The following is a 72089-nucleotide window of genomic DNA, read 5'->3' on the forward strand; positions in this document are numbered from 1 at the left end:
GATATTTGCTAACAGAGCAGAGTTGTGCTGTTTGCAAATGACATTTTATATCATTTCGAAGTGTAGTATTAACAGGGCGCTTAACACATTTCAAGTCTCTGAAGGCCTTAGGCCTATGGGATATAGGCAGTCACATAGCATCCTACTATGCTAGGGGCACCATACGTATGTCAGTCACAGTGCTATCCCAGATTTCTCATCCACCTTGCTGTCTGACTTCAGTTCCAGTGAGCCACAACAGAGACTGAATTACCTAATTGCCTTCCCTATGTTTACTGCCTTGAAAGTTGTGCTTCAGCTTCACCTCTTGACTTCCTGTTCCAAACAGGAAGGAGATGACCGGAGGTCACAGCATCATCAGGTTGAACTAGATAAACAAGTGAAGGCTTCTTTTTGTTGTTGCCACAACCTGAAAGGGATTGCAGACACATACTGCAGGATCTGGCTGGATGAAGGGCCTGTTGTTGTTAAAACTGCAGTGGTGGAGCGGGGAAGAATGGGTCGGGAGTAACAGTCCCAGGAGGGAAGGACACTGGATGGAGCTCTGCATGTGTTGCTTGGCACAGGGCCTTGGGTACTAAATGTACTACCAAGACTCACAGCCTCCAGGCAAGTGTTTAGGACATGAAGGGAATAGGCTTAACAGCTCAAGACCAGAAGCCAAACTTTTCAAATTTGGTTGCCCAAAGTTAGAGGTAAATCCATATTTGTCAACTAAATGAAAGTGACCTGATTGGCAGAGGTGTTGAACATTCACACATCCCAGTCAAGTCAATGGGAATTTTTGATGCTTAGTACCTCTGAAAATCAGACCAGTTTTAATTAGGTAAAATGTGCATTTAGGTGCCTAACCTTTGGCACCCTTATGTGAAAATCAATGGGTGGCCTAGGCCCAGATCATCAAAGGTGAAATCAACAGGAGTTAGGTGTCTAAATACCTCTGAGGCTCTGGGCCCTAGTGCTTAGCCATACTTGTGTTCATGCACAGTCTGTGTGTTACAGTGTTTTAACCTGACATTCCCTGCTGAGCAAGGTGCTGCTGGATTGAAATGGCCCATTGGGAAAATATACACAGAGGCCATTTATAAAGCTCCTGGGCTAAAGCAGCAAAGGCTACGAACCTCAGCGCCAGCCCATATCTCCCCCAGGATGTTGTTTGGAATAATTAAGGAAACAAAAGGCTGCCTGTCTGCCCTGCTGCTGTTAGTTGTCCTGGCTAGGCTCCTAAAGCCAGGATCTTGGCTGCCTGGGAGGTGCTAATGGCAGCTCTGGGGAGAGGAGTCGTGACTGAGTCGGAGAGGAAAGGGAGGGGGGAGAGACTGACAGCTGCCAGCCTCTTGCCCAATCCCTTTCCAAGAGGCTTCACTGTTTTGGGGTCTTGTATTTAATGAGTTCTTGGCCACCAAAGTAGCAGATGTATAAACAAAAGTGTGTTGGCCCCCTGTTTAGCTAAGGAAAGATGTTCAGCTCCCCCCACTTTACAGATCTTGCCCATTGATTGATTTCAGAAAACAGGATTTTCCTAGTTCAGAGGCTGAGGGAGAGAGAAGTAGTTTTATTAGATAAACTACTGCAGGCAAACAGGATGATTCTCCTGGGAATAAAAACAAAACAGAGGTGATTTGTTGGAAGCCTCTGGTGCTTCCTGTCAAGGTGTGGACAATGAGTTTAAAGCTCAGATTTCATCTGTGCCATTCTCTAAAGGGACTTCTGGCTCCTCTGCTCAGGGGAAAGTGAATCAGGAATCAGGCAATCTGCGTCTACAGGATCCCTCAGTTATGAACTCTCACATGAAGGGCGGAGGGCCAGATTCTCTTCTGTGTCCAAGATCCATTCAGTGCAGCAGTGGGGAGGGCACTCGAGGAGCCAGTTATAGCCCCAAATTCTCTGACAGTTTTGCCTGAGAGAAAGCCATGGTAGGCTGCTCCGGACTATGCCAAGTGTTGAGTCGCCAAGGGACTGTCCACCAGTTGAGCACAGTTGGGGATGCAGGGAGAGGGCTTTAGGAGTTGTCTATGCTGGCTCTATGATTGCTAGGACTCTTCTCATATTGAAATAATATTCTCCAATTGGGAGAAATCCCGCTCCCTTTGCATCACTTGAGTGGCTTCATTAGGGGTTAGAGCAATATGCATAGTATAATTTTATGCAAGTGAATCCAAAATGTGTCCTGGTCATATAAACCAAATCTATGCAAATTTAGATTTGGGATTTTATTCTATATGTTGTTTTAATTTCGTTTTAATTCTCCCCTCCCTTCTCTTCCCCATATGTCAGGCTGCTGTCAAATCTCAGTTCTGCCTTTACGACATCTCTAAAATTATTCTTTTCATCTCCATTCTTCCTGTTAAGACCATATCCAGGCCTTGGTCATCCTTGGCCATGACTACTACAACTTCCTCCTCATTTCTCATAAGAATGGCCATACTGGGTCAGACCAAAGGCCCATCTAGCCTAGTGTCCTGTCTTCTGACAGTGGCAGGTGCCAAATGCTTCAGAGGCAATGAACAGGGCAATTTATGGAGTGATCCCTCCTCTGTCATCCAGTCCCAGCTTCTGTCAGTCAGATGTTTAGGGACACCCAGAGCATGGGGTTGCATCCCTGACCATGTTGGCTAATTGCCATTGAGGGAACTATCCTCCATGAATTTATAATTCTTTTTTGAACCCCATTATACTTTTGGCCTTCAGAACATCCCCTGGCAACGAGTTTCACAGGCTGACTGTGCGCTATGTGAAGAAGTATTTCCTTATGTTTGTTTTAAACTTACTGCCTATTAATTTCATTAAGAAACCCCCTAGTCCTTGTGTTATGTGAAGGGGTAAATAATACCTCCTTAATTTGTTCCCTTCCAGAACATCCAAAAAGCTGTGGCAAAAGTCACCTTTCTCTCCTGCTATTCAGCCCACATCATTACCCTGCTTGGATCTCTTCACTTGCATCGGAAGAAGTGGGGTTTTTACCCATGAAAGTTTATGCCCAAATAAATCTGTTACTCTTTAAGGTGCTACCAGACTCTCCACTGTTTTTGTGGATACAGACTAACCTGGTACCCCATGATACTTCACTGGCTTCTACATTCTTATAATTGGCTTATTGTTATTATTTGTTTCCGGTGACGGCCACAGTGCGCTAAACACTGAAGAAACATAAAGGAAGGCACAGTTGCTGCCCCCACTACAAAGATTTTGCAATCTAAAAAGAGAGCCAGACAGACAAAAGCTAAGGGAAAGGGTAAAGACACACAAGCAAAATGTCCAAGGTGATGATTGGCTGTGTCTTGAGTTGCGTGGCTTTTTTTTGTTTCACAAACATATACTCTGTCTCTAGTTGCCTCTCAACCTTGTCCAGCAAGAAGGAGCTGGCAAGAAGGTGGAGACAGGAATCATATGCAGAACCATGTATGGAACAGGCTGTGGCTGCCAGACAGTACAGGTCTATGTGGGGCTTGTGGGGGAGCAGCAGTGGCTGGGCAGGGAGTCAGTGCAGAGGGGCCCAATGAGAGACACTAACTGAACCTGGCCTGGAAACCCACAAAATCCTATTTGCTTTGAATAGAAACTGGACTGGAGAGAGCACTCCAAGGGCTAGGTCTGAAGAGCCCTGACTCTTGACTGGACTGCCTCCAGGGCCCAAACACATAACATTATTGCTCACTTAGAATTGTAACTTTTTAAGCCTAGGCTTTGTGCCTATGATATTTGCAAGCTTACCCTTTCCTTCCAGCCAAGTAAAATACCCTTTCCCTTAGCTGTGTGTCTGAGTGGTTTTTGGGGCCTCCCTAGGGCTAGTGTGTACAAGGCCTTGTTCCTGAAACCCCTACAGTGCTTGCTTCCGAGTCTTGGTACACCTGGCATGCTACTGGCACTCTAGAGATTTGCTGTATTTGGGCACAAAGCAGCAGCAATAATTTAACAGTGATAGCTCACCAAATAAAGACATGTTAAACTAAAGAAAAGTTTAAAATAAGAAAAAACTAACTAGCAGGAAATATCTGAAACAGCAAAATTGATTACAATCTGCTCTGTGTGAAAAAATTACATGTCTCATATTATTTTGAGTTGTCACTACACACACACTCATAAGAACATAATAGAGGCCATACTAGACCAGACCAATGGTCCATCTAGTCCAGTATCCTGTCTTCCAACCGTGGTCAATGCCAGGTGCCTCAGAGGGAATGAACAGAACAGGTAATTATCAAGTGATCCATCGCCTGTTGCCCACTCCCAGCTCCTGGCAAACAGAAGCTTGGGCCACTTCAGAGCATGAATTTACATCCCTGCCCTTCCTGGCTAATAGCCATTGAGGGACCTATTTTCTATGAATGTATCTAGTCCTTTTTTTAACCCTGTTATAGTCTTGGCCTTCACAACATCCTCTGGCAAGGAGCTCCACAGGTTGTCTGTGAGTTGTGTGAAGAAATACTTCCTTGTTTGTTTTAAACATTCTGCCTATTAGTTCCATTTTATGACCCCTAGTTCTTGTATTTTGAGAAGGAGTAAATAACACTTATTCACTTTCTCCACATCCATCATGATTTTATAGACCTTGATCATATCCCCCCTTAGTCAACTCTTTTCCAAGCTAAAAAGTCCCAGTCTTATTAATCTCTCCTCATATGGAAGCTATTCCATACGCATAAAATAATTTTTGTTGCCCTTTTCTGTACCTTTTCACCAAACCAATGCCTGTGGTCCATTGAGTAAAAAACAATACAAGAAAAATGACAGTCTTACTAAGGGCCAAATCCTGCAAACATTTATTCATATAAATAGCCCTATCGAATGGGACTACATGAGTTACTCATGTACATACAGGGCTGGTGCAAAGATGTTTCACGCCCTAGGCAAAACTTCCACCTTGCGCCCTCCCCCGTCCCTGAGCCCTGCTGCTGCTCCCTGTCCCCCCTGCCCTGAGGTATCCCCTCCCAACAGCAGCTCCCCCTCTCCGCCCTGAAGCGCCCTCCCCACGGCAGCTCCCCACCCCCTCTCCGCCTTGAGGCACCCCCCCGTGCAGCAGCTGTTCACTCCAGCTTACTCCTGCTCCGCCTCCTCCCCGAGCACAATGTCGCTGCTTCACTTCTCCCACCTCCCAGGCTTGCAGCGCTTAAACTGATTGGCACCACAAGCCTGGGAGGCGGGAGAAATGAAGCAGCCACAGCACAAACAGTTATAACTACACATCATCTCATTGAATTAAATAATTCAGTGTAGTGCTATATTTTGTACAAACAATATTTTAGGAAGCTTGTTCTAATGTATTTGCTTGCATATAGGAGCAGTAAAGTGAGTTACAAGTGATTACAATAAAATACAATTATTGGACCTTGTAATATTTTCATGCTAGTGATTCTCATTTTCTCCCTTTATTTTGACTTGCTTTGTTAACTGGCTAAGCTGTTTTATAGGGCAAACACTTTTTATGGGTTATCATCTCCCATAATCTTAGCCAATCTTATTTTAGGTGTCACTTCAGTAACAGAAACAAGAAAAAAGAATGAGGAGTACTTGTGGCATCTTAGAGACTAACAAATTTATTTGAGCATAAGCTTTCATGGGCTAAAACTCACTTCATCGGGTGCATGCAGTGGAAAATACAGTAGGAAGATGTATATGCACAGAGGACATGGACAATGGGTGTTTCCATATTAACTATAACCAGAGTAATCAATTAAGGTGGGCTATTATCAGCAGGAGAAGAAAAACCTTTGTAGTGATAATCAGAATGGCCCATTTCCAACAGTTGACAAGAAGGTGTGAGTAACAGTAGGGGAAAAATTAGCATGAGGAAATAGGTTTTACTTTGTGTAATGACTCATCCATGCCCAGTCTTTATTCAAGCCTAATTTAATGGTGTCAAGTTAGCAAATTAATTCCAATTCTGCAGTTTCTCATTGGAGTCTGTTTTTGAAGGGTTTTTTTTTTGGAGTATTGTGATTCTTTTTGCTGATACATACTAACATGGCTACCACTCTGAAACCAGAAACAAGGAAGAAAATGCAATGTTTACTTACAGCATTGGTTAGGTCTAATAAAATTAATTTTCACTTTCAGAATTGTCGTTTAGATGAAGCTCAATCAGCAATATGCCATGGCTGATCTATTTACAGTTTCCTTGAGAATTTAAATGGAATTAAAAGCCAATGAGACATGTGCTCCTAAGTCACTTAAGCACTTAAGAATCACCCTTGTATCATTGCTCTATTATTTATGCAGAAAATATTATTTCTAATAAATATGAACTTCTGCATGTGACTTGTATCAGAATTCAAATCTTTAAAGGCTAGATTGCACCTGAAGGGGCAGCTCTGAGCAAGGGGTGTGTGAGTTGCAGCATCCCAGGTGTAGACATGGGAGTCGTGCTTTCAGAGACAACTCTCAGGCACAATTTTTTGCTTCCGTTTGCTCCAGGGAGAGATTGGAAGGAATTGTCACTGGTCTGTAGCAAATTATGTCCCCCACTCCTTATGTGAGTTCAGCTGTGCAGCTCAGCAAAAGTCATGGCTGTTCCCTTCCCCATCCGTCTTCTCTGACTGAGAATGTGCCTTTTTACTCCTTTATGCCTGGCCTCAATGTCCATGTTAGCCAAGGCAGGAGTTAAGGGTTGGGTTTTTTTTTGTCTTCTGTGTAGGTGTGTAGTACTAGTCACAATCTAGCCCAAAGTCACCACAGTTGAGTCTTCATTAGACAGATATCTATGATTCTCTTCAGGTATTCATCACTAATATATAAATATACACCTCATTTGACAACCAACCACAGCAGTGGTCTGATATTTAGCAGTCACACCCAGAGATTTCACAATCACTTAGAAGTGTCTCTGACCCCCACCTATGGGATAATGAAGATGTCTTTAAAAAAGGCTGCAGATTTCCTGGCCTAACATAATAAAGTGCTGTCAGGAGAATAACAGTACATTTTGTTCCAGTGTTGCTCACGTCACTCTCTTTGATTTATGTGTTTCTTCTTTTACTTGTAATATGTTTCATTGGATCTATGCGCAGAAATCAATATAGAAATTTAGCTGCTCTCACTCTGTCTTTCAGTGAGCTGCAGAGGAGCAATCTCAATGGAAATTGTATTGATCTCCAAAAACAGTAAAATACAGTAAAACAGCTAGAATACTGGCTCATTCACTAATTCCTTTGCTCTGAGTATCACATGCAGATTTGTTGGTAAGTAGACTAATGCAAAAGGTATATGGCTAAAAATTTTCATAAACGTGCATTTGTTTCCCCAAAAGAGGACCTTTTGTAAAAGAATTGCCAACATTTACTTTAATGCAAGTGTATCAATAATCTCCAAAAAATGCTTTTGCTATTGCTCCCATTTTGTATTTTATGTATGCAGAAAAACATATTTTAACAGCTTGGAGATGCTTTTCACCATCTGAATATCACTATATCTATAGTCAGGAGTGGACCAAAAACCTGCAAGGCTTATTAAAGACAACCATCCCATTAGTGTCAATGGTATTGCTGTCTGAGTAAAAAGAACTCGATTTGGTCATTAGTGAGAATGGGAAATAGTTTAATGGCTGGAAATATCACAGTCCTAGTACAATTAATTAAAACATCAAGGATGTACTAGACACATTGAGGAAATACTGAAATTATACCAGATCCAAGAACATATGTACTGCCACATACAGTCAGTAGTGAATAACGGGACACCTGAACCATAAGAATACACATACATCTATCTATACATATATAGGGGCCACCACCAGCTAAGTGTGCTGGAGCTCCTTTGTGAAGTTTTTGATTTAAAGAAATCTGCAGGATCAGCCAAATGATTTAACAGACCAATGCACCACTCCCAGTTTGAAGGCAGAGGAGGTGAGAGTCGGAGGTGAGGTCCCCCATATAAAAGACCAGCTGAGTGTTACAAGCGGGGAGGGAAGGGCAGGACTGGGGTGCTGCCTTGGGCTTGTCACAAGCGGAATGGACTGCACGGAACTGAGCGGACACTTGCACCCCAGGTCCCCTGAGGGGGCGGAGCCAGGCGAAAGGAGGGGCGGGTCCACAGGAGTCTGACTCCTCCCCCTGCACAAAGTAGAAGCGCTGCGGGCGGCTGCGATGCTTGGCAAAGCCCCCGGGTCGCACTGAGCGATCATCCCCGCACCCCGGGCGCAGCAAAGGCTCGCCCCAGTAGCAGCCCTGCCCGCGGGGCTAGGATTACCGCTTGGCGGAGAAGGCACCCGAGTGCAGCCCGGGCAGCTGCCGGAGTCCGTGTCCGGGCGTGGGGACCCCCAGTCCCAGGGCTGCGATGGAGCTCAGGGTGGTGCTGGCGCTGCTGCTGTGGCTGGGGACCCGGCCAGCACCAGGTAAGGGGCGCTGGGCTGGAGCAGCCGGTGCTCGCCGGGAGCTAATGCAGCGGCTCGGGACACCTCCCCTGGGGCGAGGGGCCAGTGGGGCGCAGATGCTGGGACACGAGGTTGAGAAGCCGCGACTGGAAATACCTGAGCCCCGGGGCAGCTCCTCTGACGGGGGCAGGGCGAGGGCCACCTCCACAGGCCCCCCGGGATGCGATGGGAGTTTTGTTTCTGCCCCCGAAGCGAGCAGGCTCGGAGGAGCCATTCTCCGGACACAGGGGCGGGGGCAGGGGAGAATAATCCTGCCCCTATTGAAGTCAATGGGAGTTTTGCTCTTGACTTCAGTAAGGCAAAGATTTCAGCCTCTGTCCATGGATTGTGTTTGCTGGTGGCCTGGGGACGATCCTCAGCTGGAGTGAATTGTGATAGGGAAGTCAAGGGAAGCTATCACCATTTACACCTCCAGTTGAGGATCTGCCCCAGAGCTATTTTTGTTGTTAAAGGTGTTAGCCTTGGCCATGCCCTCCTCCTTCCCCTGAGGTCTCCATAGGAAGGCTGTTCCTTATCACAGTTCAGGTGCTGCAAAGGGCAGGACATCTTGACTGGTCACTCCTCGCATGAGAGAGTAGGCAGGTACACAGGCTATTGCTTTCCAAGGAGAATTTGGAGAGACCACGAAGTCTGATTAGCATGTCGGGCGTTGGAGCCATAATTTCACCCCTGAATCTTTTCTAGAAAACATAGGAAGCGAGGGACAGTTCTGCCAAACTTTCCCGTGCCCAAAGCAAATCTTAATGAAAGAAAAGAAACAAGAGAGAGAGAAAAAGGAGTTTCCTTCTATCTGCGGAGAATTAATAATATGCTATGCAAGACACAACGCAACCAACCCCTGCCTCCACAGCCTCTGCAAGACTAATTCCAGTGGCTGGAAACATCCCCAGTTCATTATACCACTGGATGGGGAATAAGTGGTACAAAATCCTTTACATTCAGCATGATACCTTAGTTCTATCCTCTGTCCTATTAGTGGAGGTTACAGAAACTGAGAATAAGCCAAGTGAAAACAATCATATTGAGGCTAATATGTTAGCAGAAATTGCATCTTAAATATATAGGGATGAATTTTAAAATTAATTAAAATAATGCCTATGCTTGGAGCAAAAATAAACATTTTGACTATTATAATACAGATATTAATGTAATGTCAGACACTTGGATGTTTATCCAATAAATAATGCTATTTTATTGATCCTAGTGTTAGTACATCATGGGTTTTTAAAATGCATGCATAAGTTAATGCATTTTCTTTTGGAATAGCCTCCTTAGAGATATGCATACGAGCAATTGTATTTAATAGCATAATGTTCTACCTTGAAGAAAATAATCTAGACAGAGGTTGGTCACAGTTTGATTGAGACTGAATATCCTTGATTAAATGGAATTTATCTTTAGCTTAGTTTTTAGGTCTAACTAAGCAACACTTAATGAGGGAGAAAAAATCTCAGTTTTAGTACAGACCATATTCTGCTTTTATTTATCTGCACTCTAGTCTCGTTGAAGGCGTGGGAGCTATAGGCATGCAGATGGGAGCAGGATTTGGTCCAGGAAGATTTAATGCTGTTTACTTGATAGTTAGATTAGATAAGTCATGATTTGCAATGCCTATGATAGAGAGTAAGATGCATATCTTGATTTTGATTTGATTTCCCATCCTAATTAAAGTTTTTACATTAGTGGTGGCTTTCTAGAGTGAAGAGAAACAGAAATCAATTATCTGAAGCCTGCTGTCAATAAAGAATCTCCTTAGGAAGGGTTTGATAAAAATATAATGAAATCCTGAAAAATATTGAAGCCCCTAGCTCTAGGAGGACTTTACTGTCATTGATACCAGCTCTATTGCCATTCATCAGAGCTGTCTCTCTATATAACTCACTTGGGTCCTTCCCATACCTGGCATCTTGCTGCTTTATAACCACAGACTTGAATGGTATCAGAAGCATTGAAATAGGAAAGAAGGGAAATGAGAAAAGAAGGCTGTAGAAGAAATTCCTGTTCATAATGAAGAAATAATTCTTGCATTTTATAACATGTTCCTCTTATTAGACAGGCTTGTCTGCTAGGTATAGAAACATTTGTTTAATTTTAGTACTGAGAGATTGCACTATTCATGGCTGTTGTGATGGCTGGCAAACGTAACAGGCCTAATTCTTTACTACATTACGCCAATGTAACTTCACTAAAGATATTGCACTTACACTGGCATAAAACTGGTGCAACACAGTGGAGAATCAGACTCACTATCACATCCTCAGACTTTACAATTATTGTATTAGCTACATTTAGTTATGGAGACTAGTCTGTTTCTTCCAGACAGTTAAAAGATTAATGAAATGTGTTCTGGTACGCTAGTACCATCACTGTTCATTTTCTTGTGTAAGTTCACTCACTGACTCCTTTTACATCCATATTTGCATCAATTCTTCTGTTGTACAAGTGCTCTGCGTCATCTGGCCAAGGTAATGTTTCAGAACTTACTCAGATCTCTGTACTCATCCTTTACGGACACAGAACTCCCAAAGGGAGTGAGCATAGTAATAAATGCCGAAAACATCTCATTGTGTTCTTTGAAAATTTGCGCAGACTGCCTTACTGAACAGTTACGTCAGAACAAATATTGGAAATGATCTTGCAAGTGTGAACTGACATGAGTAGTCTCACTAAATGCAGTGGAACCAATCTCACAAGTAAAGTTTGATAGGAACAGGTTTTCTTAGGGTTTTAGGCAACAAAGGAAACACATTAGAAAATATGGTAAAGGAAAACAAGACTGGGTCAGATGACCTTGAGTTCATGATGCACTATGCAAAATAACTCTTAGCAGAATTCGTTAATCAGCAGCCTTGGCAAATTTATTATTCAATTTATTATAAGACCTTTCCCAAGGGAGTGAGATCATCAGATGAAGGTTCACTTTATTTCAATGTCCCATATCCTCTTGTTAGACCTTGAAGTTGGTAATGCAGAACAACAGGAACTCCACCCGAGCTTTATGAATTGCAGAGCTATTCTGCTAGCTCATGACCATCTGCCCATTCTTCCTGTTATGACAGAGCTCTTGAACTTCTACTGGGATGTGTGGAAAGCGGTAGAACAGTTTAACACATTAAGCAAATAGGTCAACTTAAAACATGCTACATACATATACATTCATAGAGTGCTTTTCTAATTGAATCTGATATGTTTTTGGCACATTAATTTATTGATTTTATTTTTGCAGGCTTGTTCATTTCTCCGGATCAACCAAGTCTTAGCATCCAAAAAGATATTCTTACAATAACTGCAAATGATACTCTTAATATTACTTGCAGGTAAGGGCAACTTTGGCTTGCGTTATGATGAAGAGAATGATTTATTATTTTAATTTGGATATAGAGGTGGACCCTTCCTTCTACTCCCTCTTTCCTTGTTCCCCCATCCCCCTCTCCACTGCAGGCCTTGGGATGATTATTAGAGGGTTACATCATGAGGGGATTAAAGAACAAAACAAAAGCTATTGGCTAATCAGGGGATGTTCTCAAAAGTCTAGTGTGTCAGGTGTGTTAAGCTAGTCTCTGGGTAGCCCTAGCTACTCTCCTGTGTGGGAAAGATGGGGTGCAAACAGCTGGGATTGGGGAGAGTACTCTGGAACATAGTGGAGTTTGCTAGGGGTTAAGCAGAGCCCTTGTCACCTCAATTACTCCTTTTTTTGAGTCTTTGTGTGGCTTAGATTCATCACCTCTTAATATGCAAATGAAGAAACTTTCTTGAAGCTGTGTGGAATTGAGCATCTTACACTCATTTATCGGATTTAGCATGTTTCTTAATGTTAAATAATTAAGTTTGTCTAATAGCTATTTGTCCTGAAGCTAAAATGGACCATTCAAGAATGAGTAGGACTGAGTTTTCCTGGCATGGTGATAGCAAGCCCCATTTGCCCTAATACATCTCCCTCCTTTGTTTTGCTAGTGGTCAAAGAGCTTTGGAGTGGCTGTTGCCTAATAATCAGAGCAGTTCTGAGAAACATGTTGCAGTGACGGACTGCAGGGATGTCCCCTATTGTAAGATGCTCACTCTTACAAAAGTAATAGGGAATGACACTGGGGACTACAAGTGCTTTTACAGGGACACCCAGGCAACTACAAGCATTTATGTCTATGTGCAAGGTAGGTGGTTACAAGATTCTTATGGGATTCCTACCTATCAATACGATTAAAAAGAAAAACAATGGTGCAACAGGCATTTCAAAAAGCTTTGTTCTGAAGTAATGTTCATTGGATTACCCACAGAAAAGCCTTTTTGGCAAAGCATATGCCTCAAGATCAACAGTTGTAAGCTGGAGACTGTCAGCTTAAGAAGAAAGCAATTACCAGTCCACTTTTCCTCAAGGTTTTAAGGAAAACAAGAATATAAATATACATCCATTCTATAGGTGCCAGATCCTGCAGTCTCTCCTTTCATTGAACTCCCACTGAAGTTTATGGCCATTCTATATAGTAAATAACTGCAGAAACTGTCCCTTAAAGTGCCGATAAGTGGTTAAAGTAGATTGAAACAGGAGAGGGAACTCTCATCATAACAGTCAAGGAAGTGGGGGAGATCAGGCTTCTTTCATGAGACTTCTAGCATTTCCCATTTGATCAAGCTACAAAGTTTACATAGCAGAATGGCATCTCAAGGTTTTTCAATACGTCCATTTCCAGCCAAAATGTGGAAACACATTTTGTGTGCAAAAATATATACAAAAAGCCAGCCAAATGTATTTGGCTCTCAAAAAACAACTTTTTCTCAGTTTGTATTTTACATTATCCTTATTAGTTCTATGCAGATCGTGTCACAGAGATACATTTGCCTACACTATATAAATTTGTGTAGGTGAAACAGTAAACAGAACAATGCAACAGCAGAAACTTAGCATATATTTTAGTTGTGATGGTAGAAACATTTTTCTATAGTAAACTGTGAGATCTTTGATGACATCTTTTCTTCTTAGTGGCAGCTTTTGGAGATATTTTTCAGGTATGGTACAAACGATCACCTTAAGTTGTAAGTGAGGCATCTGCATCACATAAAAGATTACTTCATGCTGAGCTTGTCCTCCTGTCTTTCAGCTTCCAAATGTTTACGTGCCTGCAGCCCTTCCTCCTGTCCTGCTGACCAGGCTGACTTTACAATTAAAATGGGGACCAATTTCCTGATATTGAAATTCTTGGCCTTGTGAAATTGACATTCTGTATGCAAATTTTTGTGTGGAATGACTACATGTCAATATGCTACTTACCATAAATAGAAAAGTCCCTGTTCCCATAATTAATAAAATCTATATGTGCAGCAAGTAGCCTAATTTACTTCTCCAGATCCTAGCCCACACATCAATACTGAGATCTGATCTGTTTGCATGCAGAACTACTGTAGACTTCAGTAGGAGTTTCACACATGCGAGGGTTATAGGGTATTTGTATATAGCACTCACATTTGTATTATCTAACAGGACAATGTTCAGATCAAGTCTGAAATTTGGTCTGCCTTACAGCTGTTGAACTCTGATGGGGAAATCCAGATAGACTTCAAGAACTAAGTTTTCAAAACTCATGCTTTCAGTTGTGCCCATATAAAATGCATGTGGATGCAACTGCAAAGCCTTTGGTTATGCATGCAGTTTAGATAGCTGCACACACAGAATGGCATTAGACTAAGGCCCTGACTATTTTCACTGTTGATTATCTGACATCAATTATCTGTGCACCCCTGCATGCACAGGTTTGTTACTAAATTTATGATCAGAATTTTGAGAAGTTGGTCGATAATATATAGGTTTGTTTATAAAGCCGCTTATTTATTGTTGAGAATTTAAAAAAGAATAGCCATTATTTTATTTTATTATTATTTGATTGGACTCTTACAGTTGGTATGGGTACTTCCACCTTTTCATGTTGTCTGTATGTATAAATATCTTCTGTCTGTGTGTTCCACTCTATGCATCCGAAGAAGTGGGCTGTAGCCCACGAAAGCTTATGCTGGAATACATTTGTTAGTCTCTAAGGTGCCACAAGTACTCCTGTTCTTTTTGCATTATTTTAGGGGTTGTGAAGCACTTAGCTGCTGATAACTAATATTGGAATCCATTCCTATAGTCCTTACACAGGCGGAAGTCACACTGACTTAAATTGGAGTTTTGACTGAGTAAAGACACGCAGGGTCAGGCACCCAGAATTATGTTGACTCCATTAATGTGTATTTGGGCATGATGGTACTGTAAAAAGAGGAGGAGTTAAACTTAATAGTGATGTCAATTTCATCTCCATTCACATACAAGAAAATACAAATGTTTGCCAAATAGAAAAGGACTACATAGATAGGAAAGGAAAGAAAAATAAGAAGGGAAAAACTTTCAAATGAAGAGATTATAACAAATGCAAATCAAATATTCTTTTAGATTACAGATCTCCATTTGTGACTTCAGTTAGTGACCAACTTGATGTTATATACATTACTGGGAACAAAACAGTGGTGATTCCATGTCTTGGATCCATATCAAATCTCAATGTATCACTTTATGCGGTAAGAAAAAAGTCAAATATTTCATTACTTGTCTCTAGAATTAGCTTGATGTCAATTTACATAAATACGGTGGATTAAAATAGATATCTTAAAAGGAGCTTCTTATCTTTGGAAATTATGAAACTTACGAACAGAATGGGAATGCTATAACTATACTAACAAATGACACTTCAACTTCTTGTGTAAAGATCTGTTGACTGGAATGAGAATGTGGCCTGAGTCAGAATGGCAAGTCTGGATCCAGAATGCTGTAATAAATAGTAGACTTACAATATGAATTTGTTTAGTTTTGGAATTATACTGAGTGTTTTATTGATCTTTTAACAGAGGTATCCAGAAAAGTTATTTGTTCCTGATGGTAAATCAATCTCATGGGATAATAAAAAAGGCTTCACTATACCCAGTAACCTGATCAGTTATGCGGGCATGGTCTTCTGTGAAGCTAAAATAGATGATGAAAGTTACCAGTCTGTGATGTACATAGTTGTGGTTGTAGGTAAGCCAAAGATTACTCTCCATGGTCATTGTTTTAGGCAGTGCTATTTTGCTTGATGCAACATATTGAGCAGTTACATTTGATTGGACTGTAGATCAGGAATACTGAAAATACAATTAACATAAAATGCATGTTCTAATATGTATTCCTTTGGAAAAAAACAACACCTGAATTTAAAGGGAAAATGTTATTGTGTTCTGTTTCGGGTGGATCACTGGCATCTGTGCTTGGGATTTTACCTGCTCTTCCTTGATGCTGCTTTTTTCAGTCATGCACGGTTTTATTTTTCCTAAACTTCCGCTCTTTTGTAAGAATGTCAGCATAGAGTGAACAGGCACCCCAAAGTATCACTAGCAGCTCAGGAAAGAAGAAAGGGTTCTAGCTTGCTATGAAGAGAAACAGGGGAGCACGTCACACTAGAAATGCAAAACCTGGCCTGATCCCAAGAAATTCTTGTTTCCCTGCACACTAATATCCTGGGCCTAACTGGGTGAATATGGCTCTGACACATTGAAGTTACCTGCTCCTCCAGGGCAACATGAGGGCTCCTCTTAGGCCCCTACCCATGCTGAGACTGCAATGACCTCCTCCTGGACTGTTGAGCACACTCCCAGCTCCAGAGTTGGAAGAGGCCAATCCCCCACCTCCTGAGCCTCATTGTGACACTGAGGCTTTGGTGAGGTAGGATCAGCACATTCTCGTCTAGACTCAGAGCTTCCTAAAGAGAGGAAGAGAAAAATAGGGAGTATCTCACCACCCCATCTCCCGTTAGGGGCAGCAATTTCCCCACAATTCATCATCCTCTGTCTGATTTTGAGTCATTTGGGATTTCTGGATATGTTTTGTCATATTTTACATTTTTTATTACAAGTTTTATTCCTTGGACAGTTTTGCTAAAGCCAAATTATTGGTGGTGGTAAAGTTCCAAGCACATCACCTGACGCCCACTTTTGGTCTATCATAATATTTGGGGAGTGGGATTTGTTTCCATGCTATTGTGAATTTTGTGGTTCACCACTGAGGTTCTCCTCTGAATGTTCTCTAACATTGCAAGGGGCCAAGAAACCCTTCCATAAGAGTTGAGGATGCTTAGCAACTCCCAGGATCTGGTCCAAACATCTCTCTCTGACTCCAGATTAGAAGTACTGATATCTCACCATGTCAGCTTCTTTTATCTTATTGTGTCTGACCATGAGGGAGCTTCTGGCAAATGGCCTCACAGTTGTCCACTCACTCTGCATGTGCTAAAATCTGAAAGTAGACTGTACTTGCCCGAGCTCCATTGTATGTCAGTACAACTTTTGGGCACCCTTACCCTTTTCATCTCCACTTTTTGAAATTGGATGTATGCCCATCTCCGCACTGCACTTAAGCTTCTGGGATTTCTGCTGTGTGGGTGTAACTCTTAAGGGAGAGAGTAAATGCCATTGGGAAAGCAGCATCCTTACATCATTCAGCAGAATGTTTTTTCAAACTCTGTTCCTTTTGCTTCTTCCAGGATATAGAATTTATGACTTAACTATGAACCCTCATCACCAAATAGAGCTGGCAGCAGGGGAAAAACTAGTTCTAAATTGTACTGTGAGGACGGAGCCAAATGTTGGAATTGATTTCAAATGGGACTACCCTTCTGTTAAGGTAAAACAATCATTTCCTAATACCGTGCCCTAGAGCCATGAAAGAAGCTCTTGCTAGAAATACAAAAGGATGCTCCTGTGTTTTAGCTTCCATGGTTATTTTAGCTTCCAAAGAGTTGGGGCGTGGGGGCTTGCCCTGCTCTGCCTGCCCAGCGCTACTGCTGGGGAATGGGGTGGAGGGTGAGGGCTTCTCCTGCTCCCAGGAAGGAGTTCCAGGTAGAATGGGTCAGGGTATAGGGGTGTCCATTTTTCCAGGGGTCCCCAATTGGCCGGGGCCCCTGGGCACAGTCCCCATTAGCCCAGTGGCTAATCTGCCACTGGTATGGAGGATTGGGGGAAGAGTTGGAATGAACTGCTTCTTAGAGCTTTTACTCTGTTACAGGGAAAACATGCTACAGTCAGAGACTTAAAAACATCATCAGGGAATGAGCCGAAAAAGTTCGTAAGCACTCTTACCATAGACCACGTGACCTTAAATGATAGAGGCCGATACAACTGCACAGCATTCAGTGGCCTTATGACTAAGAAAAACAGCACGTATGTCATTGTCCATGGTATGGAATTCTCTGATTTAATTCTGGATATTTATAGGTGGGGATTGTTGGGATGGAAAATGCATAAGTTGAAAGCAATTAGCTGCACAGTATGTCAATCAAAACATTTTCATATAAACAGCCTGCTTTAAACTGTCAGCCACAGTGTTTCCGTTGCTTCTAGTTGTTTTTAGTAGAATTGTTATAGCTCAAGGTTTTTCTGTTTTAATGTTAAAGGGTTTTCTCTTAGGACCTTATATGTGATTATCACTGAAAACTGTTACGTTGTCTAGAAAAAGTGACATTAAAACTCAGAGTGGCTGGCGGTCCCTCTATTTAATCTCTCCCTATGTGGTACTGTAATGTTGAAACTGTATATTTCGGGTCAGACTCTGCCACTCTTCCTCATACTGAATAGTACCTGATTCCACAGGTAGTTCCATTGTGGCTACCTGCAGAGAAAGGTGTTACTTGCATGAGTAAGGGTGGCAGAATCCAGCCCTGAGGTTTTTGCATTCTGAAAATTGAATTCAGCTTTACTTTTGGTCATAAGGAAATGACTCAGAGGAAATGACTCTGGCCAAATCGTATCCTTCCTCAGTCCTCAATCAAGCAAAACTCCATTGGCTACAAAAAGCTGATTTTTTTTTTGAATGAATGAGAAAGAATTGCAGGACTTGGTCCAATATTAACTAGTGCAGCAGCACTGCTAGTTATGGATGTACTGTTGGTCTTACACAGGAGCACTAAGGCTGACTTGAAGTTGTGACTAAGTCTGATTTTCAGCATCAGCATTATGATTTTTTCTGTTCAAACTGACCATAGTCCATTCTTCTGCCAGGACAAGAAACAGTTCCCCCTTCTCTGTCAGAGCTATATCAGATATTAAACGGATACTCTATTTGATCTTAGCCAAAAGGCCAATCGTGCTGTTGGGCTGATTACAATTTTACTTTCTGTGGTTGCAGAAAAGTAGTGTAAATCCTTTCAGAGTTGTGGGATTTTTGGGGTTGCAGAACTTCAGATAGATAGCTTCAGTCTCTGCCCAATTATGTAATTGTATCATGTGCAGTTTTGAATACTGTTATGTGCTGAAATGGAAAATTTGAGCCCTTTTTGTCTGACTGTGTAAGTGGAAACCTTGGAGAGCTTTAAATGCGATATTGTGTTACTCAACACATACTTTACAGCACTTGGTTTGCATTGCTTCTTTTGTTACATGGCAACAGCGGCTAGGGCGGACAGAGCATTGGGACTGAGAGTTGAGGTGTGGAGCTGAGAGCAAACTCTTGCATCTAATGCAGTCGAGAGTCCCCTGGTCATGGAATTAGTCCACTTTTCTGTGCAAGGGACGAAGGAGAAGACATGGTCAAAGGAGAGGGGCTACCTGCCTTGGGTGGCACAGAGCATCCCTACGGATGTGACATGGGCCAGAGGCAGGTTGGGGCTGGAGGATCCACTGCTATGTATGTTGTCCTGTCCTGTCCTGTCCTTCCCACACAGGCGTACTCCATTGCTTCACTGCCTCAGAACCGCTCTGAAGCCTGTGGAGGATTCCCTCCTCCCCTTTGCCCTAGTGGATCTCCCTAGTGCTCAACCCCAGTAGATATGCTAGGCCCTGGACTAAGGATTTACCTTATGGATTGTAATACTGCAAGTGCCTGTGCTGGTACATGGACCACTTTGTCATTTGCATCTGCTGCCTTTCATCTCCAATTAAGCACTAAACCAAATGGGAGACAGTTTACATTTCTGGCAATATGGAAAGGCAATGTTTTGTTTCAAGCCCATCAATTAATTTCTTGCAGAAAAACCTTTTATCCTTTTGGACAGAATGGGGTCTGTGGTGGAGACAAGGGTAGGAGACCAAGTCAAAATCCCTGTGAGATTTACAGGCTATCCTCCACCAGAAGCAAAATGGTAAGAGTCAGAATGTGATGCCTTTAAAACAGATTGTGGTATTATATGTCAAGCTGGCTCTCTAAAGTATTCAAGTTACCATGTATTTTCTTTAGGTATAAAAATGGAAAAGCCATCAGCACAAATCACACCATTAAACTTGGTTACACATTAACAATTACTGAGGCAAATGAAAAGGATGCTGGGAATTACACTATTGTGCTTACAAACCCCGTTAACAAGGAGCAGCAGAGACACACATTTAACCTGATTGTGAATGGTAAGTGAGATATAAACAGTGCCTTTTCCTCTTTTGTTGTATATGTGTGTGTATAGAGTACTAACTCTTCCTTGACAGAAAGAGCTGATAGGAGTCCTGTCTCTTAGAGCCCTATGCTCCCCTTGATCTGTGTACTATCCAGATTTAAATTTGGCAAAAGAAGAATAAGGAGGTGATTCAAAACCACCACATCAGGGAGATGCAGGAAAGAAGTCTCTTCTCAAACCTTGCCCGGATGTTGCTTCAACCATCCACTGAATCTGTCTCCAGCTGGATCCTCATGCTGTATTTTACAACTCAGGAGGTTTCAGGTTTTCCTTGTTGTTGGATAAAAGGATTTTTGTTTTCTATTTTCTGTGTATTATTTCTTTGCCTCTGTGTCTTGCTCTTTTCCTGTCCTCTGTGCTCTCTCCTGCTGCTTTTGTATCATGAATCTTCCCTGCCATCGTCATCTGCCTTGCCCATCCTTCCTGCCACTGTCAGCTTTGTTTTGGCCTCCCCTCCTCCATCCCCCGCCATTCCCCTCTGCCCGGCACCCCTCCTCCACGTTGCTTCTCAGGAAACATACTTGTCTAGATGCTTCCAAAATAGTAGGTCTTCAAAAGAACAGCTTTGCTAAGTACAGTGCAGTTTAGGTGGGGGCACAGTGGGAAATGGAGGCCAGTCACCTAATGCTGGAAGTAATATAAATTTCTTGGCTGGGGATGGTGATGGAAGGAAAGGGCTGTCTGAAGGGTAATTTGTAAGGGGTAGTTGTAAGTAAGCAACGGAAGGATTGCTGAACATTCGGCTTGTATTGAAGCTACTCCGTGAAGTCAGCGCACTTCTTCCTTGATTCTTTTGCTCCCTGCTGAGGTCAGTGGGAATTGTGCAGGACCGGCGCTAGGGGTTTTAGCGCCCTAGGCGTACGGCAATTTCGCCGCCCCGCAGCCTAGTCCCGCGGCTCCGGTGGAGGTGCCGCAGTTGTGCCTGTGAAGGGTCCCCTGGTCCGCGGCTCCGGTGGAGCTGCCGCAGTGGTGCCTGCGGGAGGTCCATCGGAGCCGCGGGAGCAGCCCACAGTCCGCAGGCACGACTGCGGCAGCTCCCCCAGAGCAGCGGACCAGCAGACCCTCCGCAGGCACGACTGCGGCAGCTACACCGGAGCCACCTGCTGCCCCCTGCAGCAAAATGCCGCCCACCAATAATCCTGGCACCCTAGGTGATTGCCTAGGCCGCCTAAATGGAAGCGCCGGCCCTGGAGTTGTGGGAACTCAGCACCATGCGGGAGACTCAGAATCACACAGGCTCAGATCCTGGAAGGAGTATGGGAGTCACAGTGAGAGAGAAGCCCCCATGAAAGAGACTTTGTACATTTCAGAACAAACTGTGTTCTTGTTAGCAAGAGACAATGGCACAAGGCAAAGAATGTTGCTCCTTTATGATGGTCTGTGCATGTAACATGCAGGTTTTTCCTACAGTTCCACCTCAGATTGGGGAGAATGCTTTGCTGGCTCCTGTTGATTCCTACAAGTATGCAACTACTCAAGTCCTAACCTGCACAGTCTATGCCATTCCAGCCCCAGTCAATATCCAGTGGTACTGGCAGTTAGAGGAACAGTGTACTTTCCGCCCTAAGTAAGTACATGATTTGTCAGTTAATCTGCACCACTTCAGTTCTGTAACTAGTCACAGATTTTTTTTAAAGTGCTATAGGCTCTTTACAAAAATATAAAAATGCACAAAATCAAACACTAAGCAGCCAAGCCCCTGGGTAGCACTTTGATAGTGCAAAAGGTTATAAATCCAATTTAATTTGGAGATTCCTCAATGTAAGGGGACTCCCTGGGTGGTGTTGAGTCAGTTTAGTGGCTTTATACCACCCCTCTTGCAGCCCTGCACAGGTGGTGTGATCAAGGGAAAGGGGGAATGGCTGGAGCCATTTCAGTGCTTTGATTATCTCCCCCTCTCCCCCTGCACTGAAACAGCCCCTCTGGGCCATTGGCAGCTGGGCATGGGTTAGAGCAGCTCTAAGGCTGCTCTAACTTCTGCTAGGGTCATCTCTGGGATTGGCGAGCTACAGATGTGGCATAAAGCCACCTTTCCTTGCACTGATGTGACTCAGCCAGACTGGAGAATGAGAGGCATTTTGTACCCTGATTTTTGTCAGGTGTAAATGACTAAATGAGGTGCCAGCCACAGAACCACGCTCAGTAACTGTTGCTGCTGGACAATGTTTGCAGACAAAGTTCCCATTTTGCTTCCATTTAAGTCAAGCTCTTATGTATTATAGCAAATAGGCCCAAACTGCCCTCACGTTGTCAAACATAGTCAAAATGAGCTAGATGTAGGTGGCATTACATGGAGACCACCAGACCTGGAGTCTGGTGGGCTGTTGCATGGAGTGAATTCCCCAGGCCAGGGCTAACCACAGATGAAACTCTACCACTGTTGTTTCTTGTATTTGATGTTTTTTGGCTAGCATCTTGCCTCGCTGGATTCCAAACACGTCTGTGGGCCCTGTCAGTCAAACCTTGTTGGGCAGCAGCAAGTACAAACACACAACACCACACACAGGAAATTTGCTGTTTATGCGACTTGCAGTTCTCCGTGGGTTGTTTTTTTTTTTACACCAATCAGCTGCTGAATACGATGCTGCTTGTTATCTATGTAAAAGCGTATCTCAAAGGAACTGCACTGATTGATGGTAGCCAATGATAGAGAGAGCTCCTGACCAAGATACATGCAGCTTCCCTTATCTGGGCCTAGCACAAGGCCAGACTTCCTTTTTTTAAAAAAAAAAAGCATTCTGCTTTCCTGTTGTTTATAAAATGACTTCCACTAGCTTCTTTTGGTGCCTGGTCACTTCCTACACAAGAGCCACTGTCTTAAAGAAATTCTTTTATGGAGTCCAGTGATTTCTATGTCTCTCTGTCTTCTTTTGAATGAAATTAACTTGAATTGTCAATTTATGACTGGAGGTTTGTTCCCAAAATAGCTGCTTCCCTCCAAGTATCCTGACTGGGCTGACTTACGCAGATTAATTAGGCTATTTACCTCTAGGCCTGGGAATTCCTAGTTTTATAAAGGACAAAGGTCTTGGAAGGTTGTATGTACAATTACACAGAAAAGTTTTCAGGAACATTTCTCAGTTTTATAACATGGCCATTGTTCCATCTCTGATATTTTTTTCTAAACTGAACAAAAATGGTCTCTTGAAGGTTGAGATTTTCCATACCTAAAATGTATCTCTCTGTCTACTTCTCAGTCAAGTTGGTTTGGGAATCAATCCTTATGCATGTAAGAAATGGAAAGACATCACGGACAGAAAGGGCGGAAATCGGATTGAAAGAATTAAAAATCAGTTTGTTGCTATTGCTGGGAAAATGAAGGTGAGCTAATGTTCCTTTGTCTTAGTTAGGAATGACCCGTTTTTGAGAGTTCCGTTCAGTATTTCATGTATTTGTGAATATTATATCAACTGTGTTTAACTGTAATAGAGAAAGTCCTGGAGTTTAATTAGCAGAAAAAAATGTGGGAACCTACTGCTAATTTTAGTATAACACAGTTTAAAAATACATATATAGAAATCTACATATAGTTGGCTGTTAAAAGGAGGGAGAGAGAAAAAAATGTCTTCTTAACCACTGAGGACAGGACAAGAAGCAATGGGCTTAAATTGCAGCAAGGGAGGTTTAGGTTGGACATTAGGAAAAACTTTAATATCACATCAACCTCCAGTATGACCTGGGTACCAGAAACACCCTTGATTTGTATTGTGCAGGAATTTACAGTGGCAAGGCACTCATCTCTTTTATGGTTTGACTCATTTAAGCCCCTTGGCACTAATGTGGTATGAAATTGCTTGGTTTGTTCTCTTGTAGACTGTCAGCACCCTTGTGATTCAAGCAGCAAACGTGTCAGCTTTGTACAGATGCGTGGCTACTAACAAAGCTGGAGTGGGTGAGAGGGTTATCTCCTTTCATGTTACCAGTAAGTATAACTTGTTGATTGCATAGCTGTGGTAAATTAATCTCATTCCCTCTGCTTCTCTAGTGTTACCAGCTTCAACACATCATTTGTCTGACTCAAACTCCTCATGATGACCCATCTCTGTTATGCCTACTAAATACGGTCCTTATTCAGCATTGAAACAAATTTCTAACTTTAAGCATGACAAGGTGGGTGAGGTAATATCTTTTGGTGGCTCAACTTCTCTTGGTGAGAGAGAGACAAGCTTTTGTGCTTACACAGAGCTCAAAAGCGTGTCTCTTTCACCAACAGAAGTTGATCCCATAAAATATATTACCTCATATAACTTATCTCTGGCCTCGTCTACACTACGTGTTTAAACTGATTTTAGCAGCATTAAACCGATTTAACGCTGCACCCGTCCACACAACGAGGCCCTTTATATTGATATAAAGGGCTCTTTAAACCAGTTTCTGTAGTCCTCCCCGATGAGAGGAGTAGTGCTGAAATCGGAATTACCATATCAGATTAGGGTTAGTGTGGCCGCAAATCGACGGTATTGGCCTCCGTCGTATCCCACAGTGCACCATTGTGACCGCTCTGGAAAGCAATCTGAACTTGGATGCAGTGGCCAGGTAGACAGAAAAAAGCCCCGCGAACTTTTGAATTTCATTTCCTGTTTGCCCAGTGTGGAGCTCCGATCAGCGCGGGTGGCAGTGCAGTCCCAAATCCAAAAAGAGCTCCAGCATGGACCGTGCGGGAGATACTGGATCTGACTGCTGTATGGGGAGACAAATCTGTTCTATCAGCGCTCCGTTACAGAAGACGAAATGCCAAAGCATTTGAAAAAAATCTCCAGGCTATGATACAGAGTCCACAGCACAGTGCTGCATGACAAGCGTAACAGAAAGCTAAAGAATCAAATGGACACTCATGGAGGGAGGGAGGGGGTACTGAGGACTCCAGCTATCCCACAGTCCCCAGCAGTCTCCGAAAAGTATTTGCATTCTTGGCTGAGCTCCCAATGCCTGTAGGGTCAAATGCATTGTCCGGGGTGGTTCATGGTATAGCTCGTTTATTTACACACACACACACACACACACACACACACACACACACACACACACACACACACACACACACACACACACACACACACACACCCGTGAAAGAAAAGGGAAAAATTGTTTCTTGACTTTTTCCAATGTCACCCTATGTCTACTGCATGCTGCTGGTAGACGCGATGCAGCGGCAGTGAACAGCAGTATCCTCTCCCTTCCCCTCCCTGGTGGCAGATGGTACAGTACAAAAGGACTGATAGCCGTCCTTGTCATCATCCCGTGAGTGCTCCTGGCTGGCCTCAGGTGAGGTCGGCCGGGGGAATCTGGGTAAAAATAGGAATGACTCCCAGTCTTTCCCAGTAGATGGTACAGAATGGCTGGTAACCATCTTCATCATAGCAACTGGGAGCTGAGATCCATCAGCCCCTTCCCTTTCATGTGTAAAGAAAAGATTCTGTACTGCCTGGACTATTATAGCAGTGGGATGCTGGGCTCCTCTCCCCCCCACCGTTTAATGTCCTGCCTGGACTATTATAGCAGCTGGAGGCTGCCTCCCCCTCATTTTATCTCACTAACAAGTCAGTGTTTCTTATTCCTGCATTCTTTATTACTTCATCACACAAATGGGGGGACACTGCAACGGTAGCCCAGGATGGTTGGGGGAGCAGGGAAGCAACGAGTGGGGTTGTTGCAGGGGCACCCCCTAGAATGGCATGTAGCTCATCATTTCTGCGGGATCTGACACGGACCGGCTGTGCTCTCTGGTTCTCTGGTACACTGGTTCTCTAGTACACTTGCCCCATATTCTAGGCAGGACTGACTCTATTTTTAGATACAACATAAAGGAGAGAATGACCTGGGGAGTCATTCCCATTTTTGTCTTTGCGCCCCCGGCCGACCTCAGCCAGGGGCACTCATGACAGCAGCAGACAATACAGAATGACTGATAACCGTCATCTCATCTCCAATTTACAATGGCATGGCAGACGGTACAGGACAACTGATAACCGTCTCTGCTATCTTGCAAAGGCAAATGAATGCTGCTGTGTAGCGCTGCAGTACTGTGTCTGTTAGCAACATCCAGTAGACATACGGTGACAGTAAAAAAAAGCTGAATGGGCTCCATGATTGCCGTGCTATGGTGTCTCTCAGGGCAATCCAGGGAAAAAGGGCGCGAAATGATTGTCTGCCGTTGCTTTCACGGAGGAAGGAATGAATGACGACATTTACCCAGAATCACCCGCGACACTGTTTTTGCACCATCATGCGCTGGGGTCTCAACCCAGAATTCCAATGGGCGGGGGAAACTACGGGAACTATGGGATAGCTACGGGATAGCTACCCACAGTGCAACGCTCCAGAAATTGACGCTAGCCTCGGACCATGGACGCACACCACCGAATTAATGCGCTTAGTGTGGCCCCGTGCACTCGACTTTATACAATCTGTTTTACAAAACCGGTTTATGTAAAATCGGAATAATCCTGTAGTGTAGACATACCCTCTCTCATATCCTGGGACCAGCATGGCTACAACAACACTGCAAATAACTGTAAGTATATGAGCAGTTCCATTAAAGTCAATGGAATTACAGTAGTGTGAAAACTGGTATAAAGTGAGATCCAGATCAGGATCTTTGGTTGCAATGTTGGTTAGGCATTTACAGCTATGAAGACCTACAAACGAGAAAAATTAAATAGTGTTATGAAATTAACAGAATCCATACAATCAGTTGCACACATACAAAATGAAAAATGACTGCCTAGGACGGAGTGCTGCGGAAAGGTATCTGGGGGTCATAGTGGATCACAAGCTAAATATGAGCCAACAGTGTAACAGCGTTGCAAAAAAAGCAGACATCATTCTGGGATGTATTAGCAGGAGTATTGTAAGCAAGACAGGAGAAGTAATTCTTCTGCTCTACTCCATGCTGATTAGGCCTCAACTGGTGTATTGTGTCCAGTTCTGGGCACACATTTCAAGAAAGATGTGGACAAATTGGAGAGAGTCCAGAGAAGAGCAACACAAATGATTAAAGGTCTATAAAACATGACCTGTGAGAGAAGATTGAAAAAATTGGGTAATTTTAGTCTGGAGAAGAGAAGACTGAGAGGAGACATGATAACGGTTTTCAAGTACATAAAAGGCTGTTACAAAGAGGAGAGAGAAAAAATGTTCTTCTTAACCTGTGAGGATAGAACAAGAAGCAATGGGCTTAAATTGCAGCAAGGTAGGTTTAGGTTGGACATTAGGAAAAACCTCCTAACTGTCAGAGTGGTTAAGCACTGGAATAAACTGCCTAGGAAGGTTGTGGAATCTCCATCATTGGGGATTTTTAAGAGCAGGTTGAACAAACACCTGTCAGGAATGGTCTAAACAATATTAAGTACTACCTTGAGTGCAGGGGACTGGACTAGATGACCTCTCAAGGTCCCTTCCAGGTGTATGGTTCTATAAAATCTAAGATCCAGATTTTCAAAACTGGGTGACTTCAGTGAGAGCTTCTAGCTTCTCAGGACCCTGGAAAATCAGATCATATATTTATGTGCCTAAATATGGATTTAGGAACTTAGCTTTAGGCATTCATTTTTGAAAACCTGGGTCTAAATGATATTTTTAATCCAGTCACAAAAATTGGCAGTTAATGCTGAGGACAGTGCAACTTTGCATAGGACGATTCTTTTAATTACATAGACCTTCGTTGGGCTTTGCTTGTGTGTGATTTTGTTGTTGTTGTTGTTGTTAACGTGAATGATGGGCCTGATTCTCCAGTGCCTTATGAAGTCATTTATGCCTGGGCAAAGTGAGTGTAAAACAAGGTGCAAAGCACTGGAGAGTCAAACCCAATAAGTCTGTGAATGCTGATTTTCAAAATGGCTTTTTCTAATCAATATAAAAGGAAAGAAATGTATTAATATAACAAATGCACTATTTAATGAGCTATTTTTAATTTGCAGGGGGTCTTGAAATTAACCTTCAACCTAGAAACCAGCCCACTGAAAAGGATAACATGTCCTTGCAGTGTACTGCGGACAAATTCACCTTTGAAAACCTGACCTGGTATAAACTGAGTCCTCGCACCACACAGAGACCCCTTGGGGGATTGCCAATGCCTGTGTGCAAGAACCCGAATGATCTTCTGAAGCTGAATGCCACAATTTCCAATAGCAATGGTGAAAATGTTACCTTAGAACTTATCCTCCATAACATTTCTCTTCGAGATCGAGGGGATTATGTTTGCATAGCCCAGGACAAAAAGACTAAAACGCAACACTGTCTTGTCAAGCACCTCACTGTTCAAGGTATGAACCTACTTACATATACCAAAGTAGATGGTTATATGCACAGACTGTGTATAGCCAGAAACAAAGATCCTGCAGTCGCAGGAATCCTCAAGTGCTGTAGGACCTAACATGTTACCAATTTAAAGGTGTGCTCACTTGTAGAAGGGATTTAAGCAGTTGCTAATAATGAGACTGCCTTTAATGTGTCAAGTGCATGAGGTCAAGTCCAGGCAGAATGTATCTGCTGTGCTGATGAATTGGCCAGGCACACTTAGTATTCCGTTATTATGGAAGAGCACTGGATGGGTTAATAGGCCTGGTGTGGAAAAGCAGGGCATTGTGCTGTGCAGGCAAATGAAGTCTCTTTATTGATAGGCACAAACAGTGGCACAAATTGATAGCTCCACATCTATGATCTCGTTATACTTGCGACTTAAGGTTTGACTGAACCTTTGAGTTTGAAACTGGTCGTGCTTTTAAATTGTTATAAAAGCAGCGCAGCATTTCAGCACAGACAATGCCGGTGGCTGGCTTTGGATGCAAACACAAGTGATCTTGCATAGAGGTCTTGCAATCCTGGCTTGGCAACTTAAGCCCTGATTCAGGAAAGTACTTTAGCACATGCTTATGGGCAGTTCTGAATACAGATGCTTTCCTGAATCAGCACCTCAAGCACTATTAATATCACCCTTCTTGCAGTGGGGTTGGAGATGGAGACATGCGGGGAGGCAATTCCTGGCAAGTTCCTTCTTCTCCATTAGCCTGGGGGGTCTCTAAATCATAAAACCAGACTCATGTAAAAGACAAAGGACATCTCCTTATGATGTTTTCTTAGCTATTGTGCTTGTCTCATGTATCATGGAAGATTAAATATGATCTTTCCATGAACACCATGATTGGTGCTATTGCAGTAAGGCCATGGGACTACATTAGTGACTCAAATTTGTAAAGTGGCAGTGAGTGCTAAGGCATCACAAAAATGATTATAATTGGAAACTCTCAATAACTTTATTTTCATGCAAACAGAGCCTGTGGCCCCCACACTGGTAGAGAGCCTGGAGAATCAAACAGCAAACATTGGTGAAACCATAGAAGTATCATGCCCAGCAAATGGAATTCCTCCCCCACACATCACATGGTTTAAAAATAATGAAACCCTTGTTGAAGACTCAGGTGAGGAACTGCTCCTTCAGTATGACTTACTTCACTTGTCAAGTGTTTTACGCAGGACTCCCTATTGATTTCACTGCAGAGTTCAAGTGTGGAGTGGGGGCAGAATGTGGCCCTGTGTATTTTATACACTGTGTGAGGGTTGGGTATGCAAAAGTATAGCTAAAATAATTGCAGCTATTGAATTCTTAACAACAGCCAGAGCCAACACAAATAGCAGAATTAAGAACAATTCCTTTTTTCAGGTATTGTTGTGAAAGATGGGAACAAAACTCTAACCATACGCAGGATACGGAAAGAAGATGGAGGTCTCTACACCTGCCTTGCCTGCAATGTCCTCGGATGCAAAAAAGCAGTAACTTTTTTTGCAGTAGAAGGTCAGTACAAATTTGCTTCTCTTATTTTATTTGTGCTTGAAATGATAACTGCTAAAAAGGAAGCCTATGCATCATGTCTTGGTCACAGTTTAGAAAATGTACTAGCAGTGCCTTTGCTGAAAGTTTCCTTATGCCAAAGTGGATCAGATTCATTTATTGATAAGGCTCCTAATCAAGCTCGAAATGGGTGAGGTCACACCAAGCTGGCAACCCAGTGGTTTTGGTTTTTGAGGCTGATGTCTTGGTCTCCAGAATCACAGCTTTCATTATGAAATCACAGCTGGCCATTGTGGTGGTAGAGGAAAAACCTGAAAACATAGAGTGAGTGCAAATCAAGGCAATAATACCTGCATCTGAGTCTGCAGAGAGCCTAGCACACTTCAGTGGGTATTAATGAGGATACTTAACAAAGCTGACAGTTAAATTATTTCACTGCTGTCAAGGCATCTAAGAAAGGGGAGGACAGGAGGAAAGTTCATGCACAATCTCCAGTGAATGGTGTCCCATTTTGGTGGCATGAGTGGATGGCACTTGCAGGTACCCTCCCACATCCCCTCCCCCTACCTGTCCTGTGGAGATAAAAGGCCAGAAGGAAAAAGAATAGCCTTGAAGGCCTCCAAGCCTCACCAATGGGGTTTCAATGTATTGTGTTCAGGGACATCCAAGTTTCACATCCATCCAGCATTCACTACTCTGGTGGTGGGTATGCGGCCATGCAGCTTCCTCCCTGACTGCAGTGGCTGCTGCTCCTCCCTTTACCAGAGTTTGTCTGCAGACTCATTGCAGTGGTTACACTTGGGTCATGTTTTCAAACTCATCTATGCAACCATTAGGGCTGAAAACACCCATGAGTCAAGCATGTGGAGGAAGCTTTGGAGAGGACCACTGTTTTTCTCCTCCCCAATTGGAACCCTGGGTCATAGTCTTTGACTCAGCAAAGCCCTTAAGCATGTGCTTACCTTTAGGCATTTACTTAAGTTGCAATGAAGTCAATGGGCCTTAACCATATGCTTAAAGTTACGTATGTTTTTACATGCTTTGCCAAATAGGTGTGGACTAAAATGTGCTTAATGGTAAGTACGCATGTGAGTTCTTTGCTGAATTAGGGCCTAACTGTTGGGCCTAGTGCCTAGATTGAAGCTACTCCTCGTGATAAGCACTGCACCCTGGCAGTTAGTGTTTGTTACATTACCGTCGTGCCAAAACTGACTACATGGTCTGAAAATTCAACCCTAACAAGTGGTCAAACTATTTTGCGACAAAACCAAACCTCTCTTCGCCTTCCACCAACAGTAAGAATGCTGCCAATTAAAAGCATTGATCAGGTGTTCCTTGCTTTCGTTATTAGTATGTTACCTATATATGTGTATGAAAATAGTCACTAAATACTTCAGGAATCTCTGTCTCGTAAATCAGGGCGATCAACACTCTGTTATTCTGAGCTAGTGAAAGCTATCGCCTTTGTTCTTGAGTTCTCATTAGGTTATGGAGTTGATCTCTTGGGCAACATATTTTTGTTGGGTGCAAATTATCTGTAAATAACCCTAATGTAAATACTTGCTCTCAGCTGGTCTAATAAATGTGATTGTTCAGGGTATGTTCAGGCAAGTCTGAGAAAACTGGAAACACATTTGTGACATTGTTTCATGTTAAGGAAGTCATGATGCAGCCCATCATGGGCCATATAATGGAAAAATCCAGTGTGCTATTGTGTGGGAGAACCTATATGATGTCAGGGCTGAAATGTACAGGAACACACTTTGAGAAATGGGAGTGGGACAGAAAGGAATTCTTCTGGTGCTTGTTATCAAATATTCAAGTGGTGCCATGCTTAAACCTGGAATAAGGATTCCAGTTAATGGATATATTGTCTCAGGACTGCAAGAACTGCAAACAGTCCATATTTTCATATCCCAGTTTAAGAAGTTGAAAGAAATGTTATAAATGTTGTTTCATAATACAGGGGATCTTTCTTGCAACATCTTATTTCCTACAAAGCGTAATCACTTTTTTCTTTGCATCAGAAAAAGTTATTCATTTCTGGGTGCTCAACATTCATCTAGATTTTGTGTTTTCGAAAATAGCAATTTATTTTAAAATATAAGATTTCACCTTTTATTTCTTAATTGCGAAGTGCCAAATTCTTCCCTCAATTATGCACATTCAGCCTCATCAAAACAAGGTTGTCATCAACCTTGCATGTGTGTAACTAAGGGAAAAATTTGGCCATAAGAGTCTGACTAGTCCTTGATGCCATTTCATTGTGCACTAATTTGTAGGAATCAGAAAGCTTACATGAAAACAATGGATCAAATCCTGTGCTGACCTATCTCATGCAAAATTCTATTCCTTGTTGTCTTGAGTGGGGTTTCATGGTGTGTAATTCAGTATGGAACTTGGCCCAGTATTCCCACCTATAAGAAACAAGCGTTGCCTTAGTTGGCTTGCTACATGGGGCACTTTTAAAATGAACCTTCGGAACAAGAAACTTCATGCAGTCCTTTAACTGATGACCTAAACCAATAAGCTTTCAGCTATCAATAAGATATTCATTTCTCCCCAGGCGCCGAAGAGAAAATGAACCTGGAGCTCATTATCCTGGTTGGGACTGCAGTGATTGCCATGTTCTTCTGGTTGCTTCTTGTAATCATTCTCCGGACCGTTAAACGGGTAACGAAACCATTCTTTTACTATCCCACCAGCACTGGTCTTGCATGACAAATGAAAACTGACTATGGCTCTTTTGTGTTGTTTCTTTCCATTGTTCTTAAACCAACAGGCACATTTTTTCTCTCAATACCATAACATTCCTGCCTGGAATTGAGGGCGCAGAAATTTGGTTTTAATTGACCAGGCATTTGGAGGAAAAAATGCTTGAACTGCTTTTGATTATTAAAAGTGCAAGGATCCGTGTTTACATTCATAATGATGTAGTAGAGGAAACTACAGACTTGAATTTCTGTGAAATTTTAAAACCCTGAGGAGGGAGAAGTTAGTACATGTGACTGCCTCATTCCAGCCAACACGTACCATTTATGTGACTAGAACTGATATTGTTTTCCAGGCCAGTGGAGGGGAACTAAAGACTGGCTACTTGTCAATCATCATGGATCCTGATGAAGTTCCCATGGACGAGCAGTGTGAACGTCTCCCCTATGATGCCAGCAAGTGGGAGTTTCCTAGAGACCGGCTAAAGCTAGGTGTGCTTTCACTATTTTGGATGAGGGCTGAGGAAAGAATACACCGCACAGGGAGGCTGTGGAGGAATTCTGACTGGTACACACAGAATTGCCCCAGGAAATACATCACATTCTGATAGGATGCAGTGGGTGTTCCCTCTGTGATGGCTCAGTCCTTTGGGCCAGTGCAGGAGATGACTGGATCATGGCCTCTCCTAACCCCACCCTGCAGGAAAAGCTAGCTTGGCCTAGTTATTGTGTTTCCTGACTCCACTTTCACACCTACATAGGCCCAGCCCCGTGTGTGTCAAACCATCATTCCCAACATGGGGGTTGATTCAGTTAATGATTGGCCTACCTTTTGTCCACTGCTTTGACAATAAGTCTAAATCTGTTCATCTTTTCATACCAGGTAAACCCCTGGGGCGTGGAGCATTTGGCCAAGTCATAGAAGCAGATGCATTTGGAATTGACAAAACTGCTACCTGCAAAACTGTTGCAGTAAAAATGTTGAAAGGTAAAAATGAAGACTAAAAGCCTCCTGAAAAGACGTAATGTATTTGTATTGCTAATCTTGTATCTAGAAGCCAACAAAGCATGTTAAACAATCAGAATTTTGGTACTGATGTCCTAGAAGGGTTTAGTTAACAATTGCTGTGAGAATAATGTAATTTATGTCTAACTGTAAGGAGGTTGCTCATTAGAGCTCCTTTACCATTACTTTATAGAGCTACTCAGATGCAGATGTTAAATTTGCTCCTACAAGTAATCCTACACAAGTGTTGATTTCTGCAGTGTTTACCTACATACTGTACCTGCAATGTGAGCTTTCTATCAAACCCTAAACGATGACTTAGATGTTATCGGGGGGAGGGGGGGAGGGGAGAAAAGATTAAGCTAGCTTACTCCTTGGCTGATTTTAAAGAGCTCTTCAATATTATTGTCAGTGATGTGGATGTTTTGAAATTAAATACAAAGCTGAGATCCTAGAATCATTCCTCCTTCCCAGGACTCTGAAACAATTGAACAAGGTTCTCTGCACCCAGAGAATCTGTCCGAGGTTTCACACTGAGACCAGTGAATAATGGGAAAAGACTTTGGGAGTTTTGTCAGTGCTGCATGAGTAGTCACACAATACAGGTACTGCCAATAAAGCTCATTGTTTATGTGCCATCTGTCAAGTCTCCTGGTACAAGGACATAACATTAATGAGATGGGTCCCCAAGCAAAATAAGAGAAGACCCCAACCACCTACATAAGTTCCTAGTGTTCACCAAATCTGCTGAATGCTGCCTTCTGCCCACCCTCACCCCCACCCCCCTTCAGATATTGGCTGCTGCTGCCTCCTCTGCATGTTCAGAATGCTGATAAATTATCCAGTGACTGTTCTCATTGATTGGGTGAGAGGCTGTGCAGCCCCCTGCCCTGCGTCCTCCCTTTTATAGGCCAATCTAGTGCCACAGGACAAGTGGTAGTCCCTGGCACTCAGACACCACATAGGGTAATGGTTATACCTCTGGTAACTGAAAACGCAACAGACGCTGCTTAAACTGTTTCATTGAACAGAGAAGATTCCATGCAGTAATACATTGATTGTCTCTCCAGCCTGACATTTTATCTTTTGGCAGCATTCGGGAACTGTTTCAAAATAAAGCAAAACCAACTCTGTAACTCTACAGCTCAACAGTGCCAGAGCATAGTGAGGAGGAATGTGTGTTTTGTCCCTCACGTGAGAACCCTAGCCTAGGTTAACCTACAAAAACATTTACTTGATATGCCGAAATACTAATTGATGTGGTTAGCAAAGGGAAAAACTTTCATTTCTGTTATGCTGATCAGTTATATAATTTTTATCTTGACAGAGGGTGCTACACATAGTGAACACCGGGCACTTATGTCAGAGCTCAAGATCCTCATTCATATTGGTCATCATCTAAATGTTGTCAATTTACTTGGTGCCTGCACAAAACCAGGAGGTGAGTGACCGACTGAGAGTCCTTGTTGTTCTCTGGGTAGAGAATGTCTATTCAGTGATTGGACGTGCTACCAGATTAGTGGAGAATTGAGTTTCATCATTAGCAAGATTATGATTTTCCAATATAGTTATTCCAGGGCTGTTCATGAGAAGAGTCAGCATGATCCAGTGGTTAGATTAGGGGATGGGAAGGCTGGAGTTCAAACTGTCAGGTCTGTCACTGATGTGCTGTGTCACCTCGAGGAAGTCACTTTACCTTTTGTACCTCAGTTCAGCTCCCTCATCCGTAATAATGCTTGCACACTGTTAGCAAAGCCTTTTCAATCCTTGGATAAAAGGCACACTAAGTGCAGGTACAATATTATTTTTCTTTATGGTGTGGACCACTCATATTCCTCACATGAAAAACTCAAACGCTGTGTAGTTGTCCAAAGGAGGAGTAAACATAGTTATAATTAGAAATAGGCCTGAAACAGAATTCTGAACGCAAACACATTTGTGAGGTTTGGAATCAGAATCTATATCCAAATGCCACAGGTAGCCTCTATGTCTCTATTGGACTAAAGCAAAACCACAAATTGTAACACTCTCCTCAGCTCTGGGATAGAAGGTGATTATGAGTCTGGATCCAAATTTGGATGATTAAATCTATCTTACTTATAATTGCAACAATTTTGGTCTAACAAGCCCAGCATCGTTCACTAGTTTGGAAGATATTTAAACAAGTAACTTTGTAATAACTTGCCGAAGAAGTTGATTCAGTTGTGAGTTTAATATTAACACAGTTAGGCTAAGAATTTCCTTCATGCAGTTCCATAACTGTAGTACAGTACTGAGAAGAAGAAGAATTCCATAAATCTTTATAAAGGTAGACATAGGGGCCAATTATTAATTGTAGATGCAGGGGCGGCTCTAGGTATTTTGCCGCCCCAAGCACGGCAGGCAGGCTGCCTTCAGTTCCTTGCCTGCGGGAATTCCCCGGTCCCGCAGATTCGGTGGCACACCTGCAGGAGGTCCGCTGAAGCCGCGGGACCAGTGGACCCTCCTCAGGCATACCGGTGAAGGCAACCTGCCTGCTGCCCTCTTGGTGACCGGCAGAGTGCCCCCCGTGGCTTGCCGCCCCAGGCACGCACTTAGCATGCTGGTGCCTGGAGCCGCCCCTGTGTAGATGCCATAATAAGAAGCCAACATCCAATACTTGGACTTTAGATCAGCATTTCCAAATGTCAAATGTCCAAGTAACCCAATTTGAGCATCAACATACAACATTTGGGCAGCTCATCAGCGTACCTGTGTTTGCAAATTGGGTTTTAAGGACTAAATATTTTAAAACATGAAGACTCAGCTCCATGCACAAAGATGCGTGAACAGTTATATGTACATTAAAGTACTTTTCTGCTTTTGGGTGGTTAATTGCATGACTGTGTATGCAAATATCAGTGTAGATGGATATTTGCATGCACAGTGAGCCAATTTGCATGTGTTGTCATAGCCACTTACACATATAAATATAAGCACACAATTTTGTACACATTTTCATATGCAAAATAAGGTCTCTGCTTTTTGAAAAATTTGGCCTGAAATGTTATTTCCCCCCATCCAACATGATAATCAGAAAAGGTGTCACTTTCCTTCTTTGAACAGATTTTTACTGTCTATATTGTGGATATTCTCTACAATTATTTGGAAAGGTAGTGGAATGATTTTTTAAAGAATACATATTTTTATCTGGGCTGAACTGGGAAATAGATAGCCTTTCTAATTAATTGGCTCTTGTTTAATGCAGGCCCACTTATGGTGATTGTGGAATACTGCAAGTTTGGAAACTTGTCAACTTACTTAAGGAGCAAGAGAAGTGAATTTGTTCCATACAAGGTACAGTCTGCTGCCATCATCAAAATTAAAAATGGAGGCTAAGGAGTGATGAAACTTTATTTTTAAAACTCTTTTTACGTTCTGAGTGGAAAGCTTGAGAATGATTGGGGATGTATCTTTGTATTAATATTAATTATGATAATCTTTAGCACTTACCATAGAAATTCAATATAGAAAAGGCATTACAGGTCATCTAGTCAATCCCCATGCCCATACAATATAGTTAGTTTCTTATCCTAAGCTTTAAATGTGCAAAGAGGAGGCATCTACCGTTTCTCTTGGCAGACTATTCTACAGTCTGCTGTATCTGCCAGGGAGTTTTTCCTGATAATCAGCCTAATTTTTTTCTTTAATTTCAGCTCTTTACTCTTAGTCAAACCAGTTTGTACCACCTTAAATCACTTCACTCCCTGCTTGTGTTTATACCCTTCTGTAGACTGCTATCATGTCCCCCTTGTTCATTGTTTAGCCAGGCTAGACATATACAGCGCTTTTAATCTTCCCTCGTAAATCAATCTCTCCATCCAATTTATGTCACGCTTTTCATCTTCAAAGCTTTCTCCAAAGATCTAACTAATCCTCACTGCGCCTTTTTGAGATCCCTGCTTTAAGGATGGGGAAATGGAGCCAGAGAAATGAAGGCTAGTGTCTAAATTTGGGCCCCTATGTCAGTTGGCCTGATTTTTCAGAAGAAGGTGGTGGTGTTCATCAGGGCCGGCTCTAGCCATTTCGCCGCCCCAAGCACAGCGCCACGCCGCGGGGGGCGCTCTGCTGCTTGTCGGTCCCTCGGCTCCGGTGGATCTCCCGCAGACTTGCCTGCGGAGGGTCTACTGGTCCTGCGGCTCCGGTAGACCTCCCACAGGCAAGCCTGCGGGAGGTCCTCCCGAGCCGCCTGCCGCCCTCCCGGCAACCAGCAGAGCGGCCCCCGTGGCATACCACCCCAAGCATGCCCTTGGCGCGCTGGGGCCTGGAGCTGGCCCTGGTGTTCATTGCCTTTGAGAATCGGGCCACTTCTGGGGGACATGAATATATTTGGCTTTAGGTTCTCCTTATAGAACATTTTGGCCTAGGAGACTTACCCAGAGCCCCAGAAGCAGCCAATGTTAAGGGGTTTAGAAACTCTGGAGAGGTGCCTTGCAGTTTGCAAATCATATGTCTTTCTTCCTACATCAGAGCCTCCTTTAACAGTATCACTTTCCTGAGGGGTGTTTTCCTGTATCTTTGGGGGCAGGGGAAGGAGAGTTTTACTATTTTATATTGGTGAGTGCAATCTACTGCTCCCTCTCTTGGGCGTTAGGAGGGTTAAATGGGATCAACAGGAATCTGTTGTGTCTGGTTATGGTGCAGGGAGAGAGGAGGATGAAGAAAGGGGATGGGTTTTAAGAGGGCGTCGAATGTTGCAGATAAGCAATGGGGATTATAGGGATGGGAATCTGTGAGGATGGGAAAGCAGTGTTGTTTGGCAATAATATAGCAAAAGTGAAGCAGATGAGACTGGATTTGTGTTGGCAGGAGTCTGTGTGGGTTTAGTACAGGGGTTCCCAAATTTTGCTTTGCGGCTTGTTCAGGGTAAGCCCCTGGTGGACCACGAGATGCTTTGTTTACCTGAGCTTCTGCAGGAACGGCCGCTTGCAGCTCCCAGTTTGCCATTCCCGGCCAATGAGAGCTGCGGGAAGCGGCACGGGTTTAGGACTATCTCCAGAGGTATTTGGTGGCATAAGAGCAGAAGCAGGTAAATGAAATGTGTGGGTTTGTGGGGGTAGGATGGACTTTGCAGTGGGAGAAGAGGCAAAGAAATGCATAGTGGCATGAGTGGTAAAGTGGAGGGATTTGGTAACAGAGTGAAGGGGAAGTCACCTGGCAACATACTAGTTCAGCAAGCTACAGAATGTAGTAGCACCTGCTTATAAGTGCTGCTGATGGACATATGAAGGTGGAGGGCTGCTGCACTCCCGTGGAGAGGACCACGAGCAAGTTAAGTGCCTCCTCCATGCCTTCTCTCTCCCTCTGATGCTTAGGCCTGGTCTACACTACGCGTTTAAACCGATTTTAGTAGCGTTAAACCGATTTAACCCTGCACCCGTCCACACAACGAGGCCCTTTATATCAATATAAAGGGCTCTTAAAACCGGTTTCTGTACTCCTCGCCGACGAGAAGAGTAGCGCTGAAATTGGTATTACCATATCGAATTAGGGTTAGTGTGGCCGCAAATCGATGGTATTGGCCTCCGGGCGGTATCCCACAGTGCACCACTGTGACTGCTCTGAAAAGCAATCTGAACTCAGATGCACTGGCCAGGTAGACAGGAAAAGCCCCAAGAACTTTTGAATTTCATTTCCTGTTTGCCCAGCGTGGAGCTCCGATCAGCACGGGTGGCGATGCAGTCCCAAATCCAAAGAGAGCTCCAGCATGGACCGTATGGGAGATACTGGATCTGATTGCTGTATGGGGAGAGAAATCTGTTCTATCAGAGCTCCGTTACAGAAGATGAAATGCCAAAGCATTTGAAAAAAATCTCCAGGCTATGATAGAGAGTCCACAGCACAGTGCTGTGTGCCAAGCGTAACGGAAAGCCAAAGAATCAAATGGACTCTCATGGAGGAAGGGAGGGGGTACTGAGGACTCCAGCTATCCCACAGTCTCCAGCAGTCTCCGAAAAGTATTTGCATTCTTGGCTGAGCTTCCAATGCCTGTAGGGTCAAACACATTGCCGAGGTGGTTCAGAGTATAGCTCGTCAATTTACACCCCCCTTTCCCCCGTGAAAGAAAAGGGAAAAAAATTATTTCTTGACTTTTTTCAATGTCACCCTATGTCTACTGCATGCTGCTGGTAGACGCAGTGCCGCGGCACTGAACAGCAACATACTCTCCCCTCCCTTCCTCGGTGGCAGATGGTATAGTACAGAAGGACTGGTAGCTGTCCTTGTCATAATCCCATGAGTGCTCCTGGCTGGCCTCAGGTGAGGTCGGCCGGGGTCGCCTGGGTAAAAATAGGAATGACTCCCGGTTATTCCCGGCAGATGGTATAGAATGGCTGGTAACTGTCCTCATCACAGCAACTGGGGGCTGAGCTCCATCAGCCCTCGCCCCCTTTCATGTGTAAAGAAAAGATTCTGTACTACCTAGACTATCATAGCAGTGGGATGCTGGGCTCCTCTCCCCCCCACCATTTAATGTCCTGCCTGGACTATCATAGCAGCTGGAGACTGCCTCCCCCTCATTTTATCTCACTAACAAGTCAGTGTTTCTTATTCCTGCATTCTTTATTACTTCATCACACAAATGGGGGGACACTGCAACGGTAGCCCAGGAGGGTTGGGGGAGCAGGGAAGCAACGGGTGGGGTTGTTGCAGGGGCACCCCCTAGAATGGCATGCAGCTCATCACTTCTGCGGGATCTGACACGGACCGGCTGTGCTCTCTGGTACACTGGTTCTCTAGTACGCTTGCCCCATATTCTAGGCAGGACTGACTCTATTTTTAGATACAACATAAAGGAGAGAATGACCTGGGGAGTCATTCCCATTTTTGTCTTTGCGCCCCTGGCTGACCTCAGCGAAGGTCAGCCAGGAGCACCCATGACAGCAGCAGACAGTACAGAATGACTGATAACCATCATCTCATCGCCAATTTACAATGGCACAGCAGCCAGTACAGAACGACTGGTAACCGTCTCTGCTACCTTGCAAAGGCAAATGAATGCTGCTGTGTAGTGCTGCAGTACCGCCTCTGTCAGCAGCATCCAGTACGCATACGGTGACGGTGACAAAAGGCAAAACGGGCTCCATGGTTGCCATGCTATGGCGTCTGCCAGGGCAATCCAGGGAAAAAGGGCGCGAAATGATTGTCTGCCGTTGCTTTCACGGAGGAAGGAATGAGTGACGACATTTACCCAGAATCACCCGCGACACTGTTTTTGCACCATCATGCATTGGGGTCTCAACCCAGAATTCCAATGGGCGGGGGATACTGCGGGAACTATGGGATAGCTACAAGATAGCTACTCACAGTGCAATGCTCCAGAAATCAACGCTAGCCTCGGTACATGGACGCACACCACCAAATTATTGTGCTTTGTGTGGCCGCGTGCACTCAATTTTATACAATCTGTTTTACAAACCCGGTTTATGTAAAATTGGAATAATCCTGTAGTGTAGACGTACCTTCAGTGACATCCCTGACTTATACACTGTGAAATATCACTTCTGCCTTGGAAAACCTTTGATTATTTTTCCTTTCTAGACTAAAAATGCCAGATTTAGGCAGGGAAAAGAAAACTACGTTGGTGAAATCTCAGAGGACTTGAAGCAACGCTTAGACAGCATCACAAGCAGCCAGAGCTCGACGAGCTCGGGCTTTGTGGAGGAAAGATCCCTTAGTGACGTAGAGGAAGAAGAAGGTAGGATTTGTGCTCACTTAGTTTTGGGCCATTTGTCATTGGGAAGGGCTGCCTTAAGGCTTAGCACTCTGATCAGGCTCATCTGGAGGGAGGCGACAGTTCAACTGTATGTAGGCTTGGCAGAATTCAACTTTATTTGATGTATAATTTCAAGGGAATCAGGGTTTATTTTAAAACTTTTTTTCTATTTTTATTTAAATTTTGCACAGTCGTGAGGGGATTCCGACAAATTAATCACAGACGCTGAGATTCAAAAAGTTAAGCTGTATAACCCTTAAAACACAAGTTGTCAAAACATACAAAGTAAATATCCTTAAATCAAACCCTAATAAGTACTCAGGCCGCATTTGCTTATTTTGCCTAGCTGTATATTTCTATTATTGTTGATGGAAATATGGTTTCGCTGGATTTTGTGTGTATGGTAAAATCAGTGTTTACTGATAAAGTTCTAATCCTTCCAACTAACTATACAGGAGCAGGATTGGAGTTATAATCAGATCATTCTAGCCAGTATAACAGTTGTTACTCAGCAAATATCCTAATGATGTCAAGACTGAGCAAGAACTGGGCTGTTAGTAGGTATGGTTATGGACCCTACCCCTCCAGTTTGCTAGAGGGTGAGATTAAATATCTCCCTTCTTCAAGTAACAATTTTTCTATGATCCACAAATATTTTTACCTTTGCGCTGTCTTCCCTAATGGGGGTGGAATCAGAACTCCCTTAGCTCATCCACTGGGATTGCTGCAAGACTTTCCTTTTGCTAGGACCTACATGAGCTGATTTTTGCAGCTCTCCCAGCTCTTATAAACTCTGGAAACAAATAATCAAGCCTGAGAGTTGAACATGTTGAACTCGCGTACAGTAATATAAAGTGCTGACTACAGGTCACGGGATTTGACAATGTATTTTAAATAAGAAACATCTGTAGGTTAAATCTGAAATAGAGAACATGTTTGACTGTTGTCATCTTGCTCCTTCCAGCAGCTTCTGAAGACCTTTGCAAGAACCCTCTGAGCATGGAGGACCTTATCTGTTATAGCTTCCAGGTGGCCAGGGGGGATGGAATTCTTGGCTTCACGCAAAGTAAGAATCTTTTCAGGGAAATGGCATTTTTCATATGATTAACCATTATAGAAAATGATGCTACTGGTTTCTAGAAGGAAGTGATTGTTTGTCAGTGGACTGGCAACCATCCACAGCATTTTCTGATTGCACCAAAAAACACCAGAACCATTAATATGACAAAGTTAAACAGCCCATGTGAGGTGCTTTAAATATATATAAATGTTAGCAATTTGTATAAGGTTCATTGTTCACTGATTCATAACAGAATGATAAAGTGACTGGAGGGAATGACATTTGAGGAAAGATTAAAAGGAACTAGGGACCAATTTGTGATAAGTGTAGCCAAGTTGGAATAAAAAGGCTTTGTGCTGAAGAAATTGCTATATAGGGCGATGGGAAGGATGGAAGCCCCTGTTCATAATACTGCACAGAGACATTGTAGAGTAAGAGATGCATGTGTGTGGGCACTGTGAATCTCTCCTTGTTGGATCTCCACCTGACCTGCTAACACAAAAGGAACACCACATTTCCCCTGCATTTCAGCCCTGAACAGATGCCCCATCAGGATTTGATCCTAACTTTGTATAACTAGTCCAAACAATAGCTAATCATTCGCAAATATTCTGAAGACTGTAAACATTAGAAAGAAAGAGGAATTATTAATGGTGTCTTGTGTCCCTCTCTGTGCCTGATCTACAGAGCATGAGCACTGGCTACAGACCCCAGCTCCAGAGCCTGCAGGTCAAGCTTTAAAGAGGCCCACGAGTTTAGCTCTGGAAGTCCCTGGTGCATTGGCCAAGATGGCGGCTGTCATACAGGCAGAGACAGAGAGATGTACTTTTCCATCTTTAATTGTTTCCACCAGAGAATAATCTCAACATTGGGCCTATTGTATGACATTTTTCACCTAAGTATATTAAAAAGGGTGAAGTGTCATAGATATGATGGGGAACGTGGATTTGACTATAACCAAAGTAAATCTGTGGTAATCAGATCCTAAAGTGTTTTGCATCAGCTTCCTGGGATAATTAATTGGCTAACCTCAAGGGCCATGGCTGCTTGTTGGTTAAACAGATGTGTTTTTGGACTTGGCTCAGAAAGACTTTTGTTTTCAGGTCAGTTACAATTATAAAAAAAGCCACTTAAAAATCAGTAACTCTGTTGACGTTGGGATTTATTTTACTTAATAGGATTTAAGAAATATCTGGCCTCTGAGAGTGAGGTCAGCACAGATGTGAAATAGATCAGCTTTCTGAGCAGAGTTGCAACAACAGCCAACCTATAAACTTGTTTTCTTCCCTTTGCAGTGCATCCATAGGGACCTGGCTGCTCGTAATATCCTCTTATCACAGAATAACGTGGTCAAAATCTGTGATTTTGGCTTGGCGCGAGACATCTACAAAGACCCAGATTATGTCAGGAAAGGAGATGTAAGTTTTAGAGAATAAATGTTGGAGACCTTTAATTCAAAGTGATACTATTCTATTTTAACACATTGTTTTTGGAAACAGTGTTCTCTTTTTCCTGTCTCGTACTAAAGTTTAATTATTTTTTTAAAATGCTTTCAGGCCAGATTACCCCTAAAATGGATGGCACCAGAAACCATTTTTGACAGAGTATATACCATTCAGAGTGACGTATGGTCCTTTGGCATTCTGCTATGGGAGATATTTTCATTAGGTAAGTCACTTTTATTTGCCACTGAACCTCTAATTTTAACAGTAGAGCGGATGGAAAAAACAGTGAAATATTTTTGAAAGTTTTGACTTTGCATGTGCAATTACTCAATTTGCATGCAAATATCTCTAATTGCCTGACTTGTTCATATAATAGCAGTTATTTCATGTGCGAATCATTTGGTTGAAAATCAGGCCCAGAATTTTAAATGTCTTCTTAAAAAAAGGTGCATCCATTATCATTTTAGGAGCTTCACCATATCCTGGTGTAAAAATTGATGAGGAGTTTTGTAGAAGACTGAAAGAAGGAACAAGGATGAGAGCACCAGACTATACAACACCAGAAATGTAGGAATTTACAAATATGCTTTATAGTAATAGCAATCTGAGTAGGTAGAATATGCCCTTCTCATCGCCCTGATATTGTCATGGTTTTATCCTACTAGATATCAGACAATGCTGGATTGCTGGCATGGAGAACCTAAGCAAAGACCTACTTTTTCTGAATTAGTGGAGCACCTGGGAAATTTACTGCAAGCCAATGTTCGTCAGGTACATGAAATATAGATATTGTACCAATATTACAGTATTCTGAAGTGGTGCCTTGTTGTGCCATCTTTAGACCACATCACCTTGGGGAGTTGAGGCAGATGGCTGAATAGGATGGCCTAGATCACAGAGATTTGTGATAGCAAAACCTGATCCATGTCTACCCCTCCCTCGCAGCAAGGCTTCCCACTGCCCCCACAGATTGTCCATATGGAAAGCTTTGAGGTTAGTCCAGGGAGCCAGCTGTATTCTGTACACCACTTCATTGGTTTAGGCCCCACTTCCCACTGACTGTTGGTGCTTGGTAACTACATACATGCCAGTGGTAAGAGCTTTAGCTTAGAATTCAGGGGACCTGGGTTCAGTTCCCTCTTGTGCCGCAGGCTTCCTGTGGGACCGTAGGCAAGTCAGTTAGTTTCTCTGTGGCTCAGTTCCCCATTTGTAAAATGGGGGTAGTAGCACTTCCCTGCCTCTCAGTGGTGCTGGGAGGAGAAATATATTAAAGACTTGCATCCGATGAAGTGGGTATTCATCCATGAAAGCTCATACTCCAATACGTCTGTTAGTCTATAAGGTGCCACAGGACTCTTTGCTGATATTAAAGACTGTGAGGTGTTCAGATACTGTGATAATGGGACCATATAAGTAACAAAAATAGATAGAGTCTCATTTCTGTGGATTTCCTGCCATTTGCCTTATATGTGTGTATGTATATATATATATATATATATATATATATATTTATAAATTCAACTGAGAAATCATGAAAGAAAATATTATAATCATCTAGGCCAATTTACTTTAAAGAATATAATAGTTTTTAACACACTGCACATAACTGGTTTTTCTTTTGTACTTTAATGAATTATACATTCCTTGTCAAAATAATTTGCCATCAGTGAGGAGACTTCAGCAACTAGAAATTCAGCAACTAGAAATTATCTGTGACTATTCTTATCTGACTGGTATACTGTCTATAAAATTCATTTTTAAAAATCCTTATTGTTACTTATATCATTTTAGACTATTTAACACTGAAATATATGTATATATATATTATCACTGCTTATTGTTCACGTTCTGCATTTCACTCAGATTGGATAATTCACATACATTGGTCAGTTTCTCTTTTAGTTTATGGCCGGTTTTCCTTTCCAGTTCTTATGCTCTAGAACAGTGATTCTCAACCAGGGGTCCAAGGCCCCCTGAGGGGCTGCAGGCAGGTTTCAGGGGATTTGCCAAACATAGCCAGCATTAGACTTGCTACGGCCTGGGCAGAAAGCCAAAGCACAACAGGAAGCTTACATTTGTAACTGAAATAAAAAATTAAAAAGTAAATGTTTGATTGCTTACTCAGATATGTAAAACCATTAGAATGTCTACATTTTGGTCTAAAATTCTTTGACACTGTCCCTTTAAGTTAAAATCTTTTGCTGTATGCTCTAGCAAATATAATATACTGTTTATAGTCAAATAAAGCAGCTTTAATTTTTATTGTAAGAATTCGTATTTACAATGTGTATATATATTTTACTCTGGCTTTTTTCACTGTATTCTACAGGATGGTAAAGATTACATTGTCCTTCCTCTGACGGTATCACTGAACATGGATGAGGATTCTGGACTCTCTTTGCCAACCTCACCTGTTTCCTGTATGGCGGAAGAGGAAGTCTGCGATCCTAAATTCCATTATGACAACACAGCAGGAATTAGGTATTTTATATGGTGAACATCCCATCGCAGCCTCTAGGCAGTTGTGTTCAGGTTGGGGGAAGAAAAATGAGAGGAAGAGATTTCAGCTGCTGTGGTCCATATTTAACTTTGTCCATAGGGATAAGAATAAAGCCATAGTGCCTCTATAGGAGGATCTGCAAAACACTAGTTTCTTAGCTTCTGAAACGCTTGTGATAACTACATTTTCCCCCGCCACCCTCTAAAGAGTTCAGTCTCTCGTCCAAAAGTGCTGCGATAGTATTGGTAGCCAGCCTTTAGAAAATGTCTAGTCATTCTTTTCTGTTCTATTCATATTCTTGTAACAAACCCTGATGTGGTAAGGGTGCTAGACCTAGTGATGGATTCATTAACAAAAGCCTATCTTTACACAAGCCCCCTGATATTTCTACCCAGAAAATGAGCACATTGTTAGGTGGGTCATGAACTGATGGCTAATGGAAGTTTAGTTAAACGGCACTGTTACTGATCATACTTATTTATTATGTATTACTTATGTTCTGGTATCACTTAGGGGCCTGAGTTATGGATCAGGGTTCTGTTGTGGTAGGCACTGTAAAAACATGTACCAAAGAGATGATTCCTGCTACAGAGCGTGTGCAGTCTTATCCAACTGTGTACAGTGGAGGCTTACTTAAGACCAAACTCCAGAACCTGCACCTAGCTTGTGCATATGGGCTTAGGGAAGGGCTTATCTGCCTAGGTTGTGGGAGAGAAAGGAATTTTCTCACCTAGGCGTCTCTGTGGTTCCTACTGCAGCCTCAAGAGTTCAGGATGCCAGGGATGGTTGCCAGTGTCTTTCTGCTGCCTCAGAAGAATCAGGGGTGACTTGGAGGGGTTTGTTGCAAGAGACAAGAGCAGAGATAGAATCCACAGAAGAATTTCATATAAGAACCAGAAGGCCCCCTTCAGACCACTCTGCCCAAGTTTAATTACTGCAGGGTATTGATTCTGCATCTATCAAAGTCAATGCCAAAGCTCCCCTCCCATTGACTTTGTTGATGCTGGATCAAGGCCCTACATTGCTTTTATATAGGGCTATGGAAAATAATAGATAGGAACAGTGCACTTAGGACTTCAGTTGAAATCAAGATACTATAACTAAACACCTAAATACCATGTTTTAATAGTGTGATGGTTGATAATATTTACATTTAAAAGATGAAAACATTTGATATCATTGAAAGCATTGATCTCATTTTCCATTTGACACTTCCTACATGCCTTTCCCAACCCACTCTTCCTGTTATTCAGTAATGACTGAAAGGCAAAAAACCAACATTGGTAATATATGTTTTAAAGGGGCCTTCCACATTTTTTTTTCTCTGTTCTGATGAAGCAGCAGTGGGAGCGCTGCCCTAAGAGGGGCAGAGCGGGGAATATGAAACGTGACTTTGGATTGATTTATTTTTATGGTCCTGGCATTTTGCAGCCAACAAAGCAGACTAGGATCTCACTGTAGCATACCGAGATGCCTTTTGTCCCATTGACTCCCCCTCTTCCAGAAGTAAAGTTGGTGTGATCCCTATCTAGGTCCCAGCCAGTATTGCAGCAGCTCTTGTATCAGTTTTAGGTAGGCTAGCTTGGAAACAAAGTACATTTCATTACACTTGTGTAGAGAGGGAACTCTGAGGTTGCTGCTGATTTGGGCATTTGTGGCCTCCATGATAGGCCATTGCTGTTTTCTTTGTCACTGGGTTACTGAACTCTTCCTGCTTGGAGGGCTTTTTTTGGAGAAGAGCCTTCAAGAAAGAGGAGATGTGGAACACGTAGTCCCAACTTCCACATTTTAACAGGAGACAGATTGCTCTGTCTGCTGTTGGTGACCCAGATCCAGGGAAGAGTCTCAGAAGTACAGTTCAAAGAAAGAGACATACAATTGTGATCCAAGCTTCTCTGTTTTTTAGACTTTTACGTGGAGTTTGCAGGAAGTGGAACTTGCAGCATCACTCAGAAAAGGAGGTGTTTGCTTTTTAAAAGATGCTTCTTAGGATTTGCTTTGGAATTAAGGTTTTAGCAGCTGCAGGTCAGAAACATGCCACTTTCTAGCCAGTTTCCCCTTTTCAGTTGAGGTTTGCATAATATGTTTTGACAAATGATTAACTTTGTTGTTGAAAGATAAAGGAGTCTGATATCATCTGTGTCTTTTTCCAAACAACGGCTCATGCAAACAAATCAATTCTTCTCTTTACAGTCTGTACCGACAAGGTAGTAAAAGAAAAAGCCGACCTGTGAGTGTGAAAACATTTGAAGATGTGCCCTTAGTACCTGCTGTAAAAGTTGTTCAAGATGTAAGTCTGTCTTTTGTTACATCCCTTGATATTCCTTGTGCTGCTTTTCCTTTTTTGTGTGTGTTTCCATCTGATCAATTTCTGGCCTTTCTTTGGCTCTTTAAAGGACAATCAGACAGACAGTGGGATGGTTCTTGCATCTGAAGAGCTGAAGACACTGGAAGACAGAGCTCAGCAAGTGACAGTTCCCTTTAGGTAAGGGTCAGCCAGCAAATATGATGGAATAAGACTCTCCAGTTTACAGAAGATAGCTTACAGTTTACATAGCTTAGGCTATTAGTTGTCTCAAAAGACAGACTCTTCTCTGAATGGCCTCAGTGTGCCATATAAAGTACAGAAAATAACCCACTGCACGCCTGGCTGTCTGTGTCTTGTAAGAAGTCCAGTGTCTCCTAGGACTTTGTAGCTGTCACTGTGCTGTACACCACAGCTATTCAGAACGTCAAGCAGCAGCACAGGGAGAACTTCTGCTATTTTGCTTCACCTTTACCCTACCAACTAGAGACTGGTGGGCCAATGGCACACATTTGTGTGGTTCTGATTCTACTCTGTTCATAACAGTTTTAAGGGTTTCTATATTTAAAAGCAGACCCATGATTTTCAATGAGCTGGAAGGATATAAGTGGTAAATTTCAGCGCATTGTATCAGATTTTAGTTATGAGACTCACCTAAAAGTCAGTGGGATTCACACAGCTGAAGCCTCACCTACCCCTGTGAAAACCCTTCTGAAGGACTTATTTTTCTAGGGCAACTTAATTCCAAGCACAGGTCCACTGTAATTACATTTGCAACCTCACATTGCAATGCACTGCCACATTTCCAAGCTTTCATTCCACTTCACAGTCAGAGGCCACAGTTTAAATCCCACAGTCATCCTGTACTGCCATAAGAATGCTCCCTGTACAGGATGCATATTACATGTCATAGGGGAGTGAAGGGGAAAACCATCTCTCCTATAATCCGGTGTGCGTTTAAAAAAGCTTTTATATCATGGTACAAGCCACCCTTGCTAACTACAGCTCTGCTCTGCTTCATGCTGGTATTGGAGAAGAGTCGTTTGTATAAGTTGAGGTGCCTAATGATGGCCTCCAGAGGAAACTCTCAGAAGTTATTTCAATATTATTTGTATTTCTCTTGCAGTGTGCTTGTGCCCAGTAAAAGTAATGAATCTGTGATGTCTGAAGCCTCAAACCAGACGAGTGGCTACCAGTCAGGATATCATTCTGATGACATGGACACCACAGTTTACTCTAGTGAAGAGACAGAACTATTGAGCATCAGAGAGGACACACCTCAAACGTGCTGCACACAGACACTTACCTACGACACTGGTGTTCCAATCAGCTCACCTACTGTTTAGAACAAAACAAACAACAGGAAATCATATGAAACGTTCCTGTATTTCTTAGACTGGTTATATTCAAGGCTTATGCACAGGACACCTGCTTTCACAAGAAGGACACAAGAATCACGTAGCAAATTGAGCAGTGATGAGCCACAAGATGCTTGTTCAAGAGACATCAGTAGCTCATGATAAGTTACAGAGTGCTATTATTGCCGTGAACATATGTATTTTGTTTCTCTGATTACAAAGTCGGGATGTGGACTTTGAGACCCAAATGAAACACATGTTGACACTAAGTGTCTATCCAATAGTGTTAAGACTACAGGCAATGGTATAGCATTCAGCAGGGCACTTTGTGCTTCCAATTATATGAAATAAAGCTCCAGCCATGCCTTTTGTTTCTTCTTGCGGCTGGGCTCCAGGAAGGAAATATCACTGTGCTGGTTTCTTGTTTCAGAATTATTTTTTACTCAGATCTCTACAAAAAAAACCCCACAACCTTCCGATTTAAGCTAATTGAAGGTTTCTGACTAAATATAGACAGAATTAAACAAAGACAAGGTTGACAGTTGCTCTCCTTGACAGAAAATACATTTGCTTTGGTAAGACCTGATGAGCTGTATTTCTCTGGGTAAGAGTTTCACAGTGAAGTCAGTGAATTTGGGCCTGATCCAACAACAGCCTAAAATATATGCAAATAATTCTCATGGACTTTAATAGACAATGAATCAGGCCCTGTAACAGGTAGAAATGAAAGTAGAGGTTACCTAAGGCTCATAGGGATCTATAACTTATTTTTAAACTCTTTTTCCTCCCATAGAAGGTCAAATTCTGTGCTGGTATAAACTGACACAGCTCCAATGTACAGCAGTTGAGAATTTGATCCATAAGCTCGTGAGTATCAATGACTTATTACATGGCAGCTCAAATGTCTATAAGTGGTGATTTTTCAACTTAATTAATTGTTGGACAGGCTTTTAACTGTGTTCTTGTAGCCCAGAGCTGTAACGATAACACTGTATATGTACAAGATTTTTAAAATGTACAGCTATTTCTACTGAGTTTCTTTATGTATTTTATTTTTTTTAAGATTGTTTTGTACTATAATGTCAAAAGCTGGGAACCACGACTATAAGGCAGATATGGCACATATAATATTTATAGCCTGTTTATGTAGAAATAAATATAATATATTAAAATATAAATATATATATATTATATATATATACTGAACATTGTACTATTCACATTTTGTATCAGTGTTTTGTAGCATTACAAGGGTCACAAAGTTTTTTATAATAGCTGAAGCATCTCACTTTATTAAAAGGAATTGGAAAACATAAAAGACAAGGGGACTTTGAGTAGATCTCTTTTCTCCTCTTCATGTTCTTATACTCTGCCCCTCACCACACTAGCTGAATGCTACTAGTTAGTTCTACTACAGAAGAGCAAATCATGGGGAAACAAAAACAGTAAGCTTACTTGTGTTTTACTACAAGTAAACATAAATAAAGGTATATTCTATGTGTCTAGCCATTTATCTATGCACCACTATTGTCTATAAATATTTGAGTGCATACTGCTGATAGTAAAATATTGGCTGTGCTAATAACTGGAAAAACAATAGCGTTCAATGGAATTGTCAGTGGAACAGAATATTAGCACCTACCAAATCTTCTGAGAAACTGTTTCCTTGCAGTTGGGAGGGGAAATAGAAGTCTAAGCAGACAAATCAATGTTCCATATAAATGCTGTTCGTAATAAACTGCATTTTCATGCAAGGTGTTTGAAGCTTTCCACAGATTTCTCTCACAAATGGAGTACTGTAGTGTTCTCATATTTTCTTTTACCTGTGTGCTCACAAAATGGAAGAAGCAGGCACAGAGGAAGGACTGGGTGTGGAGGGGGCTGTGCCCACTCAAACCAAAGCAGAGCTTGTATGGTTGGTCTAATTTTACTCTGAGTAGAGGATATGTTCTTTAATGTAGCCCACCTTCTCCCGTGGTGTTGTAATCCTGTTTTATTCATGTTGCTTTCTACATCTAGAATGTTGTCCCCATTCTTGTGCACCAAGCATCTCCATGCTCTTCCTTCAAACCCAGCCTCAGAATCTCTTTTTTTGACCTTCCTTTACACTGCTGACCACCTCTTCTATTCCATCTGCTTCTCCTGTCTTGCTCATTAGCAAGATTCAAAGATTGGACATTTATAGGGACATTAGGAATATCCAGAGTTAATGCTGAAAAAAGTGTAGGGGGTAGAAAGCCTCATGCTTCAGGTTTTAAGACTATCACTAATTAGTAGAGTTTAGGAGGAATCCTTCAGGGGAGCAAATTAGCCCACTTCTACCTACAGTGGGTTCTTATACTTTCCTCCAAAGCATTTGGTGCTGGTCACTGCCGGATCCTGGAGTTGGTGGATCACAGGTCTGATCCAGAATAGCAATTCCTATGTTCTATTTTAAATCTGTTTAAAAATATAAAACTATAGGAGTCTTCTACAGAAAAGACACATTATTTGCTTTAACACTAGTCTCTCAGATCCATGCTCCTTCATCTGTTCTCTTCATGTTCTATCACTGCTTAATTTAAGACCAGATCCTGATACCTTTGTGCACGCAGAGTAGAACCTTACCCCAAGAAGTTTTACTAAATTCAGTGGGACTGCTTGTGGTTTAAGGTATTATTCAGTCTGACTAAGGCTATTGCAGTCTTAGATTGCAAACTCTTTGGGGCAAGGATCATCGTCCTTTTAATCTCAGGAAAGCACCATACATATTTCTGGGTTCTATAAATATTAATAGTAACAAAGCCAGAGAGAATAATAGATAAAATAAAGTTGAAAATAATCCCTCCCTGAGATCACACCAATGGAGCCAAAGTGGTTTGTCACTTAAATCCTATGATGGCTTTCCTGTGAATTATATTGTTGTCATGTATATTTGTTATTTTTTATATAATGTAGAATTTATATAATGTGGCATTTTGTTTTGACTATGTTCCGAGCCATATTCTGACATAAATGTACATCTGTCAACACACAGAACATCACATTTCTGAATGACAATTTTTACACAGTCAGGTCAAGACAGCAAGTGTTGTGTTATAGACCCAGTCATACAATATTGAATCTGAGAGGTGCCTAGAATGTACGTTGCTGATCTGTGCATGGAGGAGTCCCTGCAGAAACTAACCTCCTAATGCCCGAGGGGAAATGAGGGTGTACCCTCACCGCAGCACCATCTCTTCCAGATATAAAATACTCCAGGCAGGGGGAGTTTTGAAATCTGGATCTAAATTGTTGGAAGCCTGCATCCTAAGAAAGGGGAAAAAAACCATGGGCAGGAGTTGTAGGCCAAGCTGGATGAGCAAGCAACTCAGAGAGGGGATTAGAAAAAAGCAGAAAGCTTACAGGGAGTGGAAGAAAGGCGGGATTAGCAAAGGAAGCCACCTTGGTGAGATCAGAACATGTAGGGATAAAGTGAGGAAGGCTAAAAGCCGCATTGAACTGGACCTTGCAAAGGGAATCAAAACCAATAGTAAAAGGTTCTACAGCCACATAAATAAGAAGAAAACAAAGAAAGAAGAAGTGGGGCCGCTATACACTGAGGATGGAATGGAGGTTAAGGATAACCTAGGCATGGCCCAATATCTAAATAAGTACTTTGCCTCAGTTTTTAATAAGACTAGTGAGGAGCTTAGCGATGATGGCGGGATGATAAACGGGAATGTGGATATGGAGGTGGATATTACCGCAACTGAGGTAGAGGCCAAACTTGAACAGCTTAATGGGACAAAATCGGAGGGCCCGGACAATCTCCATCCGAGGATATTAAAGGAACTGGCGCCTGAAATTGCGAGCCCGTTAGCGAGAATTTTTAAGCAATCGATAAACTCGGGGGTTGTGCCGTACGACTGGAGGATTGCTAATGTAGTTCCTATTTTTAAGAAAGGGAATAAAAGTGATCCAGGTAATTATAGGCTTGTTAGCTTGACGTCTGTAGTATGTAAGGTCTTGGAAAAAATTTTAAGGGAGAAAGTAGTTAAGGACATAGAGGTCAATGGTAATTGGGACGAATTGCAACATGGATTTACTAAAGGTAGATCGTGCCAAACCAATCTGATCTCCTTCTTTGAGAAGGTGACGGATTATTTAGATAAAGGAAATGCGGTAGATATAATTTACCTCAATTTCAGTAAGGCGTTTGACACGGTTCCACATGGGGAACTGTTAGTTAAATTGGAAAAGATGGGGATGAATATGAAAGTTGTAAGGTGGATAAGGAACTGGTTAAAGGGGAGACTCCAGCGGGTCATACTGAAGGGTGAACTGTCAGGCTGGAAGGAGGTCACTAGTGGAGTCCCTCAAGGATCGGTTTTGGGACCGATCTTATTTAACCTTTTTATTACTGACCTTGGCACAAAGAGCGGGAATGTGCTAATAAAGTTTGCAGATGACACAAAGCTGGGGGGTATTGCTAACACGGAAAAGGACAGGGATACTATTCAGGAAGATCTGGACCACCTTGTAAACTGGAGTAATAGTAATAGGATGAAATACAATAGTGAAAAGTGCAAGGTCTTGCACTTAGGGATTAATAATAAGAATTTTAGATATACGTTGGGGACGCATCAGTTGGAAGCGACAGAGGAGGAGAAGGACCTTGGGGTATTGGTTGATAGCAGGATGACTATGAGCCGCCAATGTGATGCGGCTGTTAAAAAAGCAAATGCGATTTTAGGATGCATCAGGCGAGGTATTTCCAGCAAGGATAAGGAGGTGTTAGTACCATTATATAAGGCGCTGGTGAGACCCCATCTGGAATATTGCGTGCAGTTCTGGTGTCCCATGTTCAAGAAGGATGAATTCAAACTGGAACAGGTCCAGAGACGGGCTACTAGGATGATCCGAGGAATGGAAAACCTGCCTTATGAAAGAAGACTCAAAGAGCTTGGCTTGTTTAGCCTGGCCAAAAGAAGGCTGCGGGGGGATATGCTTGCTCTATATAAATATATCAGGGGGGTTAACATTAGGGAGGAAGAGGAATTATTTAAGTTTAGTACTAATGTAGGCACGAGGACGAATGGGTACAAACTGGATATAAGGAAGTTTAGACTTGAAATTAGATGAAAGTTTCTAACCATTAGGGGAGTGAAGTTCTGGAACAGCCTTCCAAGGGAAGTAGTGGGGGCAAAAGACTTTTCTGGCTTTAAGACTAAGCTTGATAAGTATATGGAGGGGATGTTATGATAGGATAGTTTAATTTGGGCAATTGATCTTGGATTATCACCAGAGAAGTCTGCTCAATGGTCTGTGGGGAGATGTTGGATGGGATGGGAACTGAGTTACTGCAGAGAATTCCTTCTTGGGTGCTGGCTGATGAGTCTTGCCCACATGCTCAGGGTTTAGCTGATCGCCATATTTGGGGTCAGAAAGGAATTTTCCTCCAGGGCGGATTGGCAGGGGCCCTGGAGGTTTTTCGCCTTCCCCTGCAGCGTGGGGCATGGGTCGCTTGCTGATGGATTCTCTGCAGCTTGAGGTCTTCAAACCAATTTTGAGGATTTCAATAACTCAGTCCTGGGTTAGGGGTTGTTATAAAAGTGGATGGGTAGGGTTCTGTGGCCTGCCTTGTGCAGGAGGTCAGACTAGATGATCACATTGGTCCCTTCTGACCTATGAGTCTATGAGTCTATGTTGCAATCTTGGTCCATCCCCAGTTCTGGTCTAATATATATGAACCACAGTGGTGTGTCGGTGGTACTCTTCCAGTGTCTGAGGTGAACATATAACAAATAGAGCATTAAATGTATCAATACCCTTTTAAAATGGCAACTTAAATATTTTGGCTAAGGACTTTTGACCAGTAATGACACAGCTCCTTGCCAGCCAATCAGATTGTTCCATGGGTCCAAGTCATTTTATGAATGACTAAGAAATGCAGGAACGAGCCCTCACCTGCTTCAGGACAGGAAATCAGCCTCTTTCTTTGTTTTTACGTATATTCAGTTTCAGGAACAAGAAAAGCTGTTATAAATGTGTTCGCATATTTGGCACTTAGTTCCATAATTTTTTTCTGCAGCCATAGCAATTACATCCTTAAAGACACCTGGGCTTTTTATTATATTTTGAATGCAGCATACTTGGCTAGACATAGTCAGGTCACATCTGCCTTGGCAGATGATTTACATTCTAAAATACATGTTTTAAGAGACTCACATCTCAAACAGCCCTGGCAAAGCTATGATGCCCCAGAGACACAACCCCTCCCTATGCTCATCCAAGTCTCAAAATTGGATCTGCATCCAGATCCCTGAAGTTCAGGAGTGTTTCCATCATGGAGTTTTGGTTCAGCCCCATTGTAAATAGAGGGCCAGTTGCAAGGTTTGGGTTTTGAATGCGCCCAGAAGTCAGGCATGTTCAAACACAGGATCTCGCTCCAACTCTAGCCAAAAGATTTCTAATTTTGGGGGAAATCTCTATGAAACACAGTCCATGCATAAGTTTTACCTATGAACCTTTCCTCCCTCGAAAGCAACTACACTTCATGAAGTGATAGGCAGCTCAGTTGGCCAGCTAAGGCTGACCCCTGTATCACGTACTCCACTCCAGTCTTCTGAAGTGTACAGCACCATGTTGAGGCCCACAGGGACTGGATACTGGAAATAGCAGGCCACTGATTTAGCTAATACCATATAGTCATTTATTCCTTTGTCCAGCCCTCTCCCCCTCAAAAAAGGCAAGAAGCTGTCCTGCAAGTGATAGTTTTCCCCTGAGTGCTGCTGCTCCAGTGGGAGGCTATTGTCAGGGGCTTAAATCCATCTCCATCCTGCTGTAAGACCAGTGTACCAATGGGAAAACTTTGCAGCTTCGTTTCTCAGAATTAATTAATGAATTTGTCAGACTGCTTCATAATGGCTAAACCAGTAATAAAGCAGGATAAACACACTCTTAGTTTTCTTTCTAGACTCCCAAACAGCCACACCCACAAGTGATCGGTCACACTTCAACGACCTACGTGTCACCTATGCAGCTGCACACTATGGCACAAAGAAAAGCCTGTGCAAAAATGCTCTGTTTCCAAAGAAAAACGAGGGTAGCTGAGGAATAGCAATGCTACCTGAAAGTGAGGGCCATCGTGCCCACCACCACAGGGCTGGGGGCAGAAAGAGCAGGCATGGCCTGTTGTCTCCTTAGTTTGGGCTTACATCCCAATAGCTTTGTGCAGTACACGTCCGTGCTGTCAGACTTCCCACAATTCCTCCTGTCTGAGTGCAACTGTATGCTACCACATGCAAGTCTCTCTACTGGTCTGCCTCCCATACTTCTGAAACGTAACATTTCCACGGCATTTGGGCCCTTCTTCGGGACATGGGGTTTTGTCCCCGGAGGTATCATCCTACAGTACTTACTCAGACAATGCTCCCAGTGGTGTAAAAGCTCCAATAGGGGCTTTGGCTGAGCAAAACCAGCACATGTAGGCCCCAGAGCTTTGGCATTCAGCGGGATTAAGCTGTGGAAGTCGCCCTGTGGAGGTGGCAGAACTCCATTACTTGGGTCATTTAAAACGAGTATGGAGAAAACATTAGAAATGTAGTCTTGGGATAATCCTGCAATGGCAGGGGGCTGGATTGGCAAACCTAACAGATCATTTCCAGCTCTTAGGTCAGTGATTCTATGTATAGTGTGTTCAGAAAGTGTGGATAACCTGAAGAGAAGAAGATGGACTTTGGTATTTTCCTATGACTGAAGCCAAACCATGATTCATTTGCGGTTCACGCATCACTAATATAAAGGATGAATACATGCTAGCAATAACAGAGAAAACAAATTTAACAATTGTGAAATTATCTGACAAATTTATTAGGTATAAAAGCTAGATTATGAAGACCTTTTCTTTGGATTTCAGACCTGGGTTTAAATTCTGCTTGGCTGAATGATGTAAGTCACAAGCTATGCCCTCAACTCCTGCCCTCCTGACGGTTCAGCCAAATTAAATCCTAGAAGGCTTCCCTGGGGTCATCTGGAAACATAGCAGGAGTTCTTAACATATGGTGCTGATAAGCATCGCAACATCTGAGATAAGGAGCTGTTTAATGGAATCTTAGGAAGCTTGGGTTTTGTTACTATAAAACTACAACATAAACTATAATCCCTACACAGATGTAATTAGCTGTTAAGCATATCAGATTCATGGTGAGAGGTGTTCTGGTAGCCCATAAATTATTCACTGACTGGCACCAGTGGGTTAAAATGTGAAGTATCTCAGACTTGCATCTTGTTAGGATGATAGATTATAATGAATGATGAGGTTTGCTTTGGTAGCAGTTTTACTAAGCTTGAAAAATCAAACATATGTACCTGCCACTCTGTCTAAAGTGAAACAGAAGCTCTGGTGTCATAACAGTGATCACAGAAAAGTATCAGCGCCATTTGATTTTTTAAAACTAGAACAAATAAAGCTATTCAATTTTTCTTTCTGTGAACTATTTTGGTTATTTTTTATGGGCCTACTTTTACTGTTCAGTGAGAGTTGAGGCTACTCAACATCTCACAGGGCTGGTTCCCTAGTTTGTATAGTGCTCTCCAGCTCTGAGGACGTTTTGAGGAAAATTAAAAACATGAATTTTTCATTGAGCTTTGAAACTCAGTTGCTGCCCTACCACAGTGCAAGATGAAATGGAAATTTGTGCACCTTTACTTTTATTGTCGTAGGAACAAATTGTGCTACGATGCAAGTTACCTCCATGTGGATGCAGCAAAGAATCCTGTGGCACTTTATAGACTAACAGACATTTTGGAGCATGAGCTTTCGTGGGTGAATACCCACTTCCTCAGATGCATGCATCAGATGCATGCATCTGAGGAAGTGGGTATCCACCCACAAAAGCTCATGCTCCAAAACGTCTGTTAGTCTATAAGGTGCCACAGGATTCTTTGCTGCTTTTACAGATCCAGACTAACACGGATACCCCTCTGATACTTGACTCCATGTGGATGTTTACTGGAGAATCAGAACTTTGGGGCATACTACACTGAGAAAGACAAGACAACAAAAAGGAGAATTAACTGAAACTCCTTCCTACTTGGGGTGTATATAACTCTCTCATCAGCTCTCAAATGTTTTTTTTTTTTGTAACTGGAGTTTTTATGTACAATGTGGATTTTCTGAAACAGTTATACAAGAGCCAAAGCTTCAACTTCTTCAGAGATCCCACCACCAGACACATTGACAGCTCCAGCTACCAATCTATTCTTCATCATCAGGAGGAATTCCCAATTCCTCATCTGTCCATTTTGAAGCATCTGGGTAAGGAAAGTGACCCAGCACTGCTTCCAGGTTATGCCAGAAGTGCCATAGGATCCAGAACCATGTGAAGCCACTGAAGATCTCGCCGTGGATCACCTGCCAGCAAGTAAGCCTCGGAAACTGCCGGTAGTGGGGCTCGATGTGCACCCCGCCGCCCGAGTGCCGGAGCGTGGCCGCTCCTCTCACGTCTCTGGCGCGGAGGATCCAGACCAGGCCACTGCCGGTGCGGCCCAGAGCCCCGAGCATGATGCCACCGGCCTAGGCAATAGTGTCCTGCTCGCAGGATCACTGATGAACCACTGATGATTTCTTTTGATGATATAGTGCTTCTGAATTCTGTTCCATTGGCTGAATATGTGCCATTACATCTTGCTGAGGAATGATGTTGGGATGGAATGGAATTAGTGCTTTCTAGCTTTCTTGTGTAATTTTCAATTAAGAGCTGGTGAATTAAACTACTTAATAAACTCAGTGGGTAAAATCCTGATTTTATTGAGGTCAATGGCAAAATTCCCATAAATTTCACTAGGGCCAAGATGCCTCCCAAAGCTTCTAATTTCCATCTCCGTTTTCAAATAAACGTTATCACAAACTTCACAAGCAAAATTCACCCTGGGTGAAATGACTCAAAATCTGAGTTTTGAACAATTTGATATGAACTTCAAAAGCCAGTTAATTTCATCAGAAAATTTGATACATTTCAAGAATGAAAAATGTTTTCAAAATTGAAACCCAATTTTTCACATTTTTGATGCAAAAATAACCTTATTGCCAATTTTCTTTTTAAAATGAAACGTAAGCAGCAGGGGCACACCCAAAGCAAAATGGTGAAAGTTTTCTTGAGACATTTCATGGGCAAGTTTTCAATTCAAAAATTCATCAATTTTTCGTAGCTCTACCCATTTTAAATGCACTAATTTCTATATTAAGTCAGAAATGCCTCTTGACATGCCTCTGAGAAATAATCTTGTCTATGAAGACAGTTGACGGATTGTTAAACCATAGTGAAATGCATTGTTTTATTCTTACTTCACTGCCCTTAATAACAGTTTGGTAAAAATTTCATTTCTTTGTTAGATACAGCCTATAATTTTGGGGGGGGAGTTTATGTCCCTTCAGTTCTCAGTCATACAAAATTTGTACTGAAGTCAATGGGAGTTTTGCATATGGTGGGTAGCAGGATAAAGTCCTTGTTTCATTTTGTTATTGCCAGAACAGTTGTTTTAGAGAGTGTATTCCTGTAATGCCTTTGAATAGGTTTGGTATGATGGAAGCCAGACAACAAAAGAATATGAGCATGTTAAACAAAAGGTTATATGGCTGTTACCGTTCTGTACCAGAAGATCGTCTGAACCCACCATTCCCCAGTCACTATCCAGCACTCCCCTCTGTGATGCAGCTTTTTGCAATTTCTAAAGGCTGAAGCATCTGGGGTCTGTATGAGCCACAAGGAGTCCAGGTCAAACCTGAGCCTGCTTCTTTTTTTGCCTTCCACTCTAATAAGGTGTCTATTAAAAATATGACTAATTAAAAAAATACCTAAGGTTGCTGGAACCATGTGCACTTGGCAATATTATAAACTTCAGGTTGGCACTAATGTTTCTGACTGGCTGGCTGGTTTTGCTGTTGATTGACCATAAGGTTTACTTTGCTCCTCTGCTTAGAGTTAAGAGCCTGCTCCAAAGTCCACTGAAGTTGATGGAAAGGTACCCACTGCCAGCTGACTTCAATGGGGGTTGAGGCCTCGTCAGCACTTCCATTTAGCCACTACGCCAGGATGTAGTTGATTCTGTTTCCATTCATGTCAGTGTAGGGTGATCAGATGTCCCGATCTTATAGGGACAGTCCCGATTTTTGGGTCTTTTTCTTATATAGGCTCCTATTACCCTCCACCCCCATCCCGATTTTTCACACTTGCTGTCTGTCAGTGCTAAAACTCCCATGGACTTCATAGGTAAAATAACACACTAGCTAGATATACCCCCAAAGTTTGCAAATACTAGTCAGTGTTAGTATGGCCTTTGTATCCCACTCACTGGTTTAACCTCAGCACTGATGCTTCCGGTTGAAGAAATATTTCCAGACTTTAGCTGAGGTTGCTCCCTATGTGTTCATAATAGCCATGTTTCCTGACAGTTTGAGGTAGCTCCTGCCTGGCTGCATGGTGGGATAAGATGTGAAACTACATTGCTGGAATACAGCACAAACAGCAGCACCATTTACTAGGGCAGACCAGCGCAACTGAGTGAAAACATAGCCTATCTTATCAGTTACTTAGTGAGCTAAGACCCAGGGGTATAACAAAATCTATTTAAACTCTGGGTATTACTTATGAACACAGCCCTCAGGAGATAACTTCACAATAGGAACTTTTTGGGTGCACTTATGTGTCATTTTCAATTACAATCACAAAGACATCTTTATATTTTCTGATAAAGGTCTTAAACTGGCAACAACTGTTTAGCATTACAGTTTAGCTAAGTACTAAAGCAGCAGGGAGTGTGTAGATAAAGCAGTACAATTATAAACGTACAGATTGGTAACGTTATAAAAACAATTGCTCTAGACAGTTCAAACCATGTTATCATACTAATGCTGCTATTTGTTTATGAGGCTAATTCAGTTTTATCATCAATTTGCACCTCAGTATAATTATATTAGAGAAATCAACATTGTATAATGTACATTTTCATGAAGACTATACATTAGGCTGGGTCTGTTAGGTGGAGCCAGTTTAAAAGTTGATTTATGCAGAACCATTCATCATGAAATGGCGACATCATGCCAACCTCTCAGATTTTGAGAGGGATTGTAAAATCTGGCCCTAACCTTGCATCCCAACTTCACAGTGATAATTTGAGGTATTTGACATGATAAATTGCAGAATAATGTGATAATTGCATTCATTTTGCACATTTACCCATATCTGTTGTGCTAGGCAGTATACAGACATAAGCTGAGATCGTCTGTCTTGTCTATTAGATGGTAGAGTCTTCAGGACTAAGGATAGGAGATGGGGGTAGAGAAGGACTAGAACATACAAGCAGAGTGAACAATGTGATGCTCTGCAAATGTTATCTCAGTATCTCTGCGTTAAACTTTTTGTTTGGGAGAGTGATTGTGCTGGGAGAGGATTAGCTAAACATACAGACTAAAGGAGGGAGTGGGGACACTGAAGGGAGGGAAAATAAGAGGAGCAAATAAGACACATGGAAAGATTGAAGAGGCTGTTGGGGAGGAAGAGGGAATTGAAGCAAACAGCCCATTGTTAGAAGGTAAAGACAATGCAGAGGGACCACCACTGGCAATAATGGTATTATAGTACTTTTACTGTATACAGTATCTTCCTTCAAGGCCAGTATAGTTGTACTCAAGAGGCTAATGCAGCCTGGCTTTACATACAAAATAGTATCAATAAAATTTTTTGAAACTCTCTCTCTTAAAACATTTCTGAGGCCTGGTTTACACTACAGAGTTAGGTCCACATAAGGCAGCTTGTGCTGACACAGTAAGGTCAGCATCTACACTACAAGGCCCCTCCCACCAAAGTAACTCACCTGCTACGTCAACTTTATAATGCCAGCTCAGAGAGAGAGGCGTAACACTTAAGTTGATGTAGTTAGGTCAATACAGTGGCAGTGTAAACAGTGCGTTGCTTATGTTGATTCATGGGTGGCAGGTATAATATGCCAGGGGAGGCTTGCCACTGCCTCCGGACACCTGGTTGCAGGTTTCATGGGAAGTTTTTCCTTTATTATACCACATGCAGGTTCCAGGGCATCTGAGGAGCTGGTATGTGCTATTCAGTTTCCTGGGTTCATCAGTATTCTCCCTGGACTCCAGAGAGATTACTGATGAACCCAGGAAGCTGAGTAACACATATTGCCTCCTCAGCCACCCTGGAACCTGCATGAGACATAGCAAAGCTCAGGTTCTTCTTCTGAAAGAAACGCTATCATGCTGCGGCTTTTCCTAGGTGGCTTGGGGCTCCTCTGGACAGGTGGGGAGGCCCAGGGCCAGCTCTACAGTTTTCGCCGCCCCAAGCAGCGCTCCGAATTGCCGCCACAGGTGGCGGGGACAGTCCATGTGCCCTTAGGGCGGCAGGCGCGTTTCTGCAGTGGTGGCAATTTGGTAGCAGCTTCTATGTTTAGCTGAAGCTGCTGCGGACAGCTAAACATAGAAGCTGCTGCCGAATTGCTGCCACCGCGGAAACGCGTGTGCCACCCGAAGGGCACATGGACTGCCTCAGCTGTCCATGGCGGCAATTCGGCACGCTGCTTGGGGGCAAATCAACAGGGACTGCGGCCCCTTGCAGAATGCCGCCCCAAGCACCACTGGATGCACTCCGCTGACACAAGGATCGTAGTGTGGATATGCAGCAGTGGTTTAATTATGGTGGTGGCTGTATGTTGAGATAACTTAAGTCGACTTAATGTTGTAGTGTAGACAAGCCCTAAGAGTGTTGCTTTAACATATGGGGCCCATAAGGTGTACATGGTATAAAGACTTGACTGGCACTTGTTTGGGATGACCTGCGTAACTCACTCATGACTTCGCCACTATACATGGCTTCCTCTCCTCTCCCGCTGGGCTCCCTGTTGGAGTCTTTCCTCTACAGTGTTTTAGGGATAGGGCCAGAGAGTGAATCCAGATGGATAACAATGTTGCTTGAACCAGCATTAACTCTGTGACGACTACTGGCAGGCCAACTCAGCTGTAAGAGGATTCAAGCTATGGCAGCACAGTACATCTGTGCAGGTAAATGTAGTGGTCAGTACAGCTGCACAGAAGGAAGGCCATCCATTGCCTTTTCCTGCAGAAGCTTGGAAGCTGCATGCTAGAAAGGCATTCCCCCCTTTCTACTCTGCAACCCAGGAAAGGATTTTTTGTAAACTCCAAGATATACCTTGCAGATGTTGAAAACCTCAAGATTGGGGTTCTCTGCCGGAAGGGATATCAGGCTTGATTCATTCATTATACTGCATAGTGTTAATGAAGGAAAATGGTGGGAGAAGTTGGCTAATTCTTCACACAAGCAAAACACCAAGTTAATTTAAACATTATTGTCTAAGCAAAGTAGTTCTTTACTAACTGAGATTCAGAGTGTATGTGAAGAATGATAAAAGCCTAGGGGACAGCATTTTAAAACATGCACTAAAAGTGGAAATGACTTTCACCTGAATTGCATAACGAAAGTTAATAGTGAGATCTACTAAAATTGCTCCATTTTGGCAAAAGATTTTTGGAGATCACTGTGCCCCACCATGGAGAAGGTGCAGATATTGCATAAAACACGATTATGCGCTGATGTGAATAGTTCTTCAGCACCATAAATATATTGCATACAAGACAGTATTTGGACTGCTTGTACAGTAAGTACTTCAGGTGCTTATTTGACAGCCACCCAGGAGATCTGATGGGAGAATTTAGGCCTCAATTTTCAGTCTTTTGGCTGCAAATGAACAATGCATTCCTAACATTTCAAGTATACAATAAGGACATCACTAGCTATACCATGCCTATGACAAGTGATACAAAGGAAATCTTCTACAGTATCAGGAACTGAGGTATTTCCTACACATTCTGAATGGATTGGAGAATGCTATCTATAGATATCCTGCAAATTTCTGCTGGCTTGCCAAACAAGACAAGGAAACCTGTTTACTCTTTTTTTTTTTAACTGAGAGAAAAATAAGAAAATTCCTTTCATGTAAAATGGCTAAAGTGAAAAAATAAACATGCATTTTTTTCATTTTCCATTCTGCATTTGTATTTCCAGACTGTTGACTTTAGTAAATACTAAGTTAGGAAAAAACAGGCAGTGCCTACTCTGGGAAAGCTTACTGATGCCACTAAGAATTTTTCACTGGCATGGGCTTTATAAGGGACATTGTCAAAAGGCACAAAAGGGCTGGTCGGTGCCTAACACTCATTGAAAGTCAATGGGAGTTGAGCACCTAATTCAGAAATTACCAGTTTCTCCTCCCTTGGTTTTCACACCTCACCTGCTAGAACAGGGCCTCATCCTCCCTGATTGAACTAACCTCATTATCTCTAGCTTGCTTGCATATATATATATATATACCTGCCCCTGGAAATTTCCACTACATGCATCTGACGAAGTGGGTATTCACCCACGAAAGCTCATGCTCCAAAACGTCTGTTAGTCTATAAGGTGCCACAGGATTCTTTGCTGCTTTTAATTCACTTTTGTGCCTTTAAAAATCTCTGGACCATATTAATATTTGAGAGATGCTCACATATGATGGTCCTAGAAAAGCCCATAAGTAAACAAACAAGCAAGGCTAAAAGCTCAATCCTGTGAGTTGCAGACTGTCTTCTCTGCAAGATCTGTGCACCCTCAACTTCCATGCAAATCAGCAAGTCACTGAATCTGATCCTGAATAAGGACTTGTTGATTTGACACTCGTAAATAAAAACAGAATGTGGGTCAGTGACTTTAAGTGACAACTATGCAAAATATGTTCACTTTAGTGAAGTTGCAAGAGTGTAACTGGACAGAATTTGACCCCATGATTTTATAATCCATGTGCTGTGCACATTTGTAGTAGATTTCCAGAGTGTTATATGGCAGCAGGTAGCCATCGTCTGATCTCTTGCATGTTTTTTTAAATAGTGTTGAAGGAGCTGACCAGATCTCCTTATAAAATTGCACTCAATAGAGGTCATTCTTTGTTTTGATTTAGAACACTATTTCTGCTTGTTGCCTTCCTTGTATTTATCATGGTCATTCTGCCTATTGGTACCCTGCTGAACCCAATTCAGGAAGCTATCCACAAATAGCAGTTCAGTAATAGAAGATATGGATCCTTATCAGGAATGACATCCAATCGATTTAAAAACTGTTTTCCCTAGGTGATGGGAAAATATCAAGTGGTTTGCAAGTTTTCCCAGGGAGCACAAGAAACCTTGGATGCATACTGGAACTAACTGATCCTATTGGCTGCACAAATCTCGGCTAGAAATCTTGCAAAACCAATATCTCATGAGGTTTCTGAAACTTTCTGCTTCTGACCCTGGGCACAGCTTGAAGAGTGTAGGCAATCAACATGGAAAAATGACAGGAAGAGGGTTGTCTGAACAGTTTAAAATTTGTCATTAATCACCTTTTCCTCCACTTCCTCCATGGCCACCTTCAGTCTGTTTTGTCTGCAGACTGTAGCCTTGTCTGTAAGCTCATTGAGGCAGAGCCTGTCTTTTAAACAGAGGTGAAAGTAAGCAGGTACAGGCCGGTACGGAGGACCGTTAAGAAAAAGAGACTGCCTGAGGGAGGGAGAAGCCTGCCCCCTGCATAAGAATAGTTTAAACTCTGCTGTTCCCTGAGTGGTTCAGCCCTCTGGGTTAGGAGTGGTTTCTGGCCTCCTTGTTAATTTCACTCACAGTAGCTGGGGGGAGTGGGGAGGGTGTGTTTGACCATGGCAGGGGCAGTCCTTGTCTGCCCCCGGGATGAGGGGATCTTGTCTCCAATACTAATATACACAAATACAACTATTTGGCTGCAAAGCTTAAATCCAGAGCTAATAAAAGCTGGTGGAAAGGGAAAGCTCACTGTCACATTAGTTTCTTGTCTCCTCTCTCCCCCTCCTCCAGCCAGACTGCAGACAAGGCTCTGCATTCCTTCCCTCCTTCCCCACCAGCAGGGGTTCTCCTCTAGGCTCTAGCTTGCAGTAGGGACACTGGCTGAGATGCCTGTTGCTGCTGCCTGTATAAGAACAGTTTAAACTCAGCTGTTCCCTGTGCAGTTCAGCCCCTAGGATTAGAAGCTGTTTCTGGAATCCTTGTTAATTTCATTCCCAGTTGTTGGGAGGAGGGGAGGGTGTGTGTGACCATGGCAGAGGCAGTTCTTCTCTGCCCCCGGAATGAGGGGATCTCCTATACACAAAAAACACAATCAAAATCAGGAACCATTTCCAAGTTCAAACCTATCCCATTCCCTCTCCAGCAGAGGATCATGGTTGTGATGTCCAAACTGCTTGCAGATCCTTTTTGAAATGTTACTGAACCGTGCAGGGCACAGCTGAGTTCTTATGCAGGAGGCGGGCTTCTCCCTTTCACAGCCAGTCTCCCTGCTCCCTGCTGCAAGCTAGAGGAAAGCCCCTGCAGCTGCTGCTCAGTGGCAGGCAGAGAAAAGGCATGGAGCCTAGTGTCCGCAGCCTGGCTGGAGGAGGAGGGAAGACATGAAGAAAAATGTGACAGTGAGTTTTCACTTTTTCAGGCTTATTCCAATAGTAAAGTTTTATTACAGACAGTCCTGGCAGTAGTAATAGTAGCTTTATTTTCTCTATCTATGTCATGCCATGGGAGGGATCCATGAAGTATGTAGGAGAAGTGGGTTGCTTGCCTCTGCAGCTGGTAGCTCCAGGGGTGATTTAAAGGGCCTGGCTCCTAGCTTCTGCTGAATCCCCGAGCCCTTTAAATCCTGATTTAAAAGCCTGGGGATTTAAAGGCCCCACCTCTTCTGATAGAGGCCACGCCTCTTCTGGTTGAGGCCCCTCCCCCTCCACAGGACTCTGGAGTACCAGCAAGTCCTTTAAGTTACTTTCACCCCTGCTTTTAAATAAGTGTTTTTACTATATGGTGCTTGGAACAATGGGGTCCCAATCCTGATGGCACCCTTAGATACTATTGCAATACAAATAAATTGTTAATTATTATTGTTAGTGTTATTAAAAACATGTATAAAGTATATTTTCAATGCACTGTGCAAAGGCTCCCAGATAGCTCATTCATTTCAAATATGCCTCAAAACTTGTGAGCTCATGTGATGAATGTGGGAATTTTCTGTAATCTTTTAATGAACTGTCTGTGTGACTTTGTACTTATCCCCTTGACATTGCTACCTCATGGGGGGAAAGAATTTATTTTCTCCATGGGAACTGGGTGAGTAGGCTACTTATCTGAGACATGTAGCCAGTCTGGCCTGGAATCAACACATTTGACTGGAAGACCCTACAGCAACAACGGGAACCCCAGTGACTGAAAATTAGCACCTAGCTGAAGAGGCAGCTGAGCATGAGACCACAACATGGCTGTGTCTGGACAACAAGAGTCAGAGTTAAGAAAAGCAGGGTATACAGACATGGGGGTGGGAGAAGCTCTCTGGGGATTGGGAGATAAAGAGAACACAGAGAACAGAGATGGGGCTCAGAGAAGCAGGCCATGGCAAACTCCTGGCTTCAATCTAGCTTCTGCCTCTCTCATGCTAACATAAGAACTTTCAGATTCTATAGTCCAGGAGACTAATAAATTGTTACCTTGTTTTGGAAAAGGCTGTCTGGTGTCGCTGCAGATACTTATTAGAAGCACTGCAGCCTGAAGGGGTAGAAAAAGTCTCCTGTGGGAGTCTGGTGTGGCTGGACTCACTACAGGGAGCCACGGAGCAAGAAGGGGATTGTTGGTGCCCAAAGGCCCAGTTTTGGAGTCATGGAGGCTATGGGCTCCTTGAAGACCAGCACACTAACGGGGTGCTCCCAAGAGTCGGGTTAAAGGACAGAGCATAAACTAGACTCCATAAATTCATGACCATTCCTAAATGGTTTCCCACTAAAAATGGCATGCCCTGCTGGCTGGAAATTTGTAAAATATTCAGTGAAGAAGGGGAACATTTTCAAATTATATTTTCCCCATTTTTCAGTCAGCTCTAAGACAACTGGGTAAATGTCTGGAGGGCAATGAAAGATCCCAACACCCCTCCCAGCAACAATCCTCTATTGAACCCTGCCTGCCTTCTGCTGAGACTCAGCCACTCTCTGTGTGGCAGTGGGCCATAGAAGCCACCTGTCCTGCATTCAGCAGCTCTGGTCAGTGTTCACTGCCGCTGTAAGTATGATGTTTTCCATACATTTTAATTTTAGAGTAAAGAAAAAAATAATAATGAAAAGAACATATATAAAAATCTCCATGACATAGAGACTGAGAGAAGACAAAGTCACTGCCATAAGGAGATTTCAAATTTTCAGTGGAAGCAGGATCATTCTCTAGGGCAGTGGTCCCCACACTGTGAGGGCACGGTGGACCATTCAGGGGGAGCATGGTGAGTCCTGGCCCAGCCCCCACAAGGGGTGGGAACTGAGTGCCACCCAGCACTGTTCTGCCCCCAGCTATGCTCCAGCCTTGCCCCCAGTTGGGGCCCTGACTCCTGGCTAAGTGCCCGGCCTCACCCCCCTAAATCAGCCCCTGACTATGGCCTGGCCACAGCTCTGTCCTGGCCCCAGCCTCAGCCCCCGGCCGCGGTCCCGCTCCTGGCCCCAGATCCGCCCCCAGTTGCGGCACCAGCCTCGGCCTCCTTACTGATCTCTGCAGCCCACCCCCTACACAGGAGTCTTGGCCCCCGCTCGGGGCAGGGCTAGAGCACAGCTCTAGAGCTTGATCCAAAGCCCATTAAAGTCACTGGAAAGGTTTCAATTAACTTCAAAAGGCTTTAGATGGGTTTGTTTGACTGATAGCTCATTGAAGCTGGAACCATGTCTTTTATCTGTCTGGACAATGCTACTCTCCCTTACTGTGCATCATCATCGTTAGCTTCATTAATAAAGATGGGTCAATGGCCATATCTACATATTGTATTGCAAGCTCATTGTGCTGTCTTCAGACAAATATCGGGCATACTTCTGAAAATGTAACGCAAGGCAACAAGGTGAAATAAGCTCAAATGAATGGAAAGCAGTCATGGGGATGCATGCGGCAGCAATAAAGTATTGTGCATAAAGTGAACAGCATTTCAATATGCAGCTTGACACAATTTCATACTTCTATATTTTATCATTTTCACTGTTGTATCTTATGACCAATGAAAAGTTTTGTGTTTTCTGTTCAGTATATCAGATTTTTGCAACATCTACAAATGTTATCTCTGCAGGGACTAATGTCTTATATTGGATATTGGATGAAATCCTGGCTCAATGTAAGTCAATAGGAGTTTTGCTGTTGACTTACATTGAGCCAGGATTTCACTCATGGCATTGATTTCTCTGCCAGATCTCACAAACTCCATAGAGAAAAATCACCTTTCACTGGTCTCACAGTATTTGAAGCCCATGGGACATTCTCTGTGGAAAAAACAACAATGCAAATTAGAAAATTAGCCAGTCTTCTCTCTACACGCCTTATCCAACTAAAGGAAGCAACAAGCCATATGAGGAAGGTAAACTTGGAATCCAAAAGGAAAGGATTTCTGGTATTTATAAAAATAAGAAGTTCACACGGAAATGTAATTACAACACTACTCCTCCCAAGTCTATTTCAGGATGCACAGCACATACAGGTTTCTTCCTGTTTAATTTTGGAATGTCTCTTGGTTTCATCACTCTTAATGTTGAAATCCTCACATTGTCATTTAGTAGTACTCAATATCCAAAGATAATAAACTTATAGAATCAAAGAGCTAAATCCTGAAAGTCCACTGAACTGAATGGTAGTTTTGCCTGGGCTTCATTCAGTCACCTTCCCTGTGGTATTAGCATATTTTTATCAAGCAGATATCTGAGTAGTTTTGTTTGCTTTTGTTTTTATTGATTGTTAGTACTAGCAACCTGGAGTTTCTTGGCCATAACAGTACTAAAAGATTGGCAAACAGGATGCTAGAATTAAAATGAGACTGTGACGGGTCCCCAGAGTGCCACCTGAAACTGGGATACCACTGAGCTCCCTGACCCACCTTTACACCCTGTACTACTGTACAGCCTGCCAAGCCCTCTCCCAGGCTTCAGACTGCACTTTACCAGCACACATATAGGTAGGGGGACACCCAGCTGCAGAAACACACACATGCTGAAATCAGCTCTGCATGGGAAAGCTCAGCTAAGGAACTGCCCAGTACTCAAGTGCACACCCCTGTCTAGAGGGTAAATCCAAAATTATACTGTCTTGCACTGCACAGAGATCTGTACAGCATAAGCTCATGAAATTCACCCCCTCCCTCAATATGCAGAGGAACATACACAGCTTTCTGCCCCAAGTTATGATTTTCACAAACACACTGGTCTCAGACAAAACAAAACAAGTTGATTAACAATAAAGGATAGATTTTAAGTGATTATAAGGGAAAGCAAACAGATCAAATCAGATTACTTAGAAAATAAAACAAACATGCAATTTAAACTTAATATACTAAAGAAATTGTATTGTGTAGCAAATTCTCACCCTAAATGTTGTTTTAGGCAGATTTCAGAAATTCTTGAAGGCAAGCTGCACTGCTTGCCACTTAAAACTCCAGTTATTCCTTTTACAGGCTAAACAACCCTCTAGCCTGGGTTCAGCCCTTCTCCCCTAGTTCAGTCTATTTGTTTCTCAGGTGTTTCCAGCAGTCTTCTTTCTTGGGCGGAGAGTCAGTGAAGAATGAACCACGATGATGTCACTCACCTGCCTTAAGTATCTTTTGCATATGGCAGGAATCTTTTGTTTCCCAGTTTAATTCCCACACCCAGTCAGTGGAAAAACACTAGTATTATCATGGAATACAATACGAGGTGACTTGGTCACATGTCCCTGTATGGCCACCGCAGCCATAACTCAGAGGCTGTTTGCAGCAGCCTCGGGAGGGCTTCCCAGGAAGGCTCCCTGGTGGGAGATTAGCATCTGCTAAAACCTATAGTTCTCCCTAATGGCCTTCCCAGCCAGCCATCTAGACTGATTGCATTCTTTCTAGTGGGTGTTCTCCAGGTGTAAACACATTTGTAATAGACGCATAGACAATATTTCCAATATCAGATACCAAAATGATACCTGCATACAAGTAGGATAATCATATTCAGTAAACATAACCATTCCACTGTTATCCCACATGCCTTATCTTACACAAAATACATCATAATTACACCATACTCGTATCATAATAATATTACTATGAAGAACATGGGGCATAATGCAAAGAGACATATAAACAGACTTTCACTGTGGCAGTAAATGATTACAACCTTGATTCTAATAGCCACAAAAACAGAACTAAAGCAAAGAGCAATAGCATCATCCTGTAATTTTAACTTCTGAATATTTTGAATATTGGCCCCCCTAACTAGCTGATGCCTAATAATCAAAAATTATTCTCACATGATTTTGACCATTTTATCCTTAACAA

At 42.7% G+C, this 72089-nt stretch overlaps 2 protein-coding genes across 2 annotated transcripts; one reads left to right on the top strand and one right to left on the bottom strand.

Annotated features, from left to right (window-relative positions):
* The first annotated feature begins 8103 nt into the window (after positions 1-8103).
* Positions 8104-51398, top strand: KDR (kinase insert domain receptor). The gene is given in 31 exon segments (XM_050947362.1): positions 8104-8329; positions 11595-11685; positions 12323-12519; positions 14790-14914; positions 15242-15410; positions 16909-17048; positions 17430-17601; positions 19389-19500; positions 19596-19759; positions 21217-21373; positions 23004-23127; positions 23620-23728; positions 27726-28070; positions 29079-29225; positions 29468-29599; positions 32163-32269; positions 32664-32799; positions 33191-33295; positions 34641-34754; positions 36540-36628; positions 40871-41027; positions 42013-42083; positions 42085-42111; positions 43401-43523; positions 43662-43773; positions 44018-44117; positions 44216-44321; positions 45880-46031; positions 48244-48340; positions 48447-48535; positions 49482-51398. Coding segments are annotated over 31 exon segments (4047 nt in total). The 5' UTR covers positions 8104-8271; the 3' UTR covers positions 49702-51398.
* Positions 51399-58810: 7412 nt separating this feature from the next.
* On the bottom strand, positions 58811-59239 carry LOC127048362 (NADH dehydrogenase [ubiquinone] 1 beta subcomplex subunit 2, mitochondrial-like). The gene has a single exon (XM_050948129.1). It carries the CDS (start codon positions 59237-59239, stop codon positions 58934-58936), a length of 306 nt encoding a protein of 101 aa, XP_050804086.1. The 3' UTR covers positions 58811-58933.
* Between the last annotated feature and the right edge of the window lie 12850 nt (positions 59240-72089).

The sequence above is a fragment of the Gopherus flavomarginatus genome, chromosome 3, assembly GCF_025201925.1.
Source record: "Gopherus flavomarginatus isolate rGopFla2 chromosome 3, rGopFla2.mat.asm, whole genome shotgun sequence".
Lineage (NCBI taxonomy): Eukaryota > Metazoa > Chordata > Testudines > Testudinidae > Gopherus > Gopherus flavomarginatus.

Excerpts from the sequence above, each read along its gene's own strand:
- LOC127048362 (XM_050948129.1), bottom strand. The coding sequence starts at position 59,239 with ATGCTCGGGGCTCTGGGCCGCACCGGCAGTGGCCTGGTCTGGATCCTC.